This window comes from Stylophora pistillata, chromosome 4 (genome assembly GCF_964205215.1).
Source record: "Stylophora pistillata chromosome 4, jaStyPist1.2, whole genome shotgun sequence".
Classification (NCBI taxonomy): Eukaryota; Metazoa; Cnidaria; class Anthozoa; order Scleractinia; family Pocilloporidae; genus Stylophora; species Stylophora pistillata.
In genome coordinates, this window is record NC_142522.1 from 11,419,621 (window position 1) to 11,491,709 (window position 72,089).

At 37.0% G+C, this 72,089-nt stretch overlaps 2 protein-coding genes and 1 pseudogene across 2 annotated transcripts; 1 reads left to right on the forward strand and 2 right to left on the reverse strand.

Annotated features, from left to right (window-relative positions):
- Nucleotides 1–26,597: 26,597 nt before the first annotated feature.
- On the reverse strand, nucleotides 26,598–28,896 carry LOC148732482 (uncharacterized). The gene is made up of 2 exons (XM_088758750.1): nucleotides 28,783–28,896; nucleotides 26,598–27,964 (listed from the first exon to the last, which is right to left on the reverse strand). The coding sequence occupies exons 1-2, from the start codon at nucleotides 28,807–28,809 to the stop codon at nucleotides 27,461–27,463; spliced, it is 531 nt and encodes a 176-aa protein (XP_088614876.1). The 5' UTR covers nucleotides 28,810–28,896; the 3' UTR covers nucleotides 26,598–27,460.
- Nucleotides 28,897–37,150: 8,254 nt separating this feature from the next.
- LOC148732483 (uncharacterized) lies at nucleotides 37,151–42,166 on the reverse strand (annotated as a pseudogene).
- A 15,737-nt stretch (nucleotides 42,167–57,903) lies between these two features.
- Nucleotides 57,904–58,590, forward strand: LOC148732484 (uncharacterized). The gene has a single exon (XM_088757852.1). It carries the CDS (start codon nucleotides 57,904–57,906, stop codon nucleotides 58,588–58,590), a length of 687 nt encoding a protein of 228 aa, XP_088613978.1.
- The last annotated feature ends 13,499 nt before the right edge of the window (nucleotides 58,591–72,089 follow it).

Sequence of the window (72,089 nt, forward strand, 5' to 3'; positions counted from 1 at the left end):
ATATCGACGAAATCTTTTAAAACTACCAGCAATGATACAAATGTGCCCAATAACTTTACTTCAAGGAAGTCATAGCAATGAATCGGAAGAACATTTACTATTCAAGAATTTTCCGGAAAGTCCGATTTAAAGGGAAACGTAATTCAGCAGGTGACTAATTAACAAATCTCCATGAATTTGAGTTCTTGACGGTTCCATTTAACGTGAGAGAATTGAGTTTGCATTCCAAAGTCGGGCAAGATTTAACCGGGCATTTCAACTGATTTTTGGGGATTTTTACCAACCGACTCAGGGAGAGCCTTAGTTTAAGGAGGGGAAGTGAGAACCAGGTAAGTGATTGGAAATTAACGCATTGTTAGTTAAAAAGAAGCTTAACAGTTATTGTCTATTGCTACTCCTTATAGGTCAAAACATGTAAAAATCAGATGTCTTGAAGAGTTTAAAGTGAGCTTCCATTGAATGAAAAGAGATTTCGTAGGTGAAATTTTCACGCAAAAAACATTTTCCAGATGGGAAAATACTCCCAGATACACTAAAACTGTATTTCAGTCTTGAAAACTAATCGTTCGCGGTCAGCACGCCCACTATCGCATTTAATAGTAGATAAAAAGTCCAGAACAGAAAGATCGCGTTTTCCCCCTCCAAACTGAACAACTCCACGGAAGGAAACTGTCGTTTCTTTCAATTGACTGTAGGTGAATTCTAACCTGCCGTGACTTGCGAACTAAAACCATGCTATTTTGTTAGATGCTACTTACAATATACTTTGAAATATACTTCGTAGGTGAAATTTTCACGCAAAAAACATTTTCCAGATGGGAAAATACTCCCAGATACACTAAAACTGTATTTCAGTCTTGAAAACTAATCGTTCGCGGTCAGCACGCCCACTATCGCATTTAATAGTAGATAAAAAGTCCAGAACAGAAAGATCGCGTTTTCCCCCTCCAAACTGAACAACTCCACGGAAGGAAACTGTCGTTTCTTTCAATTGACTGTAGGTGAATTCTAACCTGCCGTGACTTGCGAACTAAAACCATGCTATTTTGTTAGATGCTACTTACAATATACTTTGACGAAGTCCGTCCGCTGCAGTAGTTTTGTGATGCTTGAGACAGATGTGGCTCAGTGGAAAAGCATTCGTGCACTTCAGGCCATGTTTAGGCTTTTGCTCCATCCTTTGAGCTTAACGAACCAATGCGAATAACCATAACATCAAAAAGACGACGGGAGTCCTCTCCTTGATTAAGGGTTTGAGTCAAACGCTAAATGTCAGCAAGAAGTGGACGTATTGTGTTTGGGAATATGTTTCTATGATTTGCTGTTGATTGTATACGAGTACATCTATATCATAAGTTTTTTCAAACAATCAACTTCCAGTAATAATTAGAAGCTGGCAGCGAAAAACATAATCTTGGGAAAATTTAACTGTTTTTTTATTGATGACATTTTCTTCGCTTGCACTTATTCAAAAATAGCACCACAGTATCGGACGTAACAAGAAATCCTAATTTAGTGTTTTGTTTCTTATGCTCGCGTTAGCCAAATCATAACTGCTGTTTCTAATTTCAAGTAGTCTTAAATCTCTATTTTTGATTTTGGAAACTTCCTGGAGTTGGAATTGGCTGAAGTCCTTTGCTAGATTACACTGCTTTCCGCCTATATTGCTTGTTGGATTATGCCGCATAAATGAATTGTGCTTTACACGCGCCGTGATTGGCCAGCTCGAAGGTTATATAAGAATAATAATGTATCATCTCAGAATGATTGTGAAGACTCCACGACTATTTGCACTCACTTCGTTGAGTACCTATGGATTATTACATTTCCTGTCAAGGGAAGTACGCAAGACCTTTTGTAAAAGATTATTGATTGAGAAGATTACAAAGAGTATGAAAAATAAATTACTGGATGAAACGCGATCTCTTTCATCTGTCCCCGCACGCTTTAAAATACATTTCCGTGTACCAGGAAATCGTGACGATTTTCCGTTCCCATAAGCTATGTGCTGCCTTAGCGAGATGTGTTCCTCCATCATGAGTTCCCACCGAAGTCTAAACACGTAAGTGCAGCCGAAAACAAAACCTTATCGTCACATTTGGAGGAGAAACGCATTCACAAGATAATATTTTTAGGAACGTCTTTAGTATTGACCATGTAATATTAGTGGATGCGGTCCGGTAATAAAAGGTAAAAGAAAAACAATAAGTATCGCATTGTTCCACCACTAGAAATTCGCTCACTGCGAATACTTAGCAACACCAGTAGAATAAAAGGGCCCATAGCACCGATATCTAAACTGTAAATATTTATACATTTATCTAAGAATAGTATAAAAAGGTTAGTCTACGCCCACAGCGGAGCCACGTAGTTCGAGCTTTGAAATACACAGATTTCACAACCAAGTCCCTTCAAAGAACTAGTGAAGTTGCCAGGAAAGAAGGGAGCACATTCAATGATGTACGCACATGTGGTAAGTTTTGATCGAGCTGTGTCCAAACCAGTCCTATGCTTTATAGTTCACATCTGAGACCTGATGTCATCTGTTCATTTTTATTGTTCACCACCCGAAAAAATTAGGTACAGTTTTCAATAATGTTTTAATACGCAATAAAGGATTTAGTGTTTAACAACTTGTTGAAAAAACATTCATATTTCTTGAACTGCACTTCGTTAGGTATTGAAGTAATCTCCACGGATTTCACAAGCATCCCACTAAAGTATACACTTTAAAAGTCGGATTTCGAGGGGGCGGAGAGAAACTCCCTGTCTGAGGTCTGCATTCGTGTATATCCTGTTAAATCTCAAGATATGAAGGTCTTGGATAGCGTCAAAAATTTGAAACCAAAGTAACAACAATTCCCATGAAAGGAATTGATATGAAAATAGAAATATCAAAGAAGGTAACTGAATATTCAAATGAACTTTATAAAATCATGCTACCTGTGTCAAGCACAAGGGATTGATTTACTGATTGTTCAGCTCTGCCAATAAATTTTGGAAGTAACGTGGCTTCTTGCAGCAATTAACCAGCGAACTAAAGCAACAAAGGTGAAGTCGCGTTTTATCCTTTGACTTAAAATCGATTAGAATCCCTTTCTTGCTGATAAATCTTGTGTTGGTCAGTATTGCAAAACTATTTTCCCCTCTGAAACACTGCTTCATTTTTTAAATTAAAAAAGGATGACTTTTAGATTATCAAAACGTTCCTTTACGAGTTACGCGTTATGTTAAAGGGGCCTTTGACTGTAAAGTCACTTTTATACACCATGACTATCGCTTTTGAATTCTAGGTTCTCGTATTGGTGAGTTCCTGCCTCGTAGTATGTTGTCTGCCATGCAGTCAAAATTGGAGCAGTCTATCAACTTGCCTTGGCTTGGGTACTAATAAAACATCCTCAGATGAGATAATTCCGTTCATCCACCTTCATGGTTACACGATTGTTCCTCCGTCGAATCCTCCAACTCAAGGCAAAGGTTCCAATAGGAAGAGGTCGATTTTCTCCAGAAATTGTCCCTTAAAGTACAACTTGACAGATTTCGTGGACGCAGTGCCGAGGTTTTTGCTCCATGCCACTTGCAGCGGTTGCGACGTCCGTTGCAAGGTCGACCTCTACACCGTGAGGATACTTCATAGAAAGCGCAGCGATCATTGGCTGTGGGAGGAACACGACATTCAAGTTGCTTATATTTTGGAGATTTAGATCGCGTGGAGCAGTTGTAAACGAGTAAGGCAGCAAGGATACATCGCTAAAAAGTTAACAGTAAGACTAAAAATGTCTTGAAAAAAACTGTTTCGAGATTGTTGATACAACAGATATGACTCGTTCACAATGGCAAGACAATTAGATAAAGGTCTAAGGTTTGCTATTTACGCTATTTGATATACAGATTTAAAAACATTTCTTGATACAGCTAAGTTGTTTTTGTGTTTGATTTTTTTGCTTCGTGTAAAGATCTCAGGTTAACTTAAATAAAAGCGAGATGAATATTGCAAAAGACATCGTTTCAAAACACCATTTATCAATATTCCATCTTTCCTATCAAGTCTTATTCTAGTTTTGAAACGTTAGTCTTTTAAGTGCTACAGGTTTGTTACCGGTTAAAAGGCTGCTTTCAGATGTTATCAGCTTCACAAAATTATAATTGCTTCAAGTATCATTTACTGAAGATGGAAATCTTCATCTTCTGAGTTTTAAGCACAGCAGTTTATTCCACGATTGTATCATTTCACCGCATATGGCCATGATAACGCGAACAAAATTCCATTGTATTACACTTAAGAAAAAACAGGGAAAATAAGGAGCAACAAAATGCCCGCACCAAACGAAAGATCTAATTGTTATTTATTTATTTATTTTTTTTTTTGGGGGGGGGGAGGGTTTCTCTTTTATGGCTTCGTACTCCTTACGTGTAACCGCTTCCGTTCGAGGTGAATTTCTGATTCTGCGCGGCAGATTACGTCTCTTTGCGCAGTGAGGTGTCTCTTCTCTGGAATGTCTTTGTTTTCAAATATTAAAGCGGATCTGACCAAATAAAAGACTCTCCAGGGGATCGTTAGGAAGGTTGCTACGTTTGCTCTATTATCAAACAACACCGTCTGGGGAGTCGTGCGTGTAATTCGACACGATCCTCTTTGATATTTGAATCCCGTAGTAAGGGCAAAAAGATTACGCCTGCCTACAAAGCGATTTAGATCTATGCGGCGGAATTTGGAAACTTTTGCTTCTGGAACGGGTAGGTAATAGCTAAGCGCTCTCGCGGGTGGAAATTAGAGGGAGATCGGTCGAATTTTGTAGAATTTATCGGCCTTCGGGTGGCGACGGTTGGTGTTCAGGACCGGTTGAAGTTTCCAGCCTTGAGTGTTTTTATATACAGTTGACCGGTAGCACCATACACGTTACAAAGAAAGTCGCCAAAACAGCGTTAAAAGGGCCGTAAACGACAAAGCAGCTATGGAGAAAAGGTAAGTAGACCTCATACGATATATTCCTCGCTTTAATTATCCTTTTTAATTTTTTCGTAATTTTCTTTATAATTTTTCCTATTATAAAGTTGACTGGTGACACCGCACGCCACCGTTAGCAACAAAGCGGCTACGGAAAAAAGGTTAGGAGACTTTACAAGTTTTATTCCTCGCTTTTATTATTCTTTTGAACTTTTTCTTCATTTTTAATTATTTTTCTTCCTTTTTTTAACGGCCCACACATACGCTTAAAATTCGATCTTAATATGTTAGTTATTGCCGTTAATGAACTTTAGACCCCAAAATCACACACAGTAACCTTAGGCCGCCTGCGAGTTTATAGACCTAAAATCAATGACGGACGACGGTTGAAGAGTAAGGACCCCCGCCCATAATAGCATTCAACGTGAAAATGTATGATATCCCAGAGATTCTATTTCTCTCTTTTAAAATTAAACCAAGAACTGGAGGTTATTGTAAGTTTTAAGTTGTTCAACTAAGAATCAATGCTTATAATCTTTTTTTTTTAACCATTTGAAGTCATGAATCTGTAGTCACTTTAGTTTTATTACCTGTCAGCTTGAAACATAAATCCGATTTTGAGTAACAGATATTTTACGCCAATTTGTGTTTGTACTCTGATAATCACTTGAACAATTATGATAAAAATTTTTTTTTTTCTCAAGCTCGATGAATATTGTTGACTGATCCTAATTATCGAATTTGGACAATATTCATTCCGCTTTTGGCTGATAAGTTTTAGTAATCATTTTTTCATAATTTTTCAAAATCACTGGCGATGAATACTTCAAAACTGAATTGCATTCAAACATCTTTGAGTGAGCCTGAGTTCATTATGTCTTAGGTTTTCCTTACCATCTTTCCCACATTACCACATGCTATCGACTATGAACACTACCCGCTGATGATCATGTCTGCGAGGTGCGAATGCTGAAAGAAATGTTTCATTTCGAGAACAAACCATTCAATATGCTTTCCTCGATTGTTGATAAAGATAACACCACTACAATCCTTATTTATTTGTTGGTTTCTTTTTTTAATTAGAAGGGTAGTGGCGATATTTTGAGCTAACAGTTTGCATTGTGATTAATGTTTTAGAGTTTGGAGCGGAACACGTATTAAAACGCTTCCCAGATAGCCTCCAGAATTAGAAGGACCTATTTCTTACAGGGTAGCGGATATGTAAGTTTCATCGTGTGATTATGCATGCTGCACAGCGTGTGGCGAGTTTCTAAACGGTAGAAGATGAGTTTTATATCGAAGTAAATGGGAAGACTCCCGTGTGCTGTATTGCAGAAAGGCGAGTGGTAGAATTAAAACAAATGTTGATTTAGTAACTAACCGTGAAACATGCTACATCACCTAAAACGTGAACTCTTGCATAACCTTTGTAGCTCTCTAAAGCCTACGGTTAATTATCGTGAGCAGAACAAATATGACACACTGCTCCCCAACTTACTCATGCTTTCTATTGTCTCGTCGAGGAGTAAGGATACCTTTCACGATTACTCTGCCTAAATTCATCTCATTCAGGAGAAAATTGACTAGATCAGTTTGGAGTGCTTCAGCACTTATTATCATGACCAGACATTTTTGTATATCTTCTTCTCACCTCCTCCCTGGATGATATTCAATCATAGTTAGGTCAATTGGTGACGAAAATTACTTTGAGTGACAACATTTACTGCTCCTATGTTCTGTTAACCAACATGTGTTTGTTCAGAATTTTTAAAATATCTAAAGATCCAATAACAGGAAGTGCTCTGTCTATATCTTACAATAGGCACGAGTCAGTGCTGAAAGTCATCGGGTTCAATACCAAAATGATAAGTAGATAAGAGCCCCCGTCGGTTTCAGCGTAAACAAGAAGTTATTTAACGCGTACGTATTACCTCTTTTAGTCACCTTGGAAAGTCCGTTGATATTTGGTCCGTGGACCTTTAAATTTGATATTACCTCTGGCTTTTTTTACAACACTTTTTCATTTGCTTAAGAAAACCAAGCATAGCTTGATTATAGATGGCATCAATAAAAATAGGGTGATTTTAAACGTTATAAACACAATTATGGGCTAGCTGCTTCCGCATCTCCTCTGATCTTAAAATGTCAATCTATAAAAATATAATTTTGCTCTTGCAAGAAAAGGGAAATTCAAGAACAAAAGGATGCGATTACAACTCATAACTGATCAGTAGGGTAGCTCAGCTTAAATGAATTAAGTTTTCTCTGTTCTTAAAGTAACCGGGAAATAAAGTTCTACCTACGTACAAACGTTGCAATTAGACACGAATCGTTGCCGGTACCCATTTATACACCTGGGTGAAGAGAGGCACTGTGAGAGTAAAGTGGCTTGCCTAAGAACACAACACAATGACCCGGCCGGGGCAGACTTCTTGATAATCTGTCCTTTCCTTTCCAATTTTCTGTCATCGTTTATCAGCACTATACGGCACTGGATAGTAACCTTTAATTTTGACATCAAAGGGCGCCAGTTTCTTACGGAAAGAAATATAAAAATAGGCTAAGAGGAAGTCGTTCACTTTAGCGAAGAAAATATACCCACCTTTATCAAAAAAAATCTCTTTCAATCACCAAATGAACCGTATATTCTTAACACAAAAAATATCTTTCAACCACCAAATGAACCGTATATTCTTAACAAGTATGAGCCGTAAAATTTACGAGAAGACAAACAACGCTTGTGATCGCAAAAGCTAACAAAAGTTAAGCAACTTCACGCAACAGTGTTGACGACTGAAGTTAAACTAGTGCCCCCATTTATCAGTCTTTAGTTAATGGTGTGTAACAGGAAAAAACAACTTTTACATCCTGTGTGGCAGTTACCTAAAAAACTGGTGACGGAAGGCCTGATATGGAGCGCAGAGTTTCCTGGATAACTTTAACTCTAAACCAAGGACGCAGGAAGCCCCATCGCAAGGACAAGAAGCTCAAATAACTTTAATTTCCTTTTTGATGTTTCCTGTGTTAGCAAAATGAGCAAAGAAAGACTGCATGACAAAGGCGTTTTCAAAGTAGGTATTTTAGTCTCGACATTTGCTGTGCAATGCACTGGCCCACAAGAAGATTTAATGAAGAAATACTTAGGATCAAATGGTAGCCTATCTTGCTGAAATGAGGGCAGCGGTAAACGTAGAGAGCAGCTAAAAGGAAATGAAAAGTGGCATAAAAGATTCTAACTACAATGTATTCTTGTTCTGATAATCTGCAAATTTATGATTTTTTTTTCTCTCTGGAGACCTGAGAAGTAATCTTTTTTAATTTAACATATTTATTTGATTAAATATTAGATTGAAAAACCAAAACTTTTATGTACGTCTTCTGGTGCTATATGCACATATTCAGAATCATTTTGAGGAATATTTTGAGTTTGTTTCAGCATTTGGGGCGATAAGGAAAAATTCTGACAGAAAAACGCGCTCTCTCACTTCAAGCTAGAATAATTTTCCCGTACTGTCGATCTCATGGATTAATCAGCGTTCATCAAGGTGATAGGTGCGTAGAGGAGCCCTTTTGAAATCATGACAAATTTAATAAATTAAACTTCACTTCCATGAAATATTGCAAGATTTTAATCATTTAACTTTCTTAAACACATGTCGATTCTGGTTACTAACTGAGTGCGTTTCCTAGTAACATTTTTTATAACATCCATTTCATGCATTCAATTAACAACAATCATAGGTAAACTTGCATGTCAGAGTTTGATTAAAGCAACTTGAAAAGTCGATGGTTAAGCTTTTCCCTCGACAATTTTTACTACAAATACGGTGGATTACAGGTATGTTACAGACTCTCACTGCTCTTATACTTTTGGTACAAGAGTTTGACACGCCCAGTTGCAGATGTGTTGGTGCGTTGATGAATGCTTCAATTGATGCTCAAGTGAAATTTCCTCGTGAGGCTTGCGATGAGCTTTGAGGTCTGGCGTCAATGTTTCCAATGGCACCAAAGGATAGAACTAACACCAGAGTAAGAGGAAACATTTGGACGACCTACAGCAGTCAATGTGGCGCAAAGGTTGGTTAGTGTTTAACTGACTCTGGAATCAATCCAGTCCCAACTAAAACTGAGTTGGAGACTACCTCCGCTCAAAAAGTCACCTGGTCACCCTATTTCACTACAACTTTATAACTAGCCTATTTGACAGAAAATTGCCTAATTCTTGAATAAAATCCCTTTTGAACCGACGTGGTGCAAGTGCACTATATCTTTCTCCACGAATTCCTATTGGTTTTTCTGTGTTTCTTTTGAATTATTTCATAGAGAGTGCTCCCTTAGGAAATTAGAATTTGAGAGAGTTTCTTTATCTTTGTCCCATGGGGTCTTATACAAGACTTGATGTAATAGGTTACAGTTCCAAAATCCCGACAGTTAAAAATATAATTCATACGGTGAGAATGACAGCGACTTGTTGCGAAACATTTTTTATCTAAAGAGCAAGGATGGTTGAAAAATGAAACATTCAATAGCTTGAAAATAATCAAACCATTCTGAGTAACCTTAAAATCAACGAACAAAAGCAGAATGAAATGAGAGGCAGTGACCCATTAGGTTCATTGTTTGTAAGAGAGTTACCTAGAAAGGAGGAGAAACTTGCATTAATTTTCTTTTAGCAAAATGTGCATACTGCATGTAAAATCTACTTCATCGTTAGACGAAGAAGCATTAATCATGGTTTGTCCGCGTATTTTGATATGTGCAAGTGTAACTTTGCCACGAGCTTAGGTTTGTTTTTCTCAGGCGAAGTCAACTATCGTCTGCTAGATCATTTACTAACTTTCGAAGAAGGTACGATGATAGGCAATGATTTTCAGAAATTTGAATATTCTTTCACAAAATTCACCACCCTTACCATATCAAAGTGTTTAAACTTCTTGGATGCAATGTCTTCAATATTCTTCTCAAATTCTGTTAAATTCCGCTGATGATTCTCGTCTAAAGATTACTGTTTATATACCCTTCAAATTTAAAAATATACCAAAACCTCCTGCAGTGAGTTTAATTTCCATATGTCATGGTTTATTTTCGAAGCCACTTGATTTAAGCGATTTATACCACCCGCTATTCCAACCATTTTTACCCTTAAGGGTTCGAGTCAGTTAGTTTCAACTGCTTAATCAAACGTTCAATGTTCATTTTTCATAAAATCACTTTATCTAAAAGTTGCGCCAAGCTTTTCAGTCTTTTTTCCCTTTCAGCAAAACACGTTAGAAATCACTCATGGATATTTTTCAAAATAAGAAAGAGCTATTTCGCAAAGGAAATAGATACTTGAGGATATTGCTTCATCGGGTAGATATGGCACGCAGCTGTGCATGCAGATTGTAATACGTCAGTGACTCACCGACCCATACAAACAGGGAAAAGTGGGTTTCGGAATGGTAGAAGAAAACCGAGTGGAAGGGAAACTTTTTCGTAAGCTGGATTGCGGACGGTTGCTGGTAGAATTATCAAGTTTTTGCGACTGAAACATGCCACATTACCCAACGCACGACGAAATAAACAAATTCTGAAACTATTATAGGCGTGTGGCTACGTAACGTTTTTACTACTTTACCTACATTTTCACATAGAAATTTGTGACAAAGAATCTGTGACGTCATTTTCTACTCCTCGATGCGTCTTCACTTGGTTGCTCAGTACGTTATTTGTGCTGATTTTAATATGAATAAAAGATCTCCTAAAGGAAGTATTAAAGAACGTTAGATTAACTCATGAACCAGTTCCGAAAGACACCGGGTCAATGCCAGTATACTACTTTAAGGTATAGACCCTGTCCGTTTCAGCGTAAACAAAACATTGTCTAACCTTTAGGTCTAGATTCGTTCTGTCAACTTTGAAAATCCCCTTTTCCATTGCTGAGGACAACTATGCAGGGTTTTATCGGTAAATGGCATAATAGGCCGGGTAATGATAAGAATAAAGTGATGTTTCCACAAGTGTTCAATCAATACGCGGGGGGAAACAACTCAATATTCAATAAACTTTTTTCGTATCTCTTCTGTTTCTAAATTTATCATTAATTGTGGAAGAAGGAAAATAAATGCAATAAAAAAGCACATCACAGTTGTAACTGATTATCTTAATTGGTCAATTCATTTTCAGAACTGTGTTGTATGCTCCAAGAAACCCGAAAGGAAAAAAAAGCATTTCACTCAAGTTATTTTTAGTCTTTTTCTAGCGTATATAAAGTGAGGTCTACATCAGAAACTACCAGAAGTTGAGATAGAAGACAAATTGTTTTTTCCAGAAGAACCCAAGGGACAGAATGCTCGTCCAACCAAATCAAGTAAGGTTTTCAAATTTTTTTCTTCTAGGTAAGTAGTGTTGTTTAGAATGTACATATTTTTGCCACATAAATGAACGTTCCTCAAGTATGAGTTTTGATTATAAACTTTTTAATCTCGAAATGAGACATTTTGAGCGGTAAAAAGACCTGGTGGAAAGTTACCGAGATTTCAGACATTTTATTTATGGGCGGTGCTATCTTTCCTTTTTTACTGCTTTAAACTTCTCTTTTTTTCTCCATTTTCTATTTTTTCTCTTGATTCCTGCTTTCTGATGAATTAGACGCTTTCACAATCATCCAATACAACAAAGACCTTAATATAACCAAACAAATCTGGACCCTGATGTGTTTCTGCGTTCTTTTTTCAGATCCACTTTTTCACAGTCGCCATATTGTTGGCTCTCTCAATTGGTACCATTAAGTACGTGGACGCCAGACCTCAGCTGAGTCCACTTCCTCTTGTGTCGATTGCAAATGGAAGCGTCACTTGTGGAGCAATACAGGCACAAATCCTGACTCAAACACCCTTATTAGTTGCTAACTCATGTACTGCGAAGATCAGAGCTGTTCGTGTCTGCAATACACTTGTAGTACACCATGAATGCAGAAGTAACCGGCAATGTCCACGGCCCACGAATGTATCTTACGACTTCAGTTGTTTGAAAAAGAATCTGTCTTGCAAGTTTGCTATCAGCTGCTGCGAGACAAAGCAATCAAGACAGATACCAAGAAAATGAATGAATTATTTCTTTGGTAGCGATATCATGACCGGAAATGTATTTTTTGACCGAAAGCATGTCATGTATTAATACAATGGAAAAAAGAGAATGTAAGAGAATGTAAGTAGGTTATCAATTCATTATGCAGGTCTGCTTCAGACCATTGATTTAGTATAGATAAATGAATGTATATTTTTCTTAAATAGTGATGCAACTTGGAATCTCTATGATGACCAGGAGCCTATCATATCGTAATATAGCAGAGAAAACAAAGAAAACCGTAAGATGCATGAAATCTAGGCAAATAAATACTGAAAGCTACTTTAGAATGTAACAGTTATTGTTCCTGTAAGTTTGTTACTCATTTTTTGCGGACTTGTTGATAATCTGTCCTTTCTTTTCAAATTCTCTGTCATTATCTATCAGTGCTACACATCTCATCTTCCTAATTAACAGAACTGAGCAAAACTTACCACTCTAACGAAGAAAATATACCCACTTTTAACACAACAAATCTTTTTCAATCACGAAATGAACCGTATATTCTTAACAAGTACGCAGCGATAATCACGAGAAGATAAATACAAGGCTCTGATAATGGTAAAAGCCAGCAAAAGTTAAGCACATTCATGCAGCAGTGTTAACAACTGAAATTAAAACGAGTATCAATCTTTAGCTAATGCTGAGTAACAGGAGAAAACAATTTGATCATCAGGTTTGGTAAGTTAATTTTCTCTGTGGAGACCCTAGAAGTAATTTTTTTTAATTTAGCAAGATTCAATTAATCATGAAGAATATTCGATTGAAAAAGCAAAAAGTTTCCTGTTTGTCTTCAGACACATATATCTTTTAAGCTGGATTATTTTGAGGATTATTTTGAGTTTGTTTAAGCATTTAAGGTGTTTATCCTTCAGTTGATTCCCTGGTGTAGAAGTAATTTTTTTTAATTTAGCAAGATTCAATTAATCATGAAGAATATTCGATTGAAAAAGCAAAAAGTTTCCTGTTTGTCTTCAGACACATATATCTTTTAAGCTGGATTATTTTGAGGATTATTTTGAGTTTGTTTAAGCATTTAAGGTGTTTATCCTTCATTTGATTCCCTGGTGTACACAAGAAGGAAAAATTACGACAATTAAACCTGCTTTCCCACTTCAAGCTAGAATAATTTTCCTGTAGTGTCGATCTGATGGATTAATCAGTGTCCATCAAAGTGATATGTGCGTAAAGTTGCCCTTTTGAAACCAAGACAAATCGAATAAGTCAAACTTTACTATCATGAAATATTACAAGATTTTAATCATCTAACTTTCTTAAACACATGTCGATTCTGGTTACTAACTGAGTGCGTTTCCTAGTAACATTTTTTATAACATCCATTTCATGCATTCAATTAACAACAATCATAGGTAAACTTGCATGTCAGAGTTTGATTAAAGCAACTTGAAAAGTCGATGGTTAAGCTTTTCCCTCGACAATTTGTACTACAAATATGGTGGATTACAGGTATGTTACAGACTCTCACTGCTCTTATACTTTTGGTACAAGAGTTTGACACGCCAGTTGCAGATTTGTTGGTGCGTTGATGAATGCTTCAATTGTTCTACAAGTGATATTTCTTTGTGAGGCTTGCGATGAACTTTGAGGTCTGGCGTCAATGTTTCCAATGGTACCAAAGGATAGAACCAATAACAGAGTTAGAGAAAACATTTGGACGACCTATAGCAGTGCAATATGGTGCAAAGATTGGTTAGTGTCTAATTGGCTCTGTAATCAACCACTCCCAATTAAAACTAAACTGAAGACTGCTTCCGCTCAAAAAGTCACCTGATCAACCTATTTTACTACAACTTTACAACCAGCTTATTTGACAGAAAATTACTTAATAATAAATCATTTACTAACTTTCAATGAAGATGAGATGATCCTCTTGAATAGGCACTGATTTTGAAAACTTAAATACTTTGTACAAAATTCATCATTCTTACCATATTGAAGTGTTTTAACCTCTTGGACACAATTTCTTCGATATTCTTCTCAAATGCTGTCAGATTTCAGTGACAGTCGTCTAAAAATTAGTTTGACACTGTTTATATACCCTACAAATTTAATAATATACCAAAACCTCCTGCAGTGAGTTCGAGTTTCATATGCCATAGTTTATTTTCGAAGCCACTAGATTCAAGTGATTTAGACCACCCGCTATTCCGACCATTTTTTCCTATTAGGGTTCGAGTCAGTTAGTTTCAACTGCTGAATCAAACTTTCAATGCTCATTTTTCCTAAAATCACTGTATCTAAAAGATGTCTCAAGCTTTGCAGTCTTTTCTCCTTTTCTCTTTTTCGGCAAAACAAGTTTGAATCACTCACGGAAGCCGGATATTTTGCACGGGGAAGTGGATACTTGAGGATATTGCTTCATCGGGTAGATATGGCACGCAGCTGGGCATGCAGACTGCAATACATCAGTGAACCACCGAGTCATAAAAAAACAACAAAACTCGTCTGAAGTCACTCACGGATATTTTATCAAAATAAGAAAGACCTTATTCACACGGTGAAGTAGATGTACAAGGCTATTGCTTCATCGGATAGATTGAAAAGCGTCCGTAAATCACCGACAACAGGGAAAAGTGGGTTTCGGAACGGTACCTATAAGAAAACTAGGAGGAAGTAAAAAGTTCTCGTGTGTTGGATTGCTGACAGTTGTCGGTAGAAGTTATTGCTACTGAAATATGCGCATTACCCAACATAAGACCTAACAAACAAATTCTAAAACTTCTAGAGGGCCTGTAGCTACGTAACGTTTCTCTTACTTGACCTAAAACTTTACCTCAGAAATTTGAGACGAAGAAGCTGTGACGTAATTTTCTACCCCTCGATTCGGCTTCGCTTGGCTGATCACCAAGTTATCTGTGCATATTTTGATATAAATAAAGATCTCATAACAAGAAGTAATTATGAATGTTCAACCAATTTACGAACCAGTTTCGAAAGACGCGTGGTTCAATGCTAGTATACTACTTTGACGTGGAGACCTTGTCGGATTCAACGTAAACATTCAACAAAACATTTTGCATGTCCAAACTTTAGATCTATATTCGTTCTGTCAACTTTGAGAATCCCTTTCTCCATTACCGAGTACAACCATGTATGGTTTAATTGGTAAATGACACAATAGGCTGGATAATGATAAGAACAAAGCGATCTTTCCACGAGTGTTCAATAATAATAATAATAACTCAATTTTCAATTAACTTCCTTCGTATCTTTTCTGTTTCTAAATTGGTTATTGATTGATACATACTTTTCTTGTTGCGGAAAAAAAGATAAAAATAAAAAAGCGATGACTGTTGTAACTGATTGCTGTAATTGGTCAATTAATTTTCGCAACTCGCTGAAAAGAAAAGAAGTATTTTGCTTAAGATATTTTTAGTCTTTTTCTAGGGTATATAAAGGCTATGGGTCCAGGACAAAAACCACTAGAAGTTGAGAGAGGAACCAACTCTTTTTTCCAGAAGAACCCAAAGAAAGACAAAATGGTCGTCCATCCACATCAAGTAAGGTTTTCAGTTTTTGTCCTTTAGAAATCTGTACCCTTTTCTTAGTGTAGTCACTTCACCAAGTAAAGGCAAACGCTTTTCATCTATAGGCAAGTAGCGTTGCTCAGAATAGATGTCAGTTTGCCCAATAATTGAACGTTAGTCGAGTAGCGAGATTTCTGAACTCCGCTGTGTTTCTGCGATCTTTTGTAGATCCATTCTTTCACAGTCGCCATTATGTTGGCTCTTTCACTTGGTAACGTTAAGTACGTGGACGCCCGACCTCAGTTGATTCCACTTCCTCTTGTGTCGATTGCAAATGGAAGCGTCACTTGTGGAGCAATACAGGCACAAATCCTGACTCAAACACCCTTACTAGTAGCTAACTCATGTACTGCGAAGATCAGAGCTGTTCGTGTCTGCAACACAGTTATAGTACACCATGAATGCAGAAGTAACCGTCAATGTCCACGGCCTACGAATGTATCTTACGACTTCAGTTGTTTAAAAAAAAATCTGTCCTGTAAGTTTGCTATCAGCTGCTGCGAGACGAAACAATCAAGACGGACACCAAGAAACTTAAAATGAATTAATTAATTCCTTAGTAGCGATATAAATAGGAAATGTATTTTTTGACCGAGAGCATATCATGTTATAATACAAGGGAAAAAAGAGAAAATGTAAGATGTGTCAAAATAGGTTATAGATTCATTATGCAGGTCTGTTTAGGTCATTGGTTTAGTAAAAATAAATGTTTTGACCTTAACGCCTTGACTTGTTCCGGTGATGGCCTGAAGTGTTTTCCTCAGAATTCTTAATTACAAATTACTCAAAAAACTTTTTTATTGCATGTTTAACTCATCGTAAACTATTATTTTCGTTTTCATTAGAACGAATCAGTGTAAAACACCGGCTATCCGATTAACAACGTCTGTACTCACAATGGGCCCATATGAGATGACAAGCGCTTTGGAATTCTAGGAGAAACAGACGATTTCAATATTATAATGAAGTGCGATCGCGTCGCTTATCCATTGGACCTTATCGCCTGAACAAGATTTGCACTAAGCAGATCAAAAGTGAGTGCATGATGAGACAAACGATTGTACTTCTTTACGAGTGTATTGGCTACGATGACTCTTTTACGAAATCCAGTATTGCTGGCACTTTTTGAAAGAATGATATTCCGATGCACTTAAAAAGATCCAGAGTTTTGAGGTGAACTTAAGCTCTCTGTTAACAGTTTTTTATGCAGAAGAGACATGCACACGACCAATTTATTAGATCGTATTAGACAATGGCATAGTTGGTCTTTATAGGTCAGTTCTTTAGGAATTGATTTATCGATTGATGCTGATTATGAGGGAGGAAGGCTTCACACTTTAAAATGTCATTTAATCTAAAATCAGCGAAAAACGCGCTATCGCAAGAGATTAACTCTACACTTATTAAAGATCATCAAAGTTTTATCATTTATAGAACATTCCAGCACTTCTGTACAGTAGTGAGCCAAAATTCATGGCAAGATAAAGAATCATAGTTGGAATAAAGTTAGCGAAAGTTGAGCAAATTTACAGAGCAACATTAGCAATCCGGAGAACGACGAAGCCCTATCGCCTTATCTCTCCTCAAGAAATCTGTTGTTGTTTTTTTTTTACTTGAAATATTTTCCATGTCAGCCCAAACAGCTAAACAACAAATGATGCTTTCAAGTCATATTTTTTCAAGATATCTGCTTCTGCTTTGTACCGACCCCAAGCAGAGCAAGAAATCATCTTAAGCCAACTCATAATGTAATGATTAAGGTAATGATCAGGATGAACATTTTGTAATGATAAAAAGAAGCATGGCAGTGCTAATCGAAGAGCATGAAGAAAGGAATAGAACGAAAAAAAAAATCTCAATTGGGACTCTATGGTCCAATTAATCTTTAAAATTTCAATCGGTAAGCATTAAAAAGATCACGTTGGCCATTAATAGTGAACCGTTGCTATTCTTGGACTTTTAAGTAGAAGAATAAAAACTAGAAGCAAGCTTTTATTTATTTTGGCCCGATACCCGATCAACTAACTATTAGTACCTCCATGGAGAATATCCAAAAGTAAACCTGAAACACTAACTTAACATTGTTTCATGTAGTTCGAGAAATGAAAGAAAGTACACCATTTCCATGCCAACCTGCGTGTTGTTTCTTTCTAGACCACTAAAAAAATGAAAGGCAAAATCAACAGCATTCATAGATGGTTAATTTAAGCTTCAATCGATACAGATTTCCTGAAGGTTGAACACAGATAATTGGAGGTAAAAGCGTCGTAAACGACTACGACAAAAAGCAAAACAACTTTAGTTTACATACATCTTTTTGTGATTTCAAGTTCTTCCTTGCGTGTTGGGTTGATCAGCTTTATGATGCAGAAGGTAATTAATATTGAAATAAACGTTCTACGAAGAATTTTTTTCCTTATTCAAATTTTAATTTCTTCGGCCGATAAAGTTCTCTCCCAATTTTGAGCTTCAATCGGTACATTTTTTAAGTTATTCGGCAATTCAAACATTTGAACTCAAATATTTACATGCTTTTTTTGGTAATTGAGCCTCTGGCTTTGAGGGTCAGTTTTTACAGCAATGATTTCATAACTTTTCCGCCAAGCTTGACGTCCTTATAAAAAGCGATAACACCTTTGAGTTTGATAGTATTATCATAGAGATATTAAAAAAGTCATAATTATTTTGTATCTTCACAAACGACAAGGAAATGATCGGTACTAAGCACGATTTCAAACTTTTTTCCTTAACACTGCGTATCAAATCTTATATTTTTTTTTTTAAGAGATCGTCATTTATTAAGCCAAAGTGTAGCAAGAGCTGGAAATTTACTAACGAGATCAGGTTTTTTCGGATTTAAAACTCGATAACTCTCAGATGGACTTAGATGGCCAAGCACTTCCTCTTTCTTCTTCAAGTGAACGAAGTTGAGCAATATCGATGTGAACAATAATTCATAGTTGCCAAGGCAAAAACATGTATTTGAAGCAGTACATGAATTATATATTCCGTGTTTAACATTTCCTGCGGAAATTATGTTGTAAGTATATAGCCATACTACAAAAAGTTGTATCATAAAAATCGTTGCGGTAGCCTGTGATTTTTAAACGAGTTTGGTCAGTGTTTCTGGGGCCGGTCATTGGCGGTCGCAGCCTAGAATATTACAAAACGGTTATTTAAGGAAAGAGCATTGTTTTCAACAATATGAATTTCCTTCCGGACAATCCGGGGTTTAATACTTTGATCCACGGTTACTTAAGATCATTTCCGCGGAATGGAACTCCACTGAGATTTTTCAAACTTGCATATTGGTCGTTTAATAAAGCAAAAACTCTAAAAAGCCGTAGACGATCTCCGCTGCTTGGTTTGAATCCTGATGAATTGCGTTTGTTAGAAAGCAGAAAAATGTTTTGTCTTCAGACTCTTTCAAGAAGAAATTACATCTTACCCCTGAGGTCACAGAAAAGCCGCCAATTTGAATGTCGGTGCACAAATCGCAAGTGAAATCATGCACAGCACTGAAAGGAGTGCAATGCAAAACCAATGACAGTGCCTATTTTCCTTGGAAGCCAAAAAAGGCTCGCCAAAATAGGGAAATATAATTAATACTATGGCATGCTTTTGTTTTGAATATCTCTATCACTTCCGACTCGTACTCTTAAAGAAGCAATTAGATCCTTCCTGTGTTGATACCACCAAGAGAGTAGGGTAGTATCAGAGAAAATAGAAGACTGAAAATGCTTCACTTAAATGCAACTCCATCAATATATGACAAAACACCAGCCCATAAAAGCCAGCTGAACGATGCCAACTTCCATTACAAAAAAGCAAAGACTAACGAAAAGCATTGAGAAAGACCGAATAGGAGCGCAAGCAAGACTGAAGATTGGCAACAATGTGGAAACTGTTCATCCCAGTAAGCTTGTTTTTCTTTACCTCAACTTAGGTTTTGTAGTGCGTTTCTGTACATTTAATAATTGGTTAGCTCTATTCTGATTTTTAGAGGTGATTACTTGCGTTTGATCGCTCATTTTTAAAGAACTTCCGCCTTGAAAATAAAAATGTCACTTGAATAACTCAATCACCAAAATTTGGTGTACAAAACCTGAACATACTTGGAAATGATGGTCTTACCACTCGAGAGAAGAAGTGAAGCATTGAGGAATTTCAGTGTAAGTGATAAGTTAGAGAGTACACAGGCAGAAATTATTCAGTTCAAACGCCGTATTTCCTTACTACATGCCATTTGAAACTATTAAAACTGCACCTAGTTTCAATGGACTAACGCATTTCATAAATCATCAAAAGTGAGCTTGCAAAATTCTGCGAATAACAGGGCATGCAATTTAATGCCGCGGTTATCAGCGGAGTTGATGCTCTCATGTAATTTACGAGATAAATTGTTAACAATACATTTTTATGTGACAGGCTTTTTCTTTGACGATGTCCTGCCTTGTTGTGACCAGTTCACCTTGCGGTCAAGATTGGACAACCCTAGCAAAATGCCTTCAAATAGATCATACCGGAAGCTCTTCGGATGATATCTTGCAGTTCATTGGTCGCCATAGTTACATGATCGTCCCTCCGTCCAACCCTCCAACTCAATTTTATCGTAAAAGGCCCATGAGCAGACGATCAACCTACACTGGACGATGCCCCTTCACCTTTGAAGTTAAAGACTTCTTTGACACAGTACCGCGGTTTTTAAGCAACGCCACATGTGAAGACTGCGACGACCGTTGCAAGCCCATTTCCTACACACAGCAACTGCTGCGCAGAAAATGTGGGGACTATTGGCTATGGGAGGAGCAAGAAGTGCGAGTTGCTTACGTTCTCGAGTAAGAGACACTTGAACAATAGACGAAAGTGTTTTTCATTTTCCTCATTAGATTGGGGGAAATAGCCGCGTTTACTCGTCCTAATATTTTGAGTTCTTCTGGCAAATCGGGGAATTGTTCTAAAATAAAAAAAAGGAAACTTCAGAATAATTGCGTCCAGGGTGAATGAGTAACAGCTAAGCAAAATGAACTAACATGGCGGAAAAAAAGATAAACGGTTCAGGATGGGGAAGATTGATACGGATTTAAAATTTAGACTGTTTAAAATACAAATAAAATTGCTCCATAAACTTCAGGAAAATTAGTTTACATAATATCACTTTTTTTCTAGCTGGCATTTTTACAATGAATTTACACTCGCTGCTTTACTCCTCACTGTGTGTTTATCATTTTTTTAACTTCAAATTAGCGCTTTTAAGAAAATTTTTCCATGTAGACACTGCATCTCAAGAAATGAGGAAAAAAAGACAAAAGTCCGGGACTCTCTTTTGGGGTTCATTATTTTTCCTACATTATCTCAAGATTTCACGAAGATTGACTGAATATCAGCCGAAAAGAAAGTATCCAAAGATCAGAACTCAAGTAAAAACGCTAAAAATACTAGAAAAAGTGAGCGACATAAAATTTTCGGGGCGTCGGTGTTTGTTTTGCATAAATGCGTTTTCACTTCACGCCTGTGAAGGCTGTTATCCAATCACATTGAAGCAAGGCATTTGACACCGTTTTACCCGTCGGCGCTGATGCTAGGTTCGATTTCCGCCGCTCTCTCAAGTCCGGTCTTTTTCGTTCCTCCCCGAGCCTACGCTGATTCGTGGTACAGCAAACAAAGAGTGGACACAATTTGTAACGAGCAAAGTCGAGTAGGTTAAGTGTAACACGTCTGAATATGAGGTTATGGGTGGCAAAGAGATCAGGCCGAGGAAGGAGAAAAGATCATCGAGGAGATCTAGAAACACAACACAGCTTTTCAACGATCGATGCTCGAAGTGCAATGCTACGCGAATGATGATGGACTGTCATCGATATTTTTCACGAAATAGCGCCGACGGCAACTTCTTTAGAAATAGACTCTGGTCCTTGAATCGCTTTAAGTCTAGCAGGAACCCGTTATCTTTATATCAGTGACCAATTTTTCCGTTCCGATGAAAACTGCAAAGAAATTTTCATTTTGCCGGAGCGGCAAAAGGGACTTGCCGCTTTGCGACATGATAACAGCTTTACTGAAAAAACAACACTTGAATTACAAAACCAATATCTCTAGCTTTCGGAAAGTAAGACTTGATGACGAATGAGCAAATTTGTAACTGTACAAAACTGTATAGTGTGCACTGAAAATCAATCATGGTTCAGTATAAATAATTACATGAGATCTGACTAAATTAAGACAAAATTGTTAAGATGAAAATTATAAGGATTAGTTTTGCAATATGTTTGGGCATCTTATCTGGTTGTAAATTCGACCCAAAAACGGTCCAAAAATTAACTAGAAATGGGAGAAATAAACGAGGAGTAGTTAACAACAATCAAAAATCATTTCAGACAGATACAAACATATGATCAGAAAAAGAAAGACAGTTGTCGCGTTAAACAGATATATTTTCCATGCCAGAAACTTTTGATCGGTAGCAATTTCGTGTATTAACAGGTAAAAGCAAAATGTTGTGAATGCTGTATCAGACAGCAAACTGAAAATTTCTAAAAATTGTTTTAAAGGCCATTAGTTAATCTTACATCTCCCAGAGAAAGGCGACTTCCAACGCCTTCTGCGTCCACATCCAGTAATTCCTGCATCTGTTAATTAACACCTGATGTGTATAAATCACGGGTTTACAGTGGGCATCACAACCATCACAAGTGGCTTTGCTCAGGAACCTCGGGACCGTGTTGACAAAATCAACAACTGTCATTTTGAATGGACATCTATTGGAACTACGCCGCTTGGAGGAGGCGTGGAGGTCTCTGGTGTTCCTGCCAGGAGTCTTTGATAAAGCTGGTATTTTTATCTGTTGTGGTGTTGGAGGATTTGATGGTGGCACGATCAGAAAACCATTCCGGTGGATGAAGCGCAGAACATCATTTGCGAAGGAAACGTTTGTGCGATACAAAGTACCTGCGCCGGCTATATGAAGACAGTTTGCAAGACCTCTCCAGGTTTTGAGCTGTTGTTTTCTTTTAAGCGACATTACGGAATAAATATTGGCTAAAAGTATCCCCAAGACAACCTGTAACCGAATAAATGAAAATCCGCAATAAACGCATTGCTTGATATCTAGCATGTCTTGGGTAGTCCTTCAAAAGCCTAATGTTGGAAAAAATACGAACGTTTCGATAATTGGCTGGAAGTGGAATTCATTTTCATTTGTAGAGTCGAGTAAAAAGTTCATAAACAATGCTATGTTAATTATCATTTCTTCCGCCGCATTTTTTTCTGTAATACTCAAGAAGTCTTCCTCAGTCAATTGAAGGACTCTCAATTCCATTCATATATGTTTGTCTCTTTGTCTGTGTACCGTGCGTTTTCTGGGCCGAATAAACTCAAATGCATATATATGAGGAGAAGGGGAATGCTTCTTTGTGTTATCAAGAGACATTACTTTAAAAAAAGATAATCTTGACTGCCTCTGGTTTTTATATTTAGATATTAAATCAATTTATATAAGCTTCGTAACTTCTGCTTCAAAGCTAAATTAGATAACAGGAGGTACAACAGTATTTTCTCACCGAGTTTAAAAGAAAGGAAGCTAATGCTTCGATTAAACAAATTTGTCAATCAATTTAAGCGGTTGTTGAACAAGGAAAAAAGAGTGAAAATAGATAGATGTAATGTTCATTCAATTTAAATTGTATGGTTCAAAGAAAAGTACTTATTCAAACAAAATTCTGAACTTACCAAGAAAATTGCTTTAGAAGGCATCATTGAAAGCCCTGGTAACTGCTTGTTGGAGGCCTCAAGTTCTTGGCGATCGATTCAATGATCAATCGATTCAACTGAATAAGTAGTGCAAATTTTGGATGATATTGGTGCACAAAGCGCTTTGTCTTTCTTCCATGATTTATACGATATTTTTAAGCGACATATTTTTACCAAAAGAAGAATTCACTGGCTCAGCAAGTTTGAGAGAGCAGACAGTTTCGAATCCAAAACTACCCGTAGTGGTAATCTGGCAAAACACGCATGCAATGTCGTTTTGTTCTTAATGATTCAGTAGAGTATTTCTTGTTCAAAATATTTCTTGTGAAAAGCAAAAGCAGAGAAAAGAAAAACCTATGAAAAAATCAGTGTACATATTCCAACATGGATTTTAAAACAATGTTCAGAACGTCTGGTGTCATTATGTAATTGCTCTGTGTGAGAACCTTAAAAGGAAAACTACCGAAAATCTTGAAATAAGAATATTTAGGGGTTTCCCCGTTGTAGAAACATTACATCAGAATTGTTCACCACAAGAATTCAATGAACTGAAGTGCCCTGCCACACACAACTGAACTCAAGTGCCCACTAAAAAAGAGGAACAGAGTTGGAGATAAATTTTAACTAAAAAGCCGGAATGCAAAACTTTCTTGATTCCGTGAGTGGACATGGAATGTAAAGCGATCAAAACAATAAATGCGCAGGAAAACAACCCAAGCGAAGTCGATTGACGGCATTGACCACACACCTTTCGTGCTGATTAGCCCTCCTTGCCCTGTCATCTTCCACTACTATCATCAACATTCTTGCGGTTAGACGTCCTTTGGAGTCTACAAACTTGAAAACGTGAACTGAATATGTAACTAAGTGGAATTTCCACTTCCTCCTTTCAGTTGGTCTAAAGAGGGAAAAACACGTCATTCCATCTTTTCAATTTTACTACAAGAACATCTGCTTTCGTTCCGTGATCATAAAGCGAGGGATAATAATCATGCATGCGTGTTTCGACAATTGCGTGTAAAATAAGCATAAAACACCTCTGAGATCTGCTTAACTTATTTTCAAGACTAACACAAGTTTCGGGTGTTAGTTCTTTGATCATAATGGAAGCGTAAGTTGAAGAAATTCTGATCAGATTTTTTTAACCAAAGTTCGCGAATTATTAAATGTTATGGTTTAAGTACCGCAAGTGTTCGACCGTAGCAGAGTTTCAGAGAGGCTGTCACACTGATATTACACTGTTTCTTTACCCACTTATCTTTATCGTTATGATTGTGAAATAATCAGTTCACTCTCAACATTTTCATGTTACTCTGTCATTTTGTAATAGCCCTTGCTAGCATAACGTTTGTGAAGAGGAGTAGCAGGGTACTGTTTGTTTTTAAAACGAAATTATAAATGTATACTCATCTATTTTGTCACCGCAATCTCTCGGTCCAAACACAAAACGTTAAAAGGGTTCGACCGTTCAGCATGATTACTTATATTTGTTTGTTTTCGTTTTTGTTTCTTTTTATGGGGGGGGAGGGGGTGGTAGGAATCCGCTTTAGCATAAGTTTTGACGCTCTTATGTTCTCAAGCTGGTAAAACCGTGTTTCTCGCTCTTGAGAACTACGTTTAATGAAGTTAACCGTTTGCCTACTTACATTAAACGGCTCTAGAGAGAGTGGCAGATCCCAAGACACTCATTCATCCAAAATTCCAGAATGCTGCTGGTCCGATTCCTTCCGGAAGGTGAAGAAAATGGCAAGACCTATGATCAGGGAATATAATATCCAAGTGAACATAGATTTTTTTGAGATACAATGAAATATACGAAGTTCATATATTTTGAACTGCGGTATTAGATACATATGATGTACGATCCTCGCAGTAGATAGCGCTATTTAAGCAATAGCGAAAATCAGACCTGAAAAAAATCGTACAGGCCAGATTTTTTTCAGGTCTGATTTTCGCTGATTTTAAGCAATAGCGAAAATCAGACCTGAAAAAAACCGTACAGGCCTGATTTTTTTCAGGTCTGATTTTCGCTATTGCTTAAATAGCGCTATCTACTGCGAGGATCGTACATTATATGTATAGATTTATTTATTGCTTGCTTAAGTTTTTTTTTTTCTTTTTTAGCATATGCTACGCAGGTAAAAAGTACCTTTCACGCATCCTGATTGGCTCCTTCGGAAGTGCCGGATTAGCAAGATTGGCCAAGAGACGAAATTGACAAAATAAACTAATATTTTGGTTTTTGTGTAGCATATAATAAAAACAATAATAGCCTTAGTGTCGGTGAAAGCGGTGGCGAATATTTAACAAGCCCCTTTGAGGTTCGATAAATATCCACAACCTTTCGCCGCTACTTCGGTGAACAGTTATAAACTATAGCCAAGAGAAGTGTTGTAGTCCGAGAGCCTAATTTCTGGCCGGTTTTCAGGTTTCTGAACTATCTAAAAGTAGTACAACAACTGTAACAACAGATAGTTTATTTTATCGAGGTTAATAACCTCAAATGGATGCTACTATGTCGGCTTGAGCTTGAAAATACCTGTGGAAATTCTTTTTCAGAAGTGGGGAAAAAGCTCACGATTCAATTGCTGTACAATTTTGGGCTTTTCAAACGTCATTTTGATATTTCTAGGTGACGGCTTATGTTTATTTCAGGTACACATCTCTTAGAGATAATGACGTAATTTTTGATTTATCAACTGAGTTGATAATGTAAATTGGTCACCAAAAAGAGTTTCAAAGCTGGCGTTTCGGGCTTTAGGAGAAATTGTGGGTTGAGTGTGTGTTTCTATGTATAAAATGGAGCTACGCTTTGGGTGGGAACATGATAACGAGAAAAAAAATAATACGGTAACTTAGTTGAATAAAAGGCGCTCGTTGATACCGTGGGGGGCGAGAATGCCGAATTGAAAGATAAATTTCTGTATCAGAGTTTTGGGGCTTTCTGAACTGCCTGGAAGTAACTGAAAAAGCTGCAGACAGCCATATGATGCTGGAATGATTAGGCAGATTAAAGTGTCTGGCGTCTAGTTTTGATGCGTCCTTGTCATTCCTTTCTATGTCGCGAGGTGTTCTCTGAATCGGTCACCCCATCCTCTTCCTGTTTCACCAACGAAGATCTTTTTGCAATAGGTGCAAGTCAGTGCAGTAATAGTTGACGTTTCTCAGTCAAGATAAATGAGGGATTTCAAAGAAGACAGCGTTTAAACTTATGACAACAGTACAAACAGATCAATAGCTTCTTCAGTTGGTGATCATTTCCTTTATTCTCGTGACCTTAATGTGTGATTCAGGGGTGATATTGAAAGGAGAAATTAGATGCTGGCCACTCTTAGAGGACGAAGGGTTCAGGAGGTTGGAGTTAAGATTCCTGGTTACAACTTCAATGTGGTTGGTGAAAGCTAAGTGAAAAAAACATTTTAAAGCATAGCCAATGATCTCGAGAGAAATTCTTGTTTGCGCTGAATCACAGGACATCTTTTCTGATTGTAAATTTACCTCAAAATATCATGGGTCCATAAATGAACTAGAGATGATAGAAAATAAACAAGAACTAGTCTGCAAGAAGGTCCCTGAAAGTACAGCGTTTACAAAACTTGATTTTTAGTGGCTTGAGATCATTTTAAGGAGAGTAGTCGGACATAACCTTTTGAGCAGGTTTACATTTGGAGCTTCCCTGCAAACTAGAGAGCAATTACAGTGCTTGAAGCAATTATGCCACCTCTGTTGAAATTTACTCTGCGAATCAGTTACGATGGATATATATTTTTTCAATTACTAAATGGATGATTGGTCGATAAATGAGCTAGAAATGATAGAATGTAAACGACAAGTAGTTTGCAAGAACTTCCCTGCACAGAAATCAATACCGGTAGAAATTGAATAATTTCATGATCATGATGTCACTGAATAGAGTAGCAGCATTTATAAAATGGTGACTAACCTTAACAAAGCTTACTAGACATACAGTTGCCGCGATTACCGAACATTTATTTCATCGGTGATACCCTGACCTTTTGATCGGTGGAAATTTTCTGTTATAACAAATAAGAAGAAAGTGTGCTGAATGATGTATGAAGCAGCGTAGAGTTGCTTAGAAATTCCATCATTAATCGTCTATTTTCCAGACATAGGCAACTGCCAACGTCTTCTGTGTCCAAATCCAATAGTTCCTGCATTTTTTAAATAACACCTGGTGCGTGTACATCACGGGCTTACAGTGGGCATCGCAACGGTGGCAAGAGGCTTCGCTCAGATGCCTCGGAACGGTGTTTTCAAAATCAATAACTGTAATGTTGAATGGACATCTACGGGAACCAGGCTGCTTGGCGGAGCCGTGGAGGCCTCTTGTGTTCCTGTCAGGTGTCTTTGATAAATCTGGTATATTAATTTGTTGTGGTGTCGGAGGATTTGATGGCGGCACGATCAGGTAACCATTGCTGTGGATCAAGCGCAGAACGTCATTTCCCAATAACGGGTTTGGGCGTTGCATGGTACCTGCACCGACTCTCTGGAGACAGTTCGCAAGGCCGGCTTTCCAGATTTTAAACCTTTGTTTTCTATTTAGTGACATTACAGGACAAGTGCTGGTCAAAAGCATCCCCAAGACGACCTGTAAATGAGTAAATGAAAATCTGCATCTTAGCGCATTATGTGATCTCTAGCAAGAGTAGTCCTGAACAAGAATAGTAATAGGAAGTGACAAACATTTCGATAATCGCCTGGATGTGGAATTTATCTTCAGAGTCAAGCGAAGAGTTCATATAAAGTGGAATGTTAATGAAAAACCTCGAATATTATCACTTTTTCCGTAACACGTTTTGGCTGTAAAACTCAAGAAGTTTTTCTCAGTTAATTCAATTTCTCCAAATATAAAAAACATTTATCTGTGTTTGTCGTTGTGGCTGTGTATGTTTTCCCACCCTACTAAACACAAACGCAAATATTTAAGGGGGAATGCTTTTGTGCGTAATCTAGAGACCCTGCTTTAAAAAACGTTTGCTGTTTAACAGATTTGTTTACTTCTACCAAATTTACGAAAAATTTGACATCAAATCAATGGAAAAATACATTCGTTTTAATCTGCTCATGGAGGATGCGATGCGAAAGGAAATGATGTCGCAGTGTGAGCATTTGATAGAAATGTTCCAAATACCTTAATCTCAGGCCTGGTCAAATCAATGAATTGGATAAACTTTACAGCCTCTAGCGAAAAGCGATCATTAAATAACATGAGGTGCAACATAATGGCTTCTCACTGAGTTTTAGACAAGCGTAGCTAAAGCTTCGAGTCACAAATTTGTCAATAAATTGAAGCAATCCAGTGCGGTACAAGGACGAAGGAGCGAAAATATGAAAATGCAATCTACATTCAGCGAGAATTATTTAGTTCAAAGAAAGGTACACATCCAAATTAAATTCTAAACTTACCAAGAAAATTGCTTTAAAGGACATCATTTAAAGCTTTTGGGTAACTGCTCGTTGACGACACCAAGTTGTCGACGATCGATTCAATGAAAGCTGTGGCCAGCGACTGGAAATTTATATCAAATTTTGGCTGATATTGGTGCGTAAAGTACTTTGTCTTCCTTCCATGATTTATACGGTATTTTTAAACTATATCTTTTGGCCGAAAGAAGAATTCACTGGCTCAGCAGGTTTGTAACTATAGAGACAGCGGAAGAATTGCTTCATCTGACGGTTTCGAATCAAAACTACCGAAACGATGACTAAGCAAGACACTCACGCGATGTCTATTCGTTCCTACGGAGTTAGTAGATTATTTTTCGATGAAAATATACTTCATGAAAAGAAGAAGCAGAGAAAATAAAAACCTCTGAGAAACTCAGAGCACATATTCCAAAATAGAAATTAAAATAATGTTCACAACTTCCGGTGTTATTGCGTATTTGCTCAGTTTGAGGACTCCTTAGAGCATAAGCTACGTTGAAATAGGAATAAGGGGTTCCCCCGTGGTAGTTACTTTACATCAAACCTGTGCTCCGCAAGGATTCAAAGAAAACAAGAGCCAATGACGCATAATTAAACTCAAGTGCCCACTAAAAGAGGAACAGAGTTATCGACTTAAGTTAAACTTAGAGGCTAAAACAAATTTTTCGTGATGTAGTGAGATGACATTAAACGATGTGCAAATGAACTGCACCCGTGGAGTCAAAGGCATTGGCTGCGATTTTTTTTGCTGATTGAGCCTCCTGTTTTGTAGCCTAACTATAAGCGTCCAATATGCGACCAACATTCTTGCGGTTAGACGTACATTCGAGAGTACTGAAAATGTAACCAAGAAGAATGTCTCCCTCTTTTTTTTTCAGCTGGTCCGGCTAAAGAGAGAAAAACACGTCATTTCTTTTTTTTTTTTTTTTACTTTAATTACTGACAATGGCGTGTACTTGGCAGCATAATTACTTCGGTAACCCGAAATTGAGAAGACAGCAACAACCCGATAAACGTCTCTGAAATCTGATCATGACTCACTTGCTATAAAGAATAATGCTGATTGCGATGCTAATTACATCGACCATTGCGTGAGATGCGCAAGTCGAAGGAATTCTAAACAGATTGTTTCATGAAAATTGACAAAGGATCTTGATACCTTGATACAACTATAACGGTCACGTTTTATGTGCCACGATGATTCAACCGTGGCATAATTTTAAATTAAAGAAACCGTCTACCAGCCTTAACGCTTTAACACTTGCGTAGAGCCTTTTCTTCATTCACTTATCACTATCGTCATAATTGTGAGATAAACAGCTCACTCTGAACATTCCCAAGATTTTTCTGTCATTTTGTCGTCGCTCTTGCTCGCATAACGTTTTTGCCGGAAGAAAAGTGACAGTTAAGATGAAAACATTTACGCACAACAAATATAAATGAACAAACAACTATAAATAAGAAAAAAAAAATAAACAAGAAAATGAACTTACGAATACACTGATACTTATTCGGTAATGCTGAGTTTGTCTCTAAAAAAATAGAGGTATTTACCAACTTTGCTGCAAAACAGAAAAATTCCGATGAACAAATCAAAGAAAATCGTAACCCATTGAAGAGAGAAACAAATCGAGGGCGCTGTTTGTTTTTACAATGAAATGTTAAACGGATAGTAGTCTATTTTGTCATCGCAATCTCCTGCTTCAAAGCTTCCACCAGTGAGTTGCTAATTGAAGCGAGGCTAAACTCACTGCCAAAAAATCTATTTCTGAACAAAAGCAAAACTTATGTGTCCAAATTTTGTAGAGAACCTTTTGAATAGCAGAAATAGTTAATTTGGCTGGACAAAGCGGTGAAGCGGTGTCTTTTGCTCTTTGATGAGTCACTGGTGAGTTTAAGCAGCACTTAACTACGCGTGAGAGTTAGAGCGGCATGAGCACTTTTCTTAAAATTACAAGTCCGTAGTTGCTTGAAGTATGCCGCTAGTTTTCTGATGTATGTTGTCTGTTTATTTAAAGTGTGCCGCCAGTTAATTCGTATGTAGCTGACTTAGGTGTGTTTTGTTCCTATCAAGGGACTCATTAAAGATCTTTGGACTTCTATTTTAAAGCACGTTATCTTTAAAATGCTGAGAGCCCAGCATAAGTTCACGGGGGTCTAAACGCCTTTTTTGTTGAGTTAGCGAAAGTTTCATGTTCTTTAAAATATTAAATTCAGTAGAAGCATGCCTCAGTGGAAAAAGATAAATTTCAGTCTTGCTAACATTACAATTTCACGGGCAATTTACCGTATCGTGACTTTTTCCTTTTCCATTAGGAATACCATAACAATACCTTTAAGGGAACTCTGTTTTCTATGTTAATAACGAAAGATAAATATCCTTTATTATCAGAAATAATTTCTTTGATTAATTCGTAGATCCCCGACCGACGCCAGTCTCAAAAAGCCCTTTTTACCCTATTTAAACGTAAGTGCGTATTACGCCATATACTTAGACATTATTTTCGTAACTACACCAGACTTTGGCAAAGAGTGGCCAAAGCTTCCGAAAGCACGTTGTCAGGAGTGGGCGTTTCAAAGTTTACCTTAGCAACGTAATTTAGTCAGATTAAGTTTTCTTCAGAAGTCAAGACGCGTTACTCTATTTGGACCTATCTTTAACTTAAATTTTTAAACATTCCCATTGGGAAATATATATTCTGCTGTAACAATTTCACATCTGTAGCTTAGGCGATTAATCAGACGTCAGAACTGGACGCAATCGGAACAAAACTGTTTACAAAACCTCCTTGTAAAAAGCAGCAACCAGGCGAAACGTTAATAAAATGTTTCAATAAAACTGGGGCGCCACTATTAAATTCCTAGCCTTCTACTGTTTAGCTGAACAGAGCCATATTATGAGCTTGTGACCAAGGTTACAGCTCATAATCTAGCCCCGACAAGTATGGTCCTTGAATTTGTCGGCAAAGTGAGTAAAAAATTTCTGTGAGCGAGCCGTGAAGCAAAGGCGAAAACAAAACGGTTTGTCCCCAAGCTTACAACAAAAGAAATAGCAGAACTTAGGGAGAATGCGACTCGCATCTCCACCAAAAAGCCGCGTATAAATATTTCAATGTATGTAGCGGGAAAATTAAGAAGTTTTTATTTACCAAATTCGTGACATGATTTGATTATATGTTGCGTTAACAGTTTGCTTTTGTCTTCCGGTCGTTATCTATCCAAATAAAAGCTAGCTGACAGAGTTACCTTTTGTGTGTGATTTTAGCAAAACAGTTTTTCTACTTGGGTATTCCAAATTAGGATAAATAAAACAAAATTGACGCTACGTGCCTCGTTGGTTATTTATCTTAATATATTAGCGGTGCCCTCCTTGAATAATTGTCAATTACCGCTGAGTTTTCCTTTTTATAATCTTTAGAATCTTTACACTTCAAGTTAATCGGTCTTCATTAAGAAAATAAAGACTAATATATTCTCTCAATATTCTCTCAGCGGCTTGACTTAAAAAATAAACCGAAATCGTTGTCCAAAACGAGCTGAAGTCAGAAAACCTCTTCGCTTAAAAAATTTCCTTCTTGAACAAAACACTCTCAGTTTATGATATGGCTCTGTCTCAGCTAGAGTTCATAACTTCCTCAACCTATATTGGCTTAAAAACAGCCTATATGGTTTTCATTTACGCACTCGTTAAAACGTTGTTGATGGTCCCTTTCCATTTAGTTCTGTAAATAGTCAAACACTCTCACTGAGTTAATTCCGCAATCCTCAATTAACTATTGCTCAATCTATACCATTCGGTTTCGATACGTGAGTGAGCGAATTTATAATATTCCTACAGTCTGCTAAAGTTTCGAGAGAATTTCCTTTTTTTTTTTTTTTTTTTTTTATTGTTCTAATACCGTCGAAAGAGAAAGTGAAACAGACAAGGTATGTGGGAGAAAGATGAGACCTCCAGGCAACAACAATGACGAAACAATATTACATCAACCATTACACTCAAATGAGAATTGAAGGCTACCTTGGGCGGTATGATTCTTGACAAAATTTCGTTTGTTCTCAGTTGATTTGTTTTGGAGTGATTTTATCTAGCCCGTATATACTTTCACAATAATTTTAAAAAGAGATGATATATGACGTGCCCATACGAATAGCGTTGCTGGCGATTATTTACATATTTCACGTTCATGTTTTAAACGAGCTATTAGCTCTTAGGTGATACGTGGGTAAATAAAGTATTATTATTATTATTATTATTATTATTATTAGGAACTGAGAATTTGAGAGAGTTTCTTTATCTTTAGCCTTTGTCCTCTGAGGTCTTAGCCAAGACTCGATGCAATAGGTTACAATTGCAAAATCACGACAGTTAAAAATATAATTCATACGATAAGAATGACAGTGACGTGTTGCGAAATGTTTTTTCAACCAAAGAACAAGGATGATTGAAAAATAGGACGTTTGATAGGTTAGAAATAATCCAACAGTTCTGAGAAACCCTAAAAAATCAACAAACAATAACAAAATTAATTGAGAGGCAGTGACTCATTAGGTTCCTTATTCTGCAAGAGAATTATCTGGAAGAGAACAAAAGCTTGCATCAATTTTTTGAGTAAAATGTGCCGTATGTCGTATGTAAAATCTACTTCATCGATAGACGAAGAAGCATTAACCATTGTATGTCCGTATTTTGATTTGTAAAAGCGTTACATTTCCGAGCTTAGGTTTGTCTTTTTCCGGCCAAGTCAACTCTAGTGTAATAACTTTCAATGAAGGTGAGATGATCCTCTTGAATAGGCACTGATTTTGAAAACTTAAATACTTTTTACAAAATTCATCATTCTTACCGTATTGAAGTGTTTTAACCTCTTGGACACAATTTCTTCGATATTCTTCTCAACTGCTGTCAGATTTCAGTGATAGTCGTCTAAAACTTAGTTTGACACTGTTTATATACCCTTCAAATTTAATAATATACCAAAACCTCCTGCAGCGAGTTCGAGTTTCATATGCCATAGTTTATTTTCGGAGCCACTTGATTCAAGTGATTTAGACCACCCGCTATTTCAACCATTTTTTCCAATAAGGGTTCGAGTCAGTGAGTTTCAACTGCTGAATCAAACTTTCAATGCTCATTTTTCCTAAAATCACTGTATCTAAAAGATGTCTCAAGCTTTGCAGTCTTTTCTCCTTTTCTCTTTTTCGGCAAAAGAATCACTCACGGAAGCCTGATATTTTGCAAGGGGAAGTGGATACTCAAGGATATTGCTTTTTCGGGTAGATATGGCACGCAGCTGGGCATGCAGATTGCAATACATCAGTGAACCACCGACTCAAAAAAAACAACAAAACACGTCTGAAGTCACTCACGGATATTTTATCAAAATAAGAAAGACCTTGTTCACACGGTGAAGTAGATGTACAAGGCTATTGCTTCATCGGATAGATTGAAAAGCGTCAGTAAATCACCGACAACAGGGAAAAGTGGGTTTCGGAACGGTACCTATGAGAAAACTAGGAGGAAGTAAAAAGTTATCGTGTGTTGGATTGCTGACAGTTGTCGGTAGAAGTTATTGCTACTGAAATATGCGCATTACCCAACATAAGACCTAACAAACAAATTCTAAAACTTCTAGAGGGCTTGTAGCCACGTAACGTTTCTCTTACTTGACCTAAAACTTTACCTCAGAAATTTGAGACGAAGAAGCTGTGGCGTAATTTTCTACCCCTCGATTCGGCTTCGCTTGGTTGCTCACCAAGTTATCTGTGCAGAATTTGAGATAAATAAAGATCTCATAACAGGAAGTAATTAAGAATGTTCAACCAATTTACGAACCAGTTTCGAAAGACGCGTGGTTCAACGCTAGTATACTACTTTGACGTGGAGACCTTGTCAGTTTCAACGTAAACATTCAACAAAACATTTTGCATGTCCAAACTTTAGATCTACATTCGTTCTGTCAACTTTGAGAATCCCTTTATTCATTACCAAGGACAAATATGTATGGTTTAATTGGTAAATGACACAATAAGCTGGATAATGATAAGAAGAAAGCGATCTTTCCACGAGTGTTCAATAATAATAATAACTCAATTTTCAATTAACTTCCTTCGTATCTTTTCTGTTTCTAAATTGGTTATTGATTGATACATACTTTTCCTGTTGTGGAAAAAAGGATAAAAATAAAAAAGCGATGATTGTTGTAACTGATTGCTGTAATTGGTCAATTAATTTTCGCGACTCGCTGAAAAGAAAAGAAGCATTTTGCTTAAGATATTTTTAGCCTTTTTCTAGCGTATATAAAGGCTATGGGTCCAGGACAAAAACCACTAGAAGTTGAGAGAGGAACCAACTCTTTTTTCCAGAAGAACCCAAAGAAAGACAAAATGATCGTCCATCCACATCAAGTAAGGTTTTCAATTTTTGTCCTTTTGAAATCTGTACCCTTTCCCTAGTGTAGTCACTTCACCAACTAAAGGCAAACGCTTTTCATCTATAGGCAAGTAGCGTTGCTCAGAATAGATGTCAGTTTGCCCAATAATTGACCGTTAGTGGAGTAGCGAGATTTCTGAACTCCGCTGTGTTTCTGCGATCTTTTGTAGATCCATTCTTTCACAGTCGCCATTATGTTGGCTCTTTCACTTGGTAACGTTAAGTACGTGGACGCCCGACCTCAGTTGATTCCAGTACCTCCTATGTCGGTTGCAAATGGAAGCGTCACTTGTGGAGCAATACAGGCACAAATCCTGACTCAAACACCCTTATTAGTAGCTAACTCATGTACTGAGAAGATCAGAGCTGTTCGTGTCTGCAACACACTTGTAATACACCATGAATGCAGAAGTAACCGTCAATGTCCACGGCCTACGAATGTATCTTACGACTTCAGTTGTTTAAAAAAAAATCTGTCCTGTAAGTTTGCTATCAGCTGCTGCGAGACGAAACAATCATGACGGACACCAAGAAAATGAATGAATTAATTAATTCTATGGTAGTGATATAAATAGGAAATGTATTTTTTGACCGAGAGCATATCATGTCGTAATACAATGGAAAAAAGATAGAATGTAAAATTTGTCAAAATAGGTTATAGATTCATTATGCAGGTCTGTTTAGGTCATTGGTTTAGTGAAAATAAATATTTTGACCTTACTCATGACTTGTTCCGGTGATGGCCTGAAATGTTTTCCTCAGAATTCTTAATTACAAGTTACTCAAACAAACTTTTTTTATCGCATGTTTAACTCATTGAAACTATCATTTTCGTTTTCATTAGAATGAATCACCGTGAAACATCGGCTATCCGATTAACAGCGTCTGTACTCACAATGGGTCCTTATGAGTTGACAAGCGCGTTGGAATTCTTTGAGAAACAGACCGGATTTCAATATCATAATGAAGTGCGATCGCGTCGCTTATCCATTGATAATTATCGCCTGAACAAGATTTGCACTAAGCAGATCAAAAGTGAGTGCATGGTGAGACAAACGATCGTACTTCATTACGAGTATATTCGCTACGAAGACACTTTTACGAAATCCAACACTGTTGGCACTTCATAAAAGAAATATCCAGATGCACTTTTAAAAAAATCCAGAGTTTCGAGGTGAACTTAAGCTCGCTGTTAACACTTTGTTATACAAAAGAGACATGCAGACGACCAAATTATTAGATCATAATAGTCATAATAGTTAATTGCATAGTTGATCTTTATAGGTCAGTTCTCTAAGAATTGATTTATTAATTGTTCCTGATTATGAGGGAGTAAGGCTTCACACTTTAAAAAGTCATTTAATCTAAAATTAGCGAAAAAAGTGCTATCGCAAGAGATCAACTCTGCACTTATTAAAAATCATCAAAGTTTTATCATTTATATAACATTCTAGCACTTCTATACAGTGGTGAGCCAAAATTCATGGCAAGATAAAGAATAATAGTTTGAATAAAGTTAGCGAAAGTTGAGCAAATTCGCAGAGCAACATTAGGAACAGGAATTTAACGAATCTTTCAATCTGTAGTTTTAGCACTGATGGCGTTTCACAGAAGATAGCATCCTGTGGGGTTGTTACCTTTATGCTTGGTTACGGAGGGGAAAAAGCTCTTGTTTGGTACTCATAAAAAGAAGCATGGCAGTGATAGTCGAAGACAATGAAGAAAGGAATAGAACGGAAAAAAAGCAAATCTCAATTGGGGCTCCATGGTCCAATTAATCTTGTACATTATACTTTAATGTTCTTTTGCTTATTTTTTTGGATCATGGAATGGCACAAACATTTAACATTAATACAAGGCGAATGATTGTTGGTGTACCTTACTTGTGCTTTGTGAGTGGTGGGCATATATATTTATTCAAATATCAATGAGTTTTTTCACGGACCCGACTTTTACAGCTTTGAACTCTGTGATAGTGTGGGGCATGTCAATAATAGTTCTATCATCAAATCCCAAAAGCTCTTGATAAACTGATCTCAGCACACTCAAATCTTCACAAATCTTTTGTCTAGAGTTCCATCTTTTGGTGTTGACACTAATTGGAAAAATTCAATTCTTTCCAGCAGTCCAGTCACAACGATTTAAATGGTGAACTGATACATCTCCGTGCTCTTGAAGACTAAAGTACTGCTCTATTGGCTCCTGAGTAACTTTGACGGACCCTGAACTCTGCCGGGTAAGTGTAAAAAAACTCCATAAATGAATCCTGATACATCTCAGGGTAGCTGAAGTCTTTCACTTTAGTTTGCATAAAAACTTCCTCATTAACTGAATTTCAATTGAACGGCTATTTGTCTGATAAGAACCCAGAACACTATTAAACCTTTCATAACTGAAACACCAGAAGGAATAAAATAGACCATAATCTAGTAAGCACTCCTTTAAATGGCCATGTAGATGCATGTTGGGAGTGACAAGATCCTTTCCATACAATGTCTCAAATGTTTTGCAAAATTGCATTAGATGCTTGTCTCCAATCTCAATATCATTGCCAGTCAGAACTCTCTTGCCTAGAGTCTTGCAGGAAAGGTCAAAGAAACGCCAACACTGCAGGTGCTCTTCAGGTAGGATTCCTTTAGGAGAAAACAATGAATACACTAATGTCCAATCTTGATGAAATCTTTCCAGGTATACGACCAATATCTTGAGGAACTGTCATAGAATCTACCAGCTCTTGGATTCTTTGAAAGTACTTATCACTAAGGAATTCATTTTTCTCATTCAACCACCCATTCTTCATCATGTGTTTAGCTGTCCCAAGATAAAGATTATGCATTGGGTCCACCACAAAATAGCGTATACAGTCAAAGTACTCTAGTTCTTGTAAAACTGAGCACCTGGCTCCTAACTCAGAACAGAGTCTTTGTTGTGCGGCAGGGCTGGTTTCTTCCAGTGTACCCTTTGCTGCTCTCTTGTGTTCTGAAGAGTTTCTAGGTTTCCAGTTTTCTCTATCAAAACCCCTCTCCAGACATAAAGTGTTTCTTGCAGCAGGAACATCCTTGAGATGCCATGTGACCAAGAAATCCACCAATTTTTCTTGTGGCTGGGATGTCTTTGATAAGCAGCTTACAGAAACTTCCACAGACAGTGAAACGAAATTTACAAGCCCAGGGTGTCTATAATTCCCTGAAAAATGGTTCAAGAAAAGTGTTAGTAGTTAGTTTTGGTTCTGAGGGCCCAGGTAAAATACCCACGACAATAATATTGTCCAGTTTGTACCTCTCATGGCGAGTCAGATTGAGCAACACAAGGTAAATCACTCCCACAGATCCAGGAGAATGTTTATGTGGCCTAAACCAGTCAACATTTAGCATAACATATGAATAAAGGCTGATCGTTTCTAAATAAACTGTTTGGGGCTGCGTCGGTGGGGTAACGAAATAATTTGGATATATCAACAAAGTTGAAATGGTAAATTTGTTAGCCCTTCGTCATTCGCTCCGACGAAGGGCTAACGCTCTAAACGTCACCTTTTGTAATCGTTACCGTGGCCAATTTACCATTTCAACTTTGTTGATATATCCAAATTATTTAGCATAACAGCTAGGCTGTTGACATGCGAAAGAAAACCAGTTGATGATAGCTCTTTCGATACATTTCCTTCGTATATGTCAGTTTTGACATTGTTAGGTAACTCCTGCTTTCTCCACTCCTGACACTTGTTCCAAAATCCAGGTCTCCTAAGCAGTTGTTACAAAGAATTTATAAACTTTATAACAGTAAATTTGTAAACTATTATTATTTTAAAGTGTATTTGAAGTTTATATTTATTTATTATTTTTTCATTTGCTTGATCAAATCTACATGTGACTCTAATTAATTGGTTCCAGCTAATATCCATACACACCCAAGGGAGTTAACAAGTAATTCTGAAGGGGAGTGGGGATCAGTGCTGGCTGGTTAATTTGAATTAGCATTGTATTGTAAACCACTCAGAAATGAAAAAAAAATTTAGGGAATAATAATCCTAGTTATTGTGTAAAGCTATATTAAGTTACTTTGGGTGTTGACTCACCTCTTCTTGCCCTATGGGGGTGCCTAAACCAGGGAACAGAGGTACAGCGAGCTGACGCTTGCCTCCCAAAATGATTCTTGACACAGTCGTTGTAGCCATACAAAGTTTTGCACTTTGGACAGACGACATACTTGACGAAATCATCACTGTTCAAAAGCCCGAGATCTTTATTGAACTTGTACAAAGTGTTTGGCAAATTTAAGTGACATCTCCGTTGCTGAATCTGTTACAGAAAATCCAGACTGCCAGGAAAATAAGAACAATAAAAGCCAATAAATGAGCACGCCACATTTATCTGAGAGAAGCATTGAATCGTTTTGTTCTTGTGGTCTCTCAGCAAAATCCTCTTCTGGGAGTTCTGGTTCATTGCTTCCTTGAGAATTACCCCAGTCCTCATTGACGAAATTAGGTGAATCATGACGATGTGCATGAATAAAATGTATTATTATCCAACTACACTTAGACGAGTACAAATAACGCCACGGACGAGTACAAATGCCACGCGGTATTTGTACTCGTCTATCGTAGAGTACTAGTTAAACAGGTTTTCTCGCATCGCGGGAGCGAAAAAAAACAAGTGGCGGACAATTTGGATCATATTTCCGACGATGAAGAATGGCTGACAAATATAGATCCAAGTTTACTTGATGAATCGAACAAAGAAAAACAGCTTGACGACCAGAAAATTTCTTCATTTAACGAAGAAAATAGAAACAGCAACACAACGCGTCCATTCCTTTCCGCTTCGCATACTTCTGTCACGCACTCTTCGTAAATAAATATCCGCGAAATTCGCCCGCACTGAAATAACAGTTTGGCGTGTTGGATAATAAATAACTTATTAGACCTTTCGTTGTGTAGTATCGCTGAGTATTTTTACTCGTTATTTGTATTTTGACGAGACCGTAGGGCTCGTCAAAATACGGCACAACTCGTAAAAATACTCAGCGATACTACACAACAAAACGTCTAATAAGATATATATATTTTGAGCAATTTCATTAATTAAGGAGCTTACATTTAAGTTATTGTCAGTGGAAAGTGAATTCAGCTTCTAGAATATTTTGCTTCCCCTGACCACTATCTGGCAGTTATGTCCAGGATTGAATGGAGGTGTTTTTTAGCAAATAATTCACATATATGAATAGATTTTTGAACATTATCACACTACTTCATATTTGACTGAATTGTGAATTTGAGTGAACTTTTATCAGTGAGGACAATTTACCATGCTCATTTTAAAGAGCCCAAAATCCTGGACATATTTGCTATTTTTAGAGGAAGCTACAATTTTCATTCTCTCTTTTATAGTTCCCGTGTTCTCCATCAGATGGGGTAGTATATTTCAAATATCAAATAAAGATTTATTGATTATACAACGTTTTGCATTAAATTGTTAACAGGTAACAACAGATGTTTGACAAAAACTCAAACAAGCATCCTTCCTATCACAGACAGAGTACTGCGAAGGATTTGGAATTTTCAGGGACAGGTTTTCGAAGCCATTAGTACCCTATACCTTATGTCAGAGTGTCAGTATCAATCAATTAGATGATTTAAAATTCAGAAATTGCCCGTATGACTACTCAATTATTTAATGTTCTTAATCATTACTTTTAAGTAAGGAGTTTTGAAGCCACCAATGACGTTGCCACTGATAATCGAGAAATAAATTTTTTGTAAAAAATCTTTCAGAAAATCTAAAATGGCACATCTAGAGTATCAGTGTTTGGCGCTTGAAACACGCAACAAACCTTTGGCGAATCATGAAGCATTGCAAGTCGCTGTGAAAATTATTATTGAGACGCTAAACAGTTTGAGCGCTGTTGAGATCGTTGAAGAGATTCTGTACCATGGCATGATGAAAAATACAGATTAGTGACTGGCTGGAAAAGAAAAAACACCAGGGTAAAATTGAGAGATACTAGACATTTTCTTGTGATTAGGTTTCGGTGAAAAAATTTTTGTGCTCTACGTAATGTAAAAATTAAGAGTTTGAAAGCTAAAGTGGATATCCTTCATTGGTTTGACGTAGAACGGTTACGTTCATTAAAAAGAAAAAGACAAAAAAATAGCGTTCGTTAAAATATCGTCAATGGAATACCCCATGACTTAAAAATAAAAACCGTCTTACTCCAGCGGCACCACTGAAAAGATTCGACGACCTTCAATGACATATACATGTAATTACTAAACTGAGCCTCAAATTGTCTATTTCAGAGTTTCTATGTTTTACTGAATCCATAACACAACTGCGATCACTATTATTGATATAATCTTCGTATTCATAAATATATATATATATAACGCGAAACGATCAACTTGCCAAATCTACGCTTCATTTTCGAAGGTAAAACGCTTTTAAAGACTGTATCTCACCAATGCCTCACTGGCTATGCTGATAAAAGAAATGTAAGGTACATAGATTGATTTTACAAACTTAGATGAGGGCCCTGTAAGATTCAATTACTATATTATTCTTATTTTCTACAAATAAAAATAAGAGTATTCAGATGAACAAAGCCACGCTAAACAGTTAGAATAAATACTTCTCCTTAAACCTTTACAGTTACTGGAAACACTTTCCTTTCATATGGCTAGCAACTATGAAATGTAACTTCTTATGTACTAATCAACTGAAACAAGCCGACTGACTTACAGTTCATTTTGAAAAAATCATTGTTAATACCACATCATTATATAAGAAAAAAATGTATTTCATCCAGGCTATCAATTCAATTACGTCTAGATGTGTACCGTTATTTGCAGAATAAAAGCCTACAATAGGTTGAGATTCAAATATTTAACATAGCTTTGGCGTGTGATTATTTGTATGAGTCTTACCTCCTACCGTCCATTTTAGTGACTAAAAAAATAAGAAAATATTATTATATGGGTAGTTTTGATGTTAAAATGATCCTGTGTTTATTCTGTAATCTTAGCGTCTTTAAGTACATTTGATTATTAAAAATCATTGGCCACCCACCTCTGATAGTAAAACGACTTTTAATTGAAATAGTATCCCTGAACAAACATTTTCGAAACGGAACAGTTCTAAAAGTTTTATACAGGTCATTGATCTCTCACTGTCTGTTACAGACAATGACATTTTTAAAAGGTTTATATAGAACTAAATGTTACTCTATAATCACTAACTGATTTTCAAAAGTTTCTAAACTTTTTTTTGTTGATTGAGTTTCACACATTTTCTTGTGCAGTTTTAGGGTCTTTTAAGGACTGTGTCTTCTCTAACTCTACTCGAGTTGTAAATATTTCAGTCGTTGAACCACACCGAATCCTCATAAGCCATTAAAAAAAATTTTTAAGGTAAAAGCACACACTCACTTTTGGATGATGAATTTACTTTTGAATTCTCTTACGATGACGTTGGATAGAAAACTGAAACTCGCCTCATTTTATATTGACCATATAATTGTTGCGTATCAGCACTTGCTCGAGGCAGTTTTCACATTATCCGTGGCAGTACAGGAAGACACATCTTTAAAGAATTTACTTCCCGTTTTGAGATGAAACAGGTGAAAGAAAATGGGGCAAGAGGTGAAATAAACGACCTCATTCAGTGGTGTAGAGATAGGTTTAGTCGTTGGAAATTCGTTTTTAACATTCTTAATTCCTAAAATTTTGCCCCTCTTCGACAGTTTGTGTGGTATTCAGTCTTTGAATGGTACAATAAATGAGATCTTAGAGAGAGACTCATTGCTAAATATCAGCAACAGTTACGAATAACTTTTAACTTTCGTAATTCGACTGACTGGTTTAACACAAAAACGAAATATACGAGGACCAATTATAAGAGGCAACCTACGTTCATTAGCCTTTCCATTTATTTTTATCTTATGGAAGCTCATAAAAATAATATTGCTCTAATACCTTGGGCACGATTGATGAAGGTCTAATGAGCTCCCTTGTATGTGATGTAGTCCGCTGGCTTCCTTGCTAAACTTTTAATTGTAGTCCTTTGTCCAATGGCTTAACCATAGATGCTTCAGGTGATTATCGGAGACACGTGCTTTTGATCATAGTATGCCACACATAAATCAATTAAATGATAAGGACTTTGTGCAAGGTCTTCCGCAATGAAACATTACTGGAGCCAATATTGGTCCTCACGCTTGGGTACTCTAATGTATAAGTATCTGTAGTTTAATCGTAAAATCCGAATCATTGATGCTTTTAATTTTTTACCTTCGCTTACCACTTACGGTTCACTGACTAAATAGAGCAACTCATTTTTCTGCACCTAGTTTAATCTTCTTCGCATCACTAGTTGCTTCCGTAGCGGATAAAATTGTGGAATGGAGACGGATCTTCTATATGGTTTAGAACGCTTAACTAGAATAAGATTTTAAAAAACATTTTTAAGATCGTTCTCAAAGAATATTTTTATCTACATTCCAATCCCACCTATGCTCCGTTTCATTAATGTCTGTCAACATCAAGATGCACTACATTCAGATGCATTTATTCTCAAAAGCATTCAGCCACGAAAATTGCCGGATTGACGAAAACGTGGCCACCATCTGAAACGGACCCAAAGGATGCAGATTTCATCGTTTACAGAAAGGGAAAATTTCGATATTTTTAGTTTATGGAGGATATATAAGAGCTTATGAGGAGAATACTATACATCAGTAGCTGAGGAAACCTTCATAGATACCTGTGTGCGATCGCGAGAAGACGTAAAAGAATCGCAAAATACAAAATGTTCATCAATCCAAAACAGGTGGGGTTATTATCATTTTTTTCTTAACTCGCTGTTTTCTTTCAAGTCTCTACTCAACTGATGAGATGAAATGAAACTTTGAAGAAAGGAACCATCTACTGTAGCCTTCTCCGTGCAAAATAACATGTTAACTTTATAGTGATTCAAGAACCGATACAGTTTTATTCGACCTCAATTAATATTGCACTTTCCTGTGCATTTTCCTATTTCCAGATTGTCCACGCTTTTACAGTCGCCATGTTTTTGGCTCTGTCACTTGGTTCCTTCGACCTCGTGGATGCCAACCCACCTTCTTTCTCGCCTGGAAATGGAAAAGTCGATTGTGACGCAATACAGAGACAAATCCTCGCTGAAACACCTCTGGCTTTCTCTCATACCAACTCGAATACCGACAGTATCAGATCTCTTATTGTGTGCAACAAAATTGTAACATACCATACTTGCAAGAAACATACAAGCTGTGGAAATTCCGTGCGTGTAATGCACGATTTCGATTGTTTTCCAAACAACGGCAAGAGAGTCATTAGCTGCGCATTTCCAAGTACCTGCTGCTAAAAAAAAGGGATATCAAAGGAATGAACAAATGTACTGATAATATATAACAGAAATGATGAAAAATAAAACTGCAACTTTTTATAAAATACATATCAAATAATGGGGTAAAGTGATTATAATGCTACGAAATGTAATTTGTGAAGAATTACCGAATTAAGAAAATGTACTTTAAATTTCCTTTGTAGACGTTTTACATGTAACTCTACTAACTGCGCGAAAACTTTTAAGTTAGATCGAATGTAGCAAATAAAGATCAATGAACTATCGAAATTTTGTATTAACACAGTTTTTAGTTAACAGTCATTCTATTTTGAGGAACATTTAACAATCATTTGGCCGCCAAAGCGAGTGTATTCTACCTTTCAATGTCAGGCCTCTCGTGCACAGGTTTTCGCGGCCACTACTGAGCACCTTACACCATATTCGGGCATCATCTTAGAGTGCCAGTTTTGAATAATAAAATAATCAATTAATTCTCTCTTTTAGAGAAACATAAAATGGTCAAGTAATGAGTGATTTATTGTGGACACAGAAGATACCGATAGGATCAGCTCTGACAAATCGAGATACGTTTTCCACAAAAACCTTTCAGCAAAATTTAATAGGGCTCATTTAGTGTTATAGCAGTTGGCGCTTAAAAGAAGGAACAAATATTTGGTTAATCATGAAGCAATACTAATTGCACTGAAAATTATCAATGATTTGAGCGCTCTTGAAAAATTTGAAGAGATTATATACCATGGAATGATGAGCAGTACGGGTCAGAATTTGGTTGAGAAAGAAAAGCACCAAGATAAGATTGGTCAAAACTGGATCTGACTTTTTTTTTGTAATGAACTTTCGACAGAACTTTAGACTTATAAGTATTGTAAAGAGTCAAAGAGCTAAAGTGGATATGCTGCATTAGTTTGACGTAACACAGTTTCATTCGCTGCTGTCGTTAACATCTGAAGATGAAATACCTCATTACTGATATATGAAAAAATCCCTTACGCCAGCAGCCCGACTGAAAGGAATCTACCATTCCCAATAACATTTAAGTACACTGAAATGATTATAGCCACATTTATTCTAGGGTTTCTATTCTGCACTAGGGATGCGATGCAGTATTGAAAATTAAAAGTGAGACTTTATTACGCTGCAGAGCAATGCACAGAGACTTAAGCTACGCATGTGAGAGTTGTCTGAAATCACCGAGGTATGAAAATCAGCGTACTTAATGAGGTTCGAAACTGTCTTCAGTAATGAAATTTTTCTATTTTGAGACTTGCTGGGATAGGCCACCGCAAACTCTTAAAAGCTTGAGATGGTTGTTTTTTTTATTTTTTTTTTTCTACACCCGGTTTAAAATCTAGATGCATTTTTTTACTTTAGATAAGGGAAAAACGGTTCATTCATTCACAATTTTCGTTTCCTTTCTTCTTCTGGCAATTTCTAGTCAGCTCTAGTTTAGACAGGCCTCAAGCTAAAATAGCTTATACCTTGGATCATACATAAAACTTTCGAGAACGTAGAGGGAAAAAAAACGCCTGTGACCATTTTTTTCCTCAAGACCTTAACTAAGCACTGTATTTGACACATCCCTAAACTAAATACATCATATAATCTAATATCTCTACAAAATTCGCCGACAGGCAGGGACACCGCAACGTCTTGCCCCAATTACTGCGGGCCGTTTAAACCCACCCATCCCACCCAGGAGAGGAAATCCATCACACAGTAATCTCGTGTGTGGGAAATTAACGTCTCCTACCACCAACCCTGTAGGAGACGGGACCTCCATTTATTCGTCCCTATCCGAGAAGACTAGAATATCTAACTATTGATTGATGCTATAGAAAGGACGGTTACTGCCGGTGTATGCATGCAACGCACGACTTTACTCAATAGGGACCTTTAGCATCGCGTTTACTGCAAACGGCAAACGGCTGCTAGCGGTTTGAAGTTTCCCGTTTGCCGTCGTCACCAAAATTGAATCTAGCATGGTGTTGACGTCTTTTGGCGGGAAAAGCCCACCTTTAAGAGCCTTTTTATCTTCTTCAAGGTATTTTGAGTTAAGGCCATTCATCCTTTCTCTACAAGCTCGCTCTGAGAGCACGACGAGTTTTTTGTCCTCCGAAAAAAAAGGGGAAAGTACCCTCGGAATTTCCTTATAGTCAGCGGGAATTTTGGCCTTGGCTGGGCCACTTCGGTCGCCAGCATCACCTCTTGGCAAGTGTTTGGCTATCTAAAAGGCATTTTCTAGAAATGGAAGAAGGCATACATTGATACAGAACTCCATAACTGTGCTTCTTTGCATGCACATGTTTAGGAACTTCGAGCCGCCATTTTGTTTTCAAGTTCTTTCGCCACTCGGCTTTCTTCCATTTAGATCATGCAAAATACATTGTTTTATAATCACAAAAAAACCACATTTGGATCCAAAAATGGTAGAAAATTCTTACTAAAAGCGTCAAACGTAAGTTGGTTTCGTTAAGTAGCCAAAAAATCTTCCCGTAAGTCACTTACGGCTGGAGCGCCTTCTTCCCGTCGAAACTGGAAGCGCAAACTGCAAACGTGACGGCAAAGCGGCGGTCATGTGACCTCCTCAGGTTCGCCGTTTGCCGTAAACGTGATGCTAAAGTTCCCTATTGTTTTCCACAAAACGGTAAGAAAAACCTAAATTGCGGGTTTCCCATTGGTTGTTGCTAAACAGATCATACAAAGTTGATAAACAAATGTCTTGATGATATCTTACAGAAATGATTAAAAAAAAGATAAAACTTATATTATTTATGCGCATGATCCAAATGTGGATATGACGGACATCAGTAACATGTTAATGTACTTTGCTAAGTATAAATGCAAATTAAAAAAAAAATGTACTTTGATATTCCCTTGTAAATCTTTTTCAGTAAAATGTTATGAGAAAGTATATTTTTGCACGAAAATAGGGAGAAAGATGGCTGTGGTCATCTAAGAGTGTAATTCAGTGAATAGTTAATTTTACAATTGCGTCGGCGACACTCCGATAAAATGGCTACCAAAGTAGTAATTAATTATGGCCACATTGTCTCCACTAACAAATCGATATATTTTCTTCAAAGAGACCTTCCAGCAAATTCTAACTCGGCTCCTGTAGAGTTTTAGCGTTTAGTATTTGCACTTAAAGACGTAACAAGTCTTCGGCGAATTACGCAGCATTTTAAATCGCTCAGTAAAATTATCACCGAAACCTCAAGCAACTCAAAATGTTACAGAGTTGGCATATAATGATTTGATAAACAATACAGGACACCAATTGGTTGAAAAGAAAAACGCCAATGTAAAACTGAGAGTATTAGATAATTTACGTAATCAGGGTTCCACAGAAAATGTAACGGTCTCCGTATTGCGAAATCAATTAGAATCTGCAAGAGTACATGTAACTACCCTATTTCTTGACTGCAACAGATGGCCCTTTATATGTCAGAATAATCTGTACTACTAAGTGAAAGGGGCACCAGCCAAACGATTGTAAAACCCCGTTCGATCTAAAGCAACCGGAGAGAGGACAATAGATTCAATTTCGTTTATGATTCTACTTTATGTATCAACCAATAACAATTATTGAATTCTCTGCGAAAATTGGGTACTTTGGCTTCCTAACACAAATTCCACGCCTTTCTTTAGTTATCCTTTCAAATGTTGGTATCAGAAACTTGTACACAGACTTAGGTCCACCTTTAGCAATTTTTTTTATCAAATTTCCAACTTTATAAAATAATAACGAAGAGAGTTTCCAGTGAAAAGATGGTAGTGGAGATGTCGAACCTTGAAGCCTCGAAGCTCGGAATTAAAAGGATGCCAAGCAACTGACGTGTGTGGAACCCTAAGATATTTTGACATCAATTCTACAAATATTAGTATCGATTATACTCGGTGAAACATAAAGAAAAAGCTACTGCATCTAACTGAAAAAAAAATATCGGAAAACCTTGATTTCAACAACCAGTTGAACAATTTGTAATTAAAATACGTCGGCTTCCTTTTTCAAAAAGGTATCTCTATATACTAAGGTTTGTTTTAGTAATCCCGACTCAGTTACTGCTTTTATGACATCTTCCTTCACGGAATATATCCTTTCTTCTTTTTAATGAGAGTGAGAATCATTTATTTATTTATCTATATATCTTTTGAGTATATTTTATTTAGCATCAAAATGGTGTATTAATTTGCAATCCATTTCTGGCATGTAAATTATTTAGTTAATAGTTTAGTATAAAAGGAACGGTTGTGGAAATTATGTATTCTTTCACTCTTCGTTCACTGTTCGTTGCAAACAATTATTCTATAATTACTGATTGATTTTAAAAAGTATCTATTCTTTTGTTGTTTAGTATCTAATATTTTGCTTGTGTATTTTTTAGAGAAAATATCCTCTATAACTCTCCAAAAGCCCGTAATTTGTTCGAGTTATTAAATCAATCAGTCATCAAATTCCTGATTAGCGATCAAAGTATATACGCATTCACTTTTGGCCATGCACTGTAAACCAACGGCTTTGAATTCTCGAGTAGAGAACTTATCTCAGCCCTATACTTGCTATTGAGCTGATTTGATTGTTGCCCATAAGCACTTTTGCTCGAAACTAGTACTTTATTGTGATCAGGTTTCGGTGAAAAAAATGTTTGTGGTCTACGTAATGTAAACTTAAAGAGTCCGAAAGCTAAAGTGGATATGCTTCACCGGTTTGACGTAAAACAGTTACGTTCAGTTAAAAAAAAATTAGCATTTGTTAACAGATTGTCGATGAAATACCCCGTAACGTACTTAATAATAAAAAACGTCTCACTCCAGCGGCACGACTGAAAAGACTTGACGACCATCAGTGGCATATAATTATTACACTGAGCTTCAAATTGTCTATTTCAGAGTTTCTATGTTTTACTGGATCCATAACACAACCGCTATCATTATTATTGATATAGCTTTCGTATTCATAAATATATATAACTCGAAACGATCAATTTGCCAAATCTACGCTTCATTTTCGAAGGTGAAACGCTTTGACTAAAAGAAAAAATGTACCGAATATATATTGATTTTGCAAACGTAGATGATGACTCTATAAGATTCAATTGCTATTCTTATTTTCTACAAATAAAAATAAGAGTATTCAGATAAACAATGCCACCCTAAACAGTTAAAATTAATACTTCTCTTCAAACCCTTGCAGTTGTTAGAAACTCGTTCCTTTCATATGGCTAGTGACTATGAAATTTAACCTTTTAGGTTCTAATCAACTGCAACAAGCCGACCGAGAAATCATTGTTAAATCATATCATTATATAACAAAAAAATGTACTTCTTCTCGACTATGAAATAAAATTACGTCTAGTTATGTACCCTTAATTGCAGAAAAATAGCCTACAATGGGCTAAGATTCGAAGATTTATCACAACTTTGGCGTATGACCATTTGATTTAGTCTTCTCCACCTACCCTCTATTTCTAGTAACCAAAAAATTAGAAAATATAATTGATGTTGAAATGATCCTGCGTTTATTCTTTAAGTTTAGCTTCTTTAAGTCAGGTCAGTTCAGTCTACCCCAGAATTCCTGTATTTGACCATATTGTCCTACTAAGATTTAATTTTACTTTTACAAATTGCACGAATTCTATAACTATCACTTCTCATCGGTAAATTGCATGCAATCAAAGAACTACATGACGACTGCGACTTCTTCTATACATGCCGAGAAATCGAATACGAAATGGCGGCGGAACATGCGCAGTGTGGAAGATTTGCTTTTAATATGGTTGCCGTACAAAGCTTTCTGTGATAAATGAATAAAATGCGGCTCTATGTTTGAAGATAAAGTGGATAGTCATAATGCCCACGTCCGCATTAAAAACAACGTAAGCAACACTCACAAGAATTCCTTACGATCCCCCGATGTACTTAAGTTGACGTTTCGAGCGTTAGCCTTTCGTCGGAGCGAATGGGCTCAGACGAAGGGCTAACGCTCGAAACGTCAGCTTTTGTAATCGTTACGGTGGCCAATTTACCATTTCAACTTTGTTGATATATCCAAATTTTAAAACGTATATGAACTGTAAGAACTCTCCCCAAACTAAACCTACTTTTTCTTCTTTATGAATGGGAGTGAAACTATCTGAAAAGCTTAATATTATTCGTACATTTAATTAGTATTAAAAATCATTGGCTATCCACTTCTGATAGAAAAACGATTTGAAAATAGTATTCCAGAACAAACATTTTCGAAACGGAACAGTTCTAAAAGTTGTATACAGGCCATTGATCTATCACTGTCTGTTACAGAAAATGGATTTATTAAGAAGTTTATACACAACTTAATGTTATTCTATAATCACTAACTGATTTTCAAAAGTTCCTACACTTTTTATTGTTAATTGAGTTCTAAACATTTGCTTGTGCAGTTTTTAGGGTCTTTTAAAGACTGTGTCCTCTCTAACTCTCGAAAATGTACAATCTATTCGAGTGTTAGATATTTCAGTCGTTGAACCCCACCGAGTCCTAATAAGCCATCAAACGATATTTTTAAGGTGAAAGCGCCCACCCACTTTTGGATAATAAATTTACTTTGAATTCTCTAACGGTGACGTTGGGTAGAAAATTGAAACTAGCCTCATTTTGTTTTTTAACATTAAAGTGCACCTACACCCAAAAAATTTTTTTCGCTTAACGAAGTAAGCTTATCTTGTTGAGTATTTCTGCGCAAAAATTTTTTTATTTGCTCAAATCTTCAATTTTCTATGCCCAGTCAAAATACGGAAAATCGGCCGCCATCTTGCCCCACGACCGAGTTTAAAGAGGAATGCCTCTAGTGGGTAATGTGACGTCAAATCGAGAACACGAAAGTCTGCATTTCACACATTTTCACTTGTTTAGGAAGGTTGTAGTCGATAATTGTCCGAAAATATGCCGACTAAGTGTGTTGTAGAAGGATGTAGCAACGTGCGAAATTTGCAAGAGGGTATCGCGCTTCATACATTCTTCATACAACACACCTAGTCGGCATATTTCGGACAATATCGACGACAATCTTCCCAAACAAGTGAAAATGTGTGAGATGCAGACTTTCGTGTTCTCGATTTGACGTCACATTACCCGCTAGAGCCATTCTTCTTTAAACTCGGTCGTGGGGCAAGATGGCGGCCGATTTTCCGTATTTTGACTGGGCATAGAAAATTAAAGATTTGAGCAAATTAAAAAAATTTTGCACAGAAATACTCCAAAAAATAAGCTTATTTCGTTAAGCGAAAAAGAAATTTTGGGTTTAGGTGCACTTTAATTGTTGCGTATCAGAAATTTTGCTCGAGGCAGTTTTCTTATTATCCGTGGCATTACAGGAAGATACATCTTTAAATAACTTACTTCCCGTTATGAGATGAAAGAGGTGAAAGAAAATGAGGGAGCAGGTGAAATAAATGACCTCATTCAGTAGTGTGGAGATGGATTTCGTCATTGGAATTTTTTTTTAACATCCTTAATTCCTAAACTCTTTTCCCTTTGCGACAGTTTGTGTGATATTCACTCCTTGAATGGTACATTAAATGACATCTTGGAGAGAGAATCATTTCTAAATATCAGCAACAGTTACGAATAACTTTTAACTTTCATAATTTGACTGACCGGCAGAAAACAAAAACGAAATATACGACGACCAATAATAGGAGGCAACCTACGTTCGTTAGCCTTTCCATTTATTTTTATCCTATGGAAGCTCATAAAAAGAATATTGTTCTAATACCTAGGGCACGATTAATGATGGTCTAAGGAGTTTCCTAGTATTTGATGTAGTCCGCTGGTTTCCTAGCCAAACTTTAAATTGTAGTCATTTGCCCGTTCCTCGATTTCAAAAGAACTAGTTTCTAAAACAATAGCTTAACTACAGATGCTTCAGGTCACTATCGGAGACAAGTGCTTTAGTATCATAGTATGCCACACATAAATAAATTAAATGATAAGGATTTTGTGCAAGGTCTTCCGCAATGAAATATTACTGGATCTATTGCAGGTCCTCGCGCTTGGGTACTCTAATGTATAAGTATCGGTAGTTTAATCGTAAAATCCGAATCAATGATGCCTTTTTTACCTTCGCTTACCACTTACGGTTCACTGACTAAATACAGCGACTCATTTTTCTGCAACTGGTATGATCTTTTTCGCATCATAAGTCGCTTCCGTAGCTGATACAATTAAGGAATGCAGACGAATCTTCCGTATGGTTTGGAACGTTCCACTAGAATAAGATTTTTAAGAGGATTTTTGAGATCGTTCTCAAAGACTACTTTTATCTACATACCAATCCCACGTATGTTCCTTTCGTTAATGTCTTTCATCATCAAGATGCACTCAGATGCATTCAGGTGCATTCATTCTTAAAAGCATTCAACCACGAGAATTGATTGACGAAAACTTGGCCACCATCTGAAACGGACCCAGAGGATGCAGATTTCATCGTTTACGGAAAGGGAAAATTTCGATATTTTTAGTTTATGGAGGATATATAAGAGCTTATGAGGAGAAGATTATGCATCAGTAGCTGAGGAAAACTTCATAGATACCTGTCTGCCATCGGAAAAAGACGTAAAAGAATCACAAAATACAAAATGTTCATCAATCCAAAACAGGTGCGGTTATTATCATTTTTTTCTTAACTCGCTGTTTCCTTTCAAGTTTCTATTCAACTGAGGAGATGAAATGAAACTTTGATGAGATAAATCATCTACTGCAGCCTCCTCCGTGCAAAATAACATGTAAACTTTGTAGTGAGTCAAGAATTGAGAATTGGTTTTATTTGACTTTAATTAATATTGTACTTTCCTGTGTAATTATTCTATTTCCAGATTGTCCACGCTTTTACAGTCGCCATCTTGTTGGCTCTGTTACTTGGTTCCATTGATCTCGTGGACGCCAACCCACCTTTTTTCTCGCCTGGAAATGGAAAAGTCGATTGTGACGCAATACAGAGACAAATCCTCGCTCAAACACCTCTGGCTTTATCTCATACCAACTCGAATACTGACAGCATCAGATCTCTTATTGTGTGCAACAAAATTGTAACATACCATACTTGCAAGAAACATACAAGCTGTGGAAATTCCGTGCGTGTAATGCACGATTTCGATTGTTTTCCAAGTAACAGCAAGAAGGTCATTAGCTGCGCATTTCCAAGTACCTGCTGCTAGAAAAGGGATATCAAGGAAATGAACAAATGTACTGATAATATATAACATGAATGATGACGAATGAAATTGCAAATTTTTTTGAAAATACATATCAAAGAATGGAGTAAACTGACTGTAATAGTAGGAAGTGTAATTTGTGAAGAATAAGCGAATTAAGAAAATGTACTTTAAACTTCTTTTGTTCCTTATTTTACATTTAACTCTACCAACTGCGCGAAAACTACCAGAAAGATGGCTTTGATAACCGCGATTTCTCCACTTTAGATCGAATGTAGCAAATAAAGATCAATTAACTATCGAAATTTCGTATTAACTCATTTTTTACTTAACAATCATTCTATTATGAGGAACATTTCACAATCATTTGGCCACCAAAGTGAGTGTTTTCAATGTAAGGCCTCTTGTGAACAGGTTTTCGTGGTCCCTACCACCTTACACCTTATTCGAGCATCATCTTAGAGAGAGTCACTTTTGAATAATAAAATGATCAATTAATTCTCTCTCTGAGATAACGATAAAATGGTCAAGTAATAAGTGATTTATCGTGGACGCATTGAGTAAATACCGATAGGATCACCTCTGACAAATCGAGATACGTTCTCCACAAAAATCTTTAAGCAAAATTTAATATGGCTCATTTAGTGTTATAATAGTCGGCGCTTAAAAGACGGAACAAATATTTGGTTAATCATGATGCATTACTAATCGCACTGAAAATTATCAGTGTTTTGAGCGCTCTCGAAAAAGTTGAAGAGATTATATACCTTGGCATGCTGAGCAGTACGGGTCAAACTTTGGTTGAGAAAGGAAATGTAATGAATTTTCGACAGAAATTTAGACTTATACGTATTGTATAGAGTCAAATAGCTAAAGTGGATATGCTTCATTAGTTTGACGTACAACGGTTTCATTCGTTGTTGCCGTTAACATCTCGAGATTATGAAATACCTCATTACTGACATATGAAAAAACCCGACTGAAAGGAATCTACCATCCCCAATGACATTTAAGTACACTGAAATGATTATGGGCAGCATTTAGTCTAGGGTTTCTGTTCTGTACCAGGGATGCGGTGCAGGATTCAAAATTAAAAGTGAGATTTTTTTAGGCTGTAGAGCAATGTAGTAGTCAACGCACAGAGATTTTAGGTACGCGAGTGAGAGTTGTCTGAAATCATCAAGGTATGAAAAATCAGGTTTTAAACTGTCTTAAATAATGAACTTTTATCTCCTTTTTCCATTTTGATACTTGCTGAGATAGGCCAAAGCAAACTCTTAAAAGCTTGAGATGGTTGTTTATTTTCTTACACCCGGTTTAAAATCCACAGGCATTTTTTTCGGTTCACATTTTTTAAGAGCAAAATGGTTCGTTCCACACTTTTCTTCTCATTTCTTCTTCCGGCAATTTGTAGTCAGCTCCAGTTTAGACAGGCCTCAGCTAAAATAGCTTATACCTTAGATCATACTCAAAACTGTCGAGAACGTAGAGGAAAAAAACACTTGTGACCATTTTTTCCTCCCATAAGTCTAAAAAGGTATGCGACGCTATTCATCCACACTTTTGTAAAAATGCACTTGTTATGAAGAGTTTCGCTTGAAAACAGGAAGCAATCAATCTTAAATACTGTACTTGTAATGTCAAGGATAACTGGCTTCATGCCTCCAGCCAAAGTGCTAATGTGGCATACACAAAATACTCGAAAAAAAGAGGGCTGGTTTGTCTCGTCAGTTCCCCCAACCCTTCATAAGATGATGTTCAACACTAATTGTTTATCAAATAGAGATGGACATCTGAATCAATTTACAAATGGTGAAGTTGTGATAACGTAAAAAGTTATTTTTGAATTTCTTTTTATAATTTTAAATATAATTGAGTTATTGCCTCCAGCTAAAGAACTGTAAAGTCTATGGTTTCAGTGCGCGAATTCTTCTTACTATTCCAATGCTGGCTTAAAAACTCCTGCATTTGATATGGGCAAAGGCGATCGCCGTCTTAATAACAAAGACAATATGTAATGCTTTAAATGTCTTGATAGATACAAAATAAAATTTTTTTTATATACAGAACCAAATGTAAAACAATGTCAACGATTAGGACGCGACAATGGCGAATCGTCACTTATCGCATCCGTTCCGAAAATACTTAATCAGAGATACTGATTTCCCTACATTCAGGAGAAAATGGAATCAATTAGCCTTGCTGTTGTCTGAAAGCAACCTTTAGTAACTCATTACGTCAAAATTTTATAGAGAGTGTTGAAACTTGTCAAGGAAAAAATATATAAATGTATTTTTAGCGGAGATACAAAGCAAAATTACAAAAAGCTTATAAAGGGGGAAGTTTGTATTAGAAACAACCAGAAGTTAGGAAAAAAGCAAGGGTCCAAGAAGAGGCCGAAGAAAAAGAAACATGGTCGAGTTTATACGACAGGTAAGATTTTATCCTCTTACTTTTTCTCTTTTTTCTTTTTTGTTAAGCAGAAGCTTCACACAAAAAGATGAGCGAGTAAAGAAAATGATAATCTCTTTCTTTGACTTTGATTGGAACCTATTGAATCTTGGCAGATAACCCGTATATATATGTTGGCTTTCATCAGTAATCAGACAGTAAATAGAATACGGGGAAACTCTTAATTCGCCCTTTATTTTTTTATCGATTGGGTCTGCTTTATGTTGTTTCCTTCTCGGATCGGCTTCAGAGATGAACATCATTTTATTTAAGAAGATCTTTACTAAGCACAGAACTTTACGCATCCCTAAACAAAATACATCATATATACACATGAAACAAAAAGCCAAATATTTTTCTAATCCACTGTGTTTTCTGTTTTTTTTTTTATTTAATTTAGATTGTTTTTGCCATGGTGTTGGTTTTCTCACTTAGTGCTATTAACCTCGTGGACGCCAAAACACCGTATTTCTCGCCTGGAAATGGAAAGGTTACTTGTGCAGCAATAAAGGCGCAAATCCTCGCTAAAACATCTATCACTGTGACTGATCCGAAGTCGCATACTGACGGAGTGTTCGATCTCTGGTTGTGTGCAACAAGATTCTAACACACCATACTTGTAGGAAACACACGAGCAGTGGACGGCTACTGCCGGTGTATGCAATGCACAACTTTACCCATTGTTTTCCAAAAAACGGCAAGAAAAGCCTGTATTGCAAGTTTCCCATTAGCTGTTGCTGAACAGATCGTACAAAATGGATAGATAAATCTCTTGATGATGTATTACAGAAATTATGAGAAGTTAGATAAAACTTATTAATATATGCGCATGATCTAAATGTGGATATGACGGACATCGCCGACATGTTAATGTACTTTGCTAAGGATAAACGACAAATTAAAAAAAATGTACTTTGATATTCCCCTTGTAAATCTTTTTGAATAAAATCATGGTTTTGAGAAAGTATATTTTTGCACGAAAATAGGGAGAAGGATGGCTATAGTCATTCAAGAGTGTAATTGAATAATTAATTTTACAATTGCGTCTGTGACACTCTGAAGTAATAATTAATTATGGCCTCATTGGGAAACCATCAATATGGTCGCCACTGACAAATCGATATATATTTTCTTCAAAGAGATCTTGCAGCAAATACTAATTTGGCTCCTCTGGAGTTTTAGCGTTCGGTGTTTGCACTTAAAAGAAGCAACAATTCTTAGGCGAATTTCGCAACATTTAAAGTCGCTGTTAAAATTATCACCGAAACCTCCAGCAACTTTAAAACGTTAAAAAGTTGATATATCATTGTATGATATAATATAAAGGCCGCAAATTGGTTGAAAAGAAAAATACCAGGATAAAATTGAGAGTATTAGATAATTTGTGTTATTGGGTTTCGATAGAAAGTGTAGTGGTCAACGTATTGCGAAATCAATTAGAAGCTACCAGAGTACATGTAACTACCCCATTTCTTAACTGGTACAGATGGCCCTTTATATGTCAGAATAATCTATACTACTAAGTGAAAGGGACACCAACCTAACGATTGTAAAACCATGCATATGTTCGAACTAAAGCAACCATGGAGAAGACAATAGATTCAATTTGGTTTATGATTTTACATACCTAATTTATCAACCATGTAATGTAATGAGTTTGGCGCCAAAAATAGACGAACTTCGTATTTTTTTGAACACCCACAAGTTTGATCTTTGTTGTATAACGGAGACATGGCTGAAAGATTCTATTGATGACAGCGTAGTTGACATTAGTGGCTACAACATTATACGCGAAGATAGGACCCACAGGTTACATGGGGGTGTGGCTCTATATGTAGAAGATTCCATCAAATTCTCAATTCTACGGGACTATGAGTTCCCTGACCCCGAGGGCCCTGAGGTTTTGTGGGCCAAGATCACGCCCAACCGATTGCCTCGGGGTTATAGCTGCCTTATCATTGGTACAGTGTACCATCCTCCACCACCTGCCAAAGATGAGCCCCTCCTTGATTACATGATGGATTCTCTCTCTAGGATAGAGAGTGATATCCCTGGCGCAGGTATAATTCTCGCTGGCGACTGGAACAGGGCAAATGTTTCACCAGTTATTAAGCAGTTCCGCCTCACGCAAGTCGTCCATTTTCCAACAAGAGGGAATCGTACACTCGACAAAGTGTTAACTAATCTTACAGAACACTACGAGAAACCTTCTCCATTCCCGCCATTCGGACTATCCGATCATTGTACTGTTGGTTTGTTTCCAAAAATTAGATCGAAGGCCAATATTCCTGCATACAGAACGGTTACTACACGTGCTGTTAACGCTGAGTCCAAATAGGCTTTTGGTCGTTATATGACGGGGGTCGACTGGTCATTAATCGACACTATAGATAGCGTCCAAGAACAGTATACTCACTTCAGTCACCTAATTCACATAGGGTTAGATTCTATCCTTCCCAAAAAGCAAGGCACTTATAGCACACCGTCAAAGAGCATATTACCAAGACAACAAACCATTGTTTCACTACTACCGGAACAAAGTAAACAGGGAACGGAAGCTCTGCAAACGCTCTTATTACAACACTAAAGTCAGCGTTTTGACCGAAAACAATCCTAAAATGTGGTGGTCCGAATGTAGGCGGTTATGTGGAATGAACAAAACATCTACAAGTGTCGCAAATCAGCTCCTAGCAAGTAAACCAGCTACCTCAATCAACCTTAAGATCTTGGCTAATGAAATCAATACAGCTCTGCTGGAACCTCAAGCTTCGTTTGACCCACTTTTAGATAATATCGAAACTGTGAGCACTGAGGGTTTTAAAAATCCCATTATTTCACTGGAAGCTACCTTCAAATGCCTTAGTACGGTCATCTCCTCCAAAGCTGGGGGCCCAGATAATATCCCAAACTGGGTCTTGCGTGACTTCGCTCCTGAACTCGCTTAACCCCTTCGTTGTATCATCAATTCCTCTATTAGTCAAGGCACTTTACCGGACATTTGGAAATGTGCAAACATCACCCCTCTTCCCAAAACAAAGATAGTTGAGGATGCGGCAAAGGATTTGAGACCTATATCATTGACGCCAACGTTGTCCAAAATTGCCGCACACTACGTCGTCCATGAACATGTGAAACCAGCACTTCTAAAACGCCTGGAACCCGATCAATTTGGGTGTATTCCAGGATCCTCCACTGCGCACGCATTAATAAATCTGATGCACAATTGGGCGCAAGCAACAGACGGAACGGGGAACACCGTGCGAATCTTTGCGTTGGACTATAGAAAAGCCTTCGATCTGATAGACCACAGCCTCTTGTTATCGAAACTCTCGACCTACAACATTAACCCTTACATCATTAATTGGATAATAGCCTTTCTTAAAGATAGGAAACAAAGGGTCAAACTTGCACATGATTGTCTCTCAGAGTGGGGATCGGTCCGAGCAGGAGTACCGCAGGGAACAAAATTGGGACCGTGGCTATTCTTGGTTATGATAAACGATTTGAAAGTACCATCAGCCAGTGATTGTATAAAATATGTAGATGACACGACAGTGTATGAAATCATAAGCAAGGGTGGTCCTAGCAATGCTCAGTCTATGATAAACGAAGTAGCTACCTGGTCAACACTCAATTCATTTCAACTCCATCCGAAAAAATGTAATGAGCTAAGAGTTTCCTTTGTGCGCTCCCCTCCTTCCTACGATCTGATAGAAATTAATGGCTCTAAGGTTAGTGCCGTTAGTGTCGTAAAATTACTGGGTGTGTATTTTCAAGACAACCTCAAGTGGAACACTCACGTTACTGAGACGATTAAAAAGGCCGCTAAGCGCCTTTACTTTTTAACTCAGTTAAAGCGAGCTAAGGTACCATCACCTGAATTAGTTAAATTTTATGTTGCTTGTATTCAATCTGTCTTACTTTATAGATTTCAGGTCTACCATTATAGCCTCCCCAATTATTTGAGCTTAGGTTTAGAGCGTGTCCAAAAGAGAGCCTTGAAAGTTATATACGGTTATGATAATCATTATAGAGAAGTGCTTCAGATGGCAGAGCTGAAAACCCTAAGGGATCGGAGAGAAGACCTTTGCTTAAAATTATTTAACAACATCGTCTCCAATCCCTTGGATTGTTTGTACCACTTACTGCCTTTCGATAACCGAGGTCAACTTATGGAGTTACGACAACGCAGACCATTTAGAGTTTCCTTTAAAACAAATCGGTTCAGAGATACTTTCATTCCGGCAAGCGCAAGACATTTTAACTAACATTTATTACAATTGTATATGTAAATTAGTTCCCTTTTAGGTTTGATTTTATTGTATAGTTCTATTACATAATTTGTACACCTTTGCAATTCAGCTTCCAGCTGCTATTAAGGTATTCTTCTCAATAAACGTCTATAAACGTCTATCTATCAACCAAAGACAATTATCGATTGCATTCTCTCCGAAAATTGCGTAATGTCGTTTCCTAACACAATTTCCACGCCTTTCTTCAGTTATCCTTTCAAATGTTGGTATCAGAAACTTGTACACTGACTTAGGTCCAGCTTAAGCAATTTTCTCTCAAATTTCTAACTTAATGAAGCGAAATAATAACGAAGAGAGTTTCCAGTGAAAATATGGTAGTGGAGATGTTGAAGTCTTGAAGCCTTGAAGCTCGGAATTAAAAAAGATGCCAAGGAATTGAATTGACTGTGGAACCCTAAGATATTATGACATCAATTCCGCAAATATTGGTATCGATTATTTACGGTGAAGCACAAGAAAAAAGCCACTGGATCTAATAGCTCTGTAAACTATGACTTCAGCAACCAGTTGAACAATTTGTACTTAAAAATACTTTAGCTTCCGTTTTCAAAAAGGTATCGGAAAATTTGCCTTATCACTTAAGGTGTTCTTGTAAACTCAACTCTGTTACTGCTTTTATGAACTCTTCCCTCACGGAATATATCCTTTCTTCTTTTCAATGAGAATGAGAATGATTTCTGAAATGTAAATTATTTAGTTAATGGTTTAGTATCCCTCAACTAACACTTTCGAAAAGGAACGGTTGTGGAAATAATGTATTCTCTCACTGTCCGTTGCAGACAATGAAATTAGTAAAACAAAGTATTTTTAAGCTTATTTTTTTTAGTGAAACGTAATATTATTCTATAATTACTGATTGATTTTAATTTGTACCTATTCTTTTGTTGTTTAGTATCTAATATTTTGCTTGCGCATTTTTTAGAGAAAATATCCTCTATAACTCTCCAAAAGCCCGCAATTTGTTCGAGTTATCAAATCAATCAGTCATCAAATGCTTGATTAGCGACCAAAGTATATACGCATTCACTTTTGGCCATGGGTTATAAATTAACAGCTTTGAATTCTTCTACGGTGACTTTGAGCAAAGAACTTATCTCAGTCCCATACTTGTTATTGAGCTGATTTGATTGTTACGTATAAGCACTTTTGCTCGAGGCAATTGCTCCTGTATCTATGACCTCACAGGAAGATTTTATTTTTTAGGTAAATGACTTCCCGTTGAGACGAAACAGGTGAAATTGATGGCGTGACAATACCTTATTCAGAGGTGTGGAGGAGGAGTAGATGGTTGAAAATAATCTATACATTCTTAATTACCTCCCTACTATTACGAATTTAAACTCGTCAGTTTTTGTGAAGTGGTTATATTTTCACTTTTCTAATAGTAAATAAATTGTGATTTTCAAGAGAGAATTTTCCCTACATATTAAAAATTGAAACATGGTTATTGAATTTCTAGCTTTCTGATTGGCTGAACGGAACCAACAATTCTGTAGGCTAGCCGTGAAGCAATGATGGAAATAAAGAAGCTTGCAAATAAAGAAATAACAGAAATACAATAGAAAATGCGACCCCCATAACCAACGAAAAAAACACAACTCGGTATGAAATATTTTAACGTGTGTAATGAGAAATTAAGCATTTTTTATTTGTTAAATGAGTAATATGATTTATGTACGCGTTGCGATTATATTTTCGACAAGCGAAAGTTAGTTTTTTCAGACCTTTTAGAACATATAAGAACTGAAGAACTGAATTCTTGCCTTTAATCGTTTTGCACGTCCACGAGAAAACAAGGCGACACATTTCAAAAACAGCCCCACTTAAATCGACCCGAGTAGCCATTGGACGCTTTCTTCCCCAACTTGCCTTATGTAAAGAAAGTAATTTCGGCCCATCCATATGAAAACCTTCTAGATTGGGCCACTTTAGAGAGGAAGTCGACTATTGTCATCAATGATCACTCACAAATATGCAGAGTTCATTCGTTTTTATGCATTCAACGGAACGAGAGTCTCAATGAGCTTTAACCGTTAGTCGTGAAACGGTAAAAAAAAAAAAAACTCAGTGGTTAGGCGTAAAAAGGTACAAATTTTTAGCCGTTAGTCGTGAAAAGAGTTCATCATAAATTTGTTTTCTTTCAACGCAACGGAGAGAAATTAACCGTTAGCCGTAAAATGGCCAAATTTTAACAGCTAGCCTTAAAAGCCATCACTCTATTACGACCCTCCGGCGCATGTGTTCAAGAAGTTCTTATTCATGTTATCGTTATTTTTGGAACGGAAAATGCTTTTGTCTTCCGGTCGTTGGCAAACGAAATAAAACTGTTATGGTAGAGCTTTTTTTCGGCATGAGTCGTTAGAAACTTTCCGTAGTCATTTGAAAAGCAGTGCGAATTGCAAAAGACAACTTGAGTATTCACAAAAACCCTTGAATAGAGTTGTCAACAATTTATATCCATAGCCGAGTTAGCCTGTTCAGAAATTGAAACTTTGACCTAGGTGACTTACGTACATGAGTATAATCCTTTCCTTTGTCATACGGGAAGCTAATATAAATAACCATGATTCAAATACCTTTAATACCTACGATTAATAATGCTCTTGTAAGAAATATTTAAACGTTTTAGCTCCTTTATACTTGTTGTAGTCTGTTGATTTCCATTTATTGTATTCATTTTCCCGGTCCCCAGTTCGAATTTAAAATACCTCATTCATCTACTGTAATTTCACAGTTTATCAACTAGATACTTAAGCTCTTACAGGAAACAAATGCCTTACTGTCGCACTATTCGATGCTAATAAAATGATATGGATCGTATTTGAAGTCTTCACTGAACGCTCACTTAAGCTTTTAGCAGGTTCTTTCGCTTAAGCACTGAAAGCTATGTGTACTAGTGGTTTCATCCTATAAATGTACTTAATCAGTAATACCATTCTAGCTTAGCTGCCCACGATTTTCCTATGGTGCATTGGACTGAATAGAAGTAAGTGTAAAAGACAGGACGCATTTTTCGACTTTTGAGATTACGTTTTTCACAAAATTAGTAGTTTCCATGTCTGAGACCAATGACTTGAAATATACTTTATGAGTAATGCCAAATTTGCCTCAACTTCCCACGGTTCACTGACTCAATAGAATTAAGTGCAAAAAAAAAGGAAGCACTCTTTGGCTTTTGAGATTACTTTTTCCACTAAATTGATAGTTTCCATGTCTGAGACCAATGACTTGTAGAGGAGAATCTCGTTGTACATTTGAAGTAAACTATGATAACATGTAACTGAAACCAGGTTTTTTAAAATTTATACTCATAGAACACTTTCTCACATCTGTCCTATTTCAAAAATGTCTATTAAGAGCTACTTCTTCCTTTAAACACATTTCTTCATTAAAAATTGATGAACAAAAACGAATTAACTGATGCCACCCTCTGAAACAATCCAACGGTGCTGATGTCACAAGATGTTGCATCATGAGGTAATGAGACATAACGGTTTCAATTTTCTCCAAACCGGAATAACTTAGATATTGTTAGTTTATGGAAGATCTATAAGAGCTAATGATGAAAAGGCTCTACATCAGTTCCCGAAGAAAGGTTCAAAGACACCTGTGGGCAAGAAGAAGCTAAAGAAACACAAGAACAAAATGAACAAAAACTCAAAACAGGTACGATTATTACATTTTTTTTTCCTTGGAATGTTACATTTCAAGTTTACTGAGCTACTTATAACGAAGAGTAGTGATCAAAATTGCGATGGAAAATGTTCAGTTTTGACTTTAATCATCTAACACTTGCACTGATCTTAGGAAATGCATGGCTGAACAAGAGAACATTTCCAGAAGATTAACTGTCTAAATAGTCTTTACAATGCAGCTGTTTCTGTAAATTATTTGCGTTATAAAAAGAAGTACGTTATTTTAATTGCGGTATCTATTCCAACCTTCCTTAAATGCCCTCTTTTTCTCCAACGTCTGTGCTTTTGCACTCTCAATGTTGTTGGCTCTGGCACTTAGTTCCATTAAGCTCGTGGCTGCCAACCTAGCTACGTTTTCGCCTGGAAATGGAGAGGTTACTTGTGAAGCGAAACAGTCAAAAATCGAAAATCAAACAGCTATAAATGTATCTCAGTCGTGTACTGAGAGCATCAGATTTCTAGTTGTGTGCAACACTCCCAGCAAAATCATGTCAAAAAATGAGACGTGAATCAAAAACATTTGAGTTCGGTTTTTTTTTCCTCTTTTTCAGTTCGTCTGTGCTTTTGCACTCTCAATGTTGTTGGCTCTGTCACTTAGTTCCATTAAGCTCGTGGCTGCCAACCCACCTACGTTCTCGCCTGGAAATGGAGAGGTTACTTGTAAAGCAATACAGGCAAAAATTTACGATCAAAAACCTACAAATGTATCTCAATCGTGTACTGAGAGCATCAGATCTCTAGTTGTGTGCAACAAAATCATATCATACAACAACAAACATATGAAACATATGTATGAACTGCGGTTATGAGACGTATATGTGAACGATCCTTCGCAGTAAAGCACTATTTGAGCAATAGTGAAAATCAGACCTGAAAAAAATTTCAGGCCTGTACGGGATTCGAACCACTGACCTCTGCGATACTAGTGCAGCGCTCTACCAATTGAGCTAACAAGCCAGCTGGGAGCAGGCCATCAAATTAATTCGACATAAACCCGTAGATGATAAATCAAACAACAACAAACATATGAAACATATGTATGAACTGCGGTTATGAGACGTATATGTGAACGATCCTTCGCAGTAAAGCACTATTTGAGCAATAGTGAAAATCAGACCTGAAAAAAATTTCAGGCCTGTACGGGATTCGAACCACTGACCTCTGCGATACTAGTGCAGCGCTCTACCAATTGAGCTAACAAGCCAACTGGGAGCAGGCCATCAAATTAATTCGACATAAACCCGTAGATGATAAATCAAACAACAACAAACATATGAAACATATGTATGAACTGCGGTTATGAGACGTATATGTGAACGATCCTTCGCAGTAAAGCACTATTTGAGCAATAGTGAAAATCAGACCTGAAAAAAATTTCAGGCCTGTACGGGACTCGAACCACTGACCTCTGCGATACTAGTGCAGCGCTCTACCAATTGAGCTAACAAGCCAACTGGGAGCAGGCCATCAAATTAATTCGACATAAACCCGTAGATGATAAATCAAACAACAACAAACATATGAAACATATGTATGAACTGCGGTTATGAGACGTATATGTGAACGATCCTTCGCAGTAAAGCACTATTTGAGCAATAGTGAAAATCAGACCTGAAAAAAATTTCAGGCCTGTACGAGATTCGAACCACTGACCTCTGCGATACTAGTGCAGCGCTCTACCAATTGAGCTAACAAGCCAGCTGGGAGCAGGCCATCAAATTAATTCGACATAAACCCGTAGATGATAAATCAAACAACAACAAACATATGAAACATATGTATGAACTGCGGTTATGAGACGTATATGTGAACGATCCTTCGCAGTAAAGCACTATTTGAGCAATAGTGAAAATCAGACCTGAAAAAAATTTCAGGCCTGTACGGGACTCGAACCACTGACCTCTGCGATACTAGTGCAGCGCTCTACCAATTGAGCTAACAAGCCAACTGGGAGCAGGCCATCAAATTAATTCGACATAAACCCTACGGATTATGTCATCTGTCGATGAAATACCTCGTTACTTAAAGATAAGCAATTTCGTAACTGAAAGGATTCTACGATCAAACATTGACATAGAAGTACACTGAACATCAAATTGGGTAGCGCGTATTCTAGAGAAAGGAAGGATAGCCAAGTTATGAAATAAAGGAAGAAAATTGCCTTAAAATACTGACAAAGGAGGCTTAAATTGTTTAATGTCGCTCTGAAATTAACTACAATCAAAATTTGAATGTGATTAGTCCTTCCTACTTGCATTCTCTGGTCAGCTCCAGATAAAATTAGCATTAGCTTACACCTTAGATCATATACAAAACTGCCGAGGCTGTATCGGAAAAAATTTATCCAGTGATAAAGATAACAGGCTCTATGCTTTGAGCTAAAGTGTTATTGTAAGCACACAAAACAAAACAACAATATAGGCAGCAATGAAGCAATATAGGCATAAATTATCGCTCAAACACTTATAGCTGTGAAAATATCGAAGGGCCGCAGCCAGGATGATACATACTTGAAAATAAAAACGATCTCTGGCTAAAATGAATAAAAACTACGAGCTTTCGACTGCCCGAACTGCAGTCTTCAACGGGTAAAATGAATGATAAGAAAACAATGAGAAAATTTCTCATCGTTTTCTTATCATTCATTTTAAGCTAAATCATTGTTGAATGTTGCTAAGGTTTCTTTGTGATTATCCCAGATCATTGCATTTATTAAAAACTGGATCATTGGATAATGCAATTCAAGACTTTTTATTGGTATATGAGCCAGTATACCACAATCTAATGTCTGTACATTGTAACAGCCGGTTTCTCCTTACAAAATAAAGTCGAGAAGATTTTTCTAATATCTTGGTGGCGTTTTTTTTTAATAAAACAATTATTCCACTCGCGCTAGTTGGATACGAGATAATTATAGCCAACTTGGCGCTACGCGCCATCTCATATCCAACGCACGCTCATGGAATAATTGTTAAATATACCCTCTCAAAATCTATAAATATTTCGTTTTATTCCCGAGCCCGCCTGCTGCGAACTGTGAGCCTACTAAGGCCACCCGAAGTTTCTACCAATTTTGCTTCCTTTAAGAGTTCGGGTCAGCGAGGTTATACCGCTGTCTGATTAACACAGTAATTGATAAAGGCTGATAGTTTTGAAAGAAACTGTTTGGGGCTGCGTCGGTGGGAGTAACGAAATAATTTGGATATATCAACAAAGTTGAAATGGTAAATTGGCCACCGTAACGATTACAAAAGCTGACGTTTCGAGCGTTAGCCTTTCGTCGGAGCGAATGGTTCGTTTTCAAATTGAAACATCCATCCTATTCGAGAAAGGAATGACGAATTCCAGAGCCTTCATTGCTTCATCTATTACCCGCAGACTCTATACCTTCCCGGCCATCAAGCCTTAAAAAACAACCTGAACTGAGTTTCGGATACATACGGCGTGTTTTCATAGCTTTTGAATTGATAACTGATAAAGCAGCCTACTCCCCCCTATGGTCTACCAGATGAACTCTTACTGAAGCATACTTAGTGGCTCTTAAAGCCTAAAAATTATGCAGCATCCGTTCACCAATGATTTATTTATTCGTCTAATAAGTGCCATTATGTGCCATCTGGAAGAAAGACTATCTGACGATGACTTAATTCTTTCTTATTACAGGCGTTATGTCGACGATACGCTTGCAATAATGCCTGGACTCGATGTAGCTGTAAGTTTCCTCAATGTACTCAATGGACTCCACCCTAGTATTCATTTCACTATGGAACTTTCCAACAACGATTCAATTCCTTTTATTGGAACGTTGATAACAAAGAACGGCAACAAGCTGGAGACTCAGGTCTATCGTAAACCTACGAACACGGGCCTTTTACTTCACTTTCAAAGTCACACCGATTTGCGCTACAAGAAGTGTCTTATCAAAACAATGGTTCATCGTGCAAAGGAATTGTCCTCTACGCATCAAGCATTCGTCGATGAGTGTAGGCATCTAAAATCTATGTTTCATCGCCTTGGTTACCCTAGTTCTTTAGTGAACTTCATTATCGACAAATGTGATTATTCCTCTACACCAGATACTAAGACAAAATCTGTTGAAACTTTAAGAGTCAGTATTCCTTTCAAAGATCAAATCTCAGTGAACATTGCCAAAAGACAAATGCGCGATCTCAGTTCAAAAATTGGCATTGATGTACAACCAGTCTACACCAGTAAGAAACTTGAGCAGGACCTAAAGCTTAAACAAATCAAGCCACGCATCGTAAATCAGCATAGTGTTGTTTACTGTTTTAAATGTGATTTGTGTGATTCAAATTACGTCGGATATACGACGCGCCATCTGTTTCAACGCATTGCTGATCATCGATACTCTGCCATTGGTCGCCACCTGAGGGATGCCCATGGGAACATTGACATACTCAATGAGAGCCAGTTTAGAATGCTTAAAAAATGCAGCACGAAATGGGATTGTCTTGTTTATGAAATGTTGTACATAAGAACAATAAGGCCCAATTTAAACACCCAGAGCGATTCCATTAGGGCTAAACTCTTTGTTTAGCTTTTAACGTTTTGTAATTTATTCACCGCTTCATTATATGTATGCTCGATTTTATTATTTTAGTTTACTTGATAATGACGTTCTGGAAACGTCGAAACGTCGTGTCATGCTTTATAATATTTTATCGCAGTTTTTCATTGTCAAACTTTTTTCGTCATCATTTTAAAAATTTGTCGTTCGCATCAGATAACATGACCAGTTTTGAAAAGAATACCTAGCATCAACATGTGTTATCGATTGATCTTTTGAAAAAAAATTGGATCAAATTGTATAGGCTATGCATCAATAACATGCAACCCACTCTTCATTGTTTACCAATAAAAGCTTATGTGAATTCATCTCCTGAACTATTTTCATATGTTTTCCCTCTAACTTATAGAAAAGCATAAAAATCTCACGATGGGGGGGGGGGGGGGGGGATAATGATTCAATATTTGTTCTTCTTTCACCGTTCAGTACCTTAAAAAAACGTCGGTTTCAACCCAAATTGGTTTTCTTGACTTTGTGCCCTAATCTTTGTTCCACTGGAAACGAAAAAAATGCATATTTTGATGTGAGAAAATGAATTTGCTGCTTTTACATTTAATCCTTTTTTTCACTGCTGAGGACAGGTGTAAAAGATCTAAATTTCATATTAGAAATTAGAACGAATTGGATGTAAATAATAACACGTGGAGAGCACTAAACTTCACAACTTTGAAGCAGTTTAATTTATCATTTTAACAGTGAGATAAACTTCCTCTTACGCATTCATATGAGCTGAATTACGATTCTAAACCTTACTGCTTAGAAAAATATCCCAGGTTACAGAATATCTCTAAAAAATCGCGTTGAAACTCAGATCATGACTGAAATCATATTTTGCTGGCCATCCTATAAGACAAAGGGTGATGAAAAGAAACTCTTTCTCCAACAATGATTCCAGCTCTAGCGATTCAGAACGTACACCAAACTAATACACACAAGTGCGACATTAGCAACAAACAAACAAACAAACAGACAAACTGTATCCAACGCAATCCTTATTGAAAGATTAATAAAGAGATTATATTACCTTGAGTGAAAAAGAACAAAGCTCAAAATACAATAGGTGTATCAAGCCTTTCTCTGATAAGGAATATTATATAGGCACTATTTATCGAGACAGGCTAAACAATGAGAAAGCCTGAACTCAATTACAGTCAAGAAACAGTTTGTCGTAAGACAGTTTTACCCTGATAACTAGCAAGTCAGACCCCTTAGAGCCATTAACTACTGCCTAGTTCCGTTACTTTTGTCCCTGCATTTCACATTTCTAAAGAATATGCAGCTTGAATGTCTCGCTCCTCCCATAGCCAATAATCGTCGCATTTCTTGCGAAGTAGACGCACGGTGTAGGGGACCGCCTTGCAACGGACGTCACAGCCACTGCATGTGGCATTGGCGACAAACCTCGGGACTGTGTCTATGAAATCTATCAATATGTACTTGAAGGGACATTTTCCAGAGTAAATCGACCTCTTAGTATCGGAACGTCGACCACGGTTTTGACTTGGAGGGTTGGATGGAGGAACGATCATATAACCACGTCGATGAATGAACCGGAGTATGTCACACGATGAACTTTTGCTTGAATCCATGTTAAGGCAAGTGGCAAGGCTGCTCCAATTTTGACTGCATGGCAAACTGCATGCAGCCATATAGGATGTCAGCAAGACAAAAACCTAAAAATTCGAAAAAAATGATAAGGACACGTAAACCGAGTTTAAAACTACTACCCCATCCAACAGAAGTTTGAGCTCTCAAAGGAACGTGTTGGTATTATTGCTATGCTTTTATACTCAGCCGGAAAGCTTCAGAATATCAAAATGTAACGTCGCAGTACTGTTTAACCCGACTCCCCGCCGATAGAGCGATTCCCATATAACTTGTGAGTTTCGAAAGTAATAGGCGATATCTTTGATGTTGGTTCACTTCACTTTCTGATTGGCTGTAGGAACTCATGACATATTCAACTACTCAACTACCACCTGCTCTTAACGCGTATTATTTGAAGTTCTCCATCAACGTCTTCCTCTCTCGAGTGGTGATTCCAGTTGCTCTAGTTTCAGTTTTCTGCCGCTTTTCAAAAAGCTTTCTGCGTTGCAGACTTTAATGCTGATCACCTCATACATTCTAAGCCGTATTATCTCAGCTTTCTACATTGTTGTATTATCCTCTCATCTAGAGCTCAACAGGTTAAAGTGAACACTTAATCAGGGTGCTTGTGAAACAATGAAAAATTTTGTGATAATGAAATAAGAGAATTTTCAAGAACTTTGCATGTTCTGAAGGACGAAGAACCACCTGCTAAACATGGCCAGCCATGAAACGTAATCTTAATACATTTTGAACCAGAGAATAAAATGTGCTGAACCGTTTGACTTTGAATGCATCTAAGGTTATTCGCGGAAATTTAGAGAGATACAAATCAAAACGAAAAAGTTAGATCTAGAAAAAATCAGCTCCCATATCTAAACCATTGTATAGATTTAAGTATGAGCCAACTTACCGCAAGTTTGTACATTGTCATAACTATTTCTTTGTTTGTTGACAAAGACTTGCAAGTGACATCTGGTTAAGCTGAGCACTGCTTTTATAGCTTATACAGCCTTTAATTAGTTTCGAGGCAGCGCTGAAACGGCGTTCCAGTCAGAGTGGAATTTTTTGATAGAATGATGTTATTTCTAAATGTAAGAAAGATGTAATATCAAAACTATAAGCACTCTTAGTCGATCTATATTTCAAGCTATAGATTCTGCGATACTCAAAACATGTTTACATGATATTCCGAGAAGGATTGTTTTCCATCAGTTTTTTTAACTGATCTGTATCTGCTAATATTACAAGATCAGGCAACACCAGTGAACCCTGAGTGGCCTTAAGTGTTCAGCTAATGAAGAAATAGAACAAAAACCTAAACGTTCATGTACCTTTAATAGGTTTGATACCATGAGCCACATCTAAAGTATCACAAAACTGCAAAATTAAACAAGCATGTCGGAGTATGTGGTTATTAATATTGTTTTTCTACTGTTTCCAAACCGTTTTTCAAACATCGTGGATTTGTCTTGTAAACCAAAATGACACACAACATGCCGGTTAAAGGTTTAATAATTCCTTATCCAACATAATTTGATCTGCTGCAGTAGCAGAGGCATTAATGCAAACACACTCGATGTTCTGACTCTCCTTTCATATATGGGTATAACAAGCCATTTCTTCCTTGCTTTGCTTTGTTTCTGCCGCTACG

What these genes read in the sequence shown, in the direction of transcription:
- LOC148732484 (XM_088757852.1), top strand. Translation starts at nt 57,904, where the DNA reads ATGAGTTTGGCGCCAAAAATAGACGAACTTCGTATTTTTTTGAACACC.
- LOC148732482 (XM_088758750.1), bottom strand. Translation starts at nt 28,809, where the DNA reads ATGATGTCCTTTAAAGCAATTTTCTTG. An exon ending in CCTTTAAAGCAATTTTCTTG is followed by an intron (nt 27,965 to 28,782) that starts GTAAGTTTAGAA and finishes ACTCATTTACAG; the next exon opens with GTCGTCTTGGGGATGCTTTT.